The 67,928-nt window shown below is 48.3% G+C and overlaps 3 protein-coding genes and 2 long non-coding RNA genes across 24 annotated transcripts in view; all 5 read right to left on the minus strand.

Annotated features, from left to right (window-relative positions):
* Positions 1-12,451: 12,451 nt before the first annotated feature.
* On the minus strand, positions 12,452-26,980 carry LOC125974898 (uncharacterized). The gene is made up of 6 exons (XR_007483776.2): positions 26,686-26,980; positions 26,338-26,508; positions 26,115-26,192; positions 24,522-24,612; positions 12,824-12,853; positions 12,452-12,613 (listed from the first exon to the last, which is right to left on the minus strand). It is a non-coding gene; the product is annotated as an uncharacterized lncRNA (long non-coding RNA).
* A 650-nt stretch (positions 26,981-27,630) lies between these two features.
* LOC137840650 (janus kinase and microtubule-interacting protein 3-like) lies at positions 27,631-32,429 on the minus strand. 6 transcript variants are annotated; one of them, XM_068652074.1, is made up of 7 exons: positions 31,910-32,428; positions 31,731-31,849; positions 30,794-30,864; positions 30,553-30,657; positions 30,296-30,409; positions 28,346-28,407; positions 27,634-27,930 (listed from the first exon to the last, which is right to left on the minus strand). In XM_068652074.1, exons 2-6 carry the CDS (start codon positions 31,828-31,830, stop codon positions 28,381-28,383), a joined length of 417 nt encoding a protein of 138 aa, XP_068508175.1. In that variant the 5' UTR covers positions 31,831-31,849; positions 31,910-32,428; the 3' UTR covers positions 27,634-27,930; positions 28,346-28,380. The 6 variants fall into 6 exon arrangements, 2 of the variants coding, with proteins under 2 accessions (XP_068508176.1, XP_068508175.1); XR_011087485.1 differs by having other exon boundaries at positions 27,631-27,930; positions 28,346-28,410; positions 30,296-30,406; positions 31,731-32,429; XM_068652075.1 differs by having other exon boundaries at positions 27,631-27,930; positions 30,296-30,406; positions 31,731-32,429.
* A 9,830-nt stretch (positions 32,430-42,259) lies between these two features.
* Positions 42,260-46,810, minus strand: LOC137839544 (janus kinase and microtubule-interacting protein 3-like). 8 transcript variants are annotated; one of them, XM_068652031.1, is made up of 9 exons: positions 46,748-46,801; positions 46,058-46,489; positions 45,671-45,826; positions 45,492-45,562; positions 44,555-44,625; positions 44,314-44,418; positions 44,057-44,170; positions 42,889-42,950; positions 42,260-42,472 (listed from the first exon to the last, which is right to left on the minus strand). In XM_068652031.1, the coding sequence occupies exons 3-8, from the start codon at positions 45,751-45,753 to the stop codon at positions 42,924-42,926; spliced, it is 471 nt and encodes a 156-aa protein (XP_068508132.1). In that variant the 5' UTR covers positions 45,754-45,826; positions 46,058-46,489; positions 46,748-46,801; the 3' UTR covers positions 42,260-42,472; positions 42,889-42,923. The 8 variants fall into 8 exon arrangements, 6 of the variants coding, with proteins under 6 accessions (XP_068508132.1, XP_068508133.1, XP_068508131.1 ...); XR_011087472.1 differs by having other exon boundaries at positions 42,889-42,953; positions 44,057-44,167; positions 45,671-46,489; positions 46,748-46,810; XR_011087471.1 differs by having other exon boundaries at positions 42,889-42,953; positions 45,671-46,489; positions 46,748-46,802.
* A 15,361-nt stretch (positions 46,811-62,171) lies between these two features.
* On the minus strand, positions 62,172-64,704 carry LOC137840583 (uncharacterized). The gene is made up of 4 exons (XR_011087330.1): positions 64,598-64,704; positions 64,250-64,420; positions 64,027-64,104; positions 62,172-62,524 (listed from the first exon to the last, which is right to left on the minus strand). It is a non-coding gene; the product is annotated as an uncharacterized lncRNA (long non-coding RNA).
* A 943-nt stretch (positions 64,705-65,647) lies between these two features.
* LOC137840643 (janus kinase and microtubule-interacting protein 3-like) overlaps positions 65,648-67,928 on the minus strand; it is a 4,551-nt gene continuing 2,270 nt past the window's right edge. For 5 of the 8 annotated variants that reach the window (XM_068652024.1, XM_068652023.1, XM_068652028.1 and 2 more), the window contains 4 exons: positions 67,702-67,806; positions 67,445-67,558; positions 66,277-66,338; positions 65,648-65,860 (listed from right to left, as the gene is read on the minus strand). In XM_068652024.1, coding sequence (XP_068508125.1) covers positions 66,312-66,338; positions 67,445-67,558; positions 67,702-67,806 — 246 coding nt within the window. In that variant the 3' untranslated portion in view covers positions 65,648-65,860; positions 66,277-66,311. Of the gene's footprint in view, positions 65,861-66,276; positions 66,342-67,444; positions 67,559-67,701; positions 67,807-67,928 lie in introns of all 8 variants that reach the window. The other 3 variants (XR_011087468.1, XR_011087467.1, XM_068652025.1) reach the window with 3 other exon arrangements.

The raw sequence follows: 67,928 nt of genomic DNA on the forward strand, positions 1-67,928 counted from the left end.
TACCGCAACCCTAACCCTAACCCCAACCCTAACCCCTAATCCTAACCCTAACCCCCCTAACCCTAACCCTAACCCCCCTAACCCTAACCCCCCTAACCCTAACCCCCCTAACCCCTAACCCTAACCCCAACCCTAACCCTTAACCCTAACCCTACCCCTTACCCTAACCCAAACCCTAACCCCAATCCCTACTCCTTACCCATAATCCTAACCTAACCCCAATCCCTACTCCTTACCCATAATCCTAACCTAACCCCAAACCTAACCCTAACCCAATCCAATCGTAACCCTAACCCTAACCCTTAACCCCAACCCCAACCCTAACCCAACCCTAACCCTAACCCCAATCCTAACCCTGCCCTCAACCCTAACCCCAACGCTGACCCTACCCCCAACCCTAAACCTAACCCCAACCCTAACCCCAACCCATACCCCAATCCCAGTCCCTATCTACGTCCCACCAGGAACAGAACTTCCAAACAGTAGGACAATCAACATAATTAGGACAAATTGTTTTTTTTTTATTCAGACCCACTTACATCTAATACTTACCTGGATACTTACCTCCAATTGGAACCACGCGTCTGGTCCCCGGACCACGCCCACCCGAAAAAAAGCAGAAAAAATTGACAAAACGGAATAACACAAAAATATGAACAAAAGTCACCAAATGATTTCAATAATATAATTACAAATTTGCAAAAACGAAATACACATATACAATCCACCTACCTATGTATTATTTACCTGTAGTTTGAACAGCAATCCAAGATCCTAGACCACGTCTACTTGAAAAACAAAATACATCAAAAAACATTAAAAAAACAATTAAAAAACATTAAAAAACAAAAAACTAAATTAGTATGTTTACATTATTCTACAATACCAATTCCAAGTTGATCAAATTATAATTATTTTGTTTAAACCCAATATGAAGGCTAGTTTAACTATGAAAATTAATTGGAAAATGCAAATATAAGCTAAAACACGTTACATTTCTAAAACGAAATTTCGAAAAACAAAAAAGATTTAAAACTTCAACCGAGCTGAGGGTATAAAAGGAATCCGCAAGGCAAAGAGCCTTTAGTGTGAATTTGGACTGCAAGCAAGACACATTGCTGCACCTTACAAAACAAAAATACTTTTTCATATAATACATGTGTGCCAGACCTGATGAAGGCTTGAGATAGCCGAAACGTTGTCAGGGCACACATTGCATATTGGCCAGAATAAATCAAAAAATAAACTTTATTTTTTTAAAAAAACAACTTTATTAAATATATAACAAAGGCAAATTCTAGATCCACAGCCATGGATCAGGGTTGGACGACGGTCCACTATGGCCGACGCCACCGCGTTGCCCGCCGGAACCGTGAGCTGGGGGCTGATTGGAATCCCGGATGGATGGACCGTGCTTTTGCCTTTCCCTCCTCCAGGAAGGGGGGCTCCCACCATAACCCTAACCCAACCCTGACCCTGACGCTGACCCTAACCCAAACCCTAACCCTAACCCCTAACCCCAACCCCTAAACCCTAACCCTAACCCAACCCCAACCCTAACCCTAACCCCCCCCCTAACCCTAACCCTAACCCCTAACCCTAACCCCTAACCCTAACCCCTAACCCTAACCCCTAACCCTAACCATTGCTGCACCTTACAAAACAAAAATACTTTTTCATATAATACATGTGTGCCAGACCTGATGAAGGCTTGAGATAGCCGAAACGTTGTTAAGGCACACTACTATTTACATTCAATTTAATAATTTCCTATTTACAGTCGATTTAATAATTTACTATTGTTTATTTTATTTACAGTTATTTACAAATCATTTATTTTATTTCATTGCAATAAATTACGTTGCTAAATTCGGACAATTTGGACACTAAAAATCTTTTTGAAAAATAGATATTTGATAATTTGTTAAAATTCAAGTTTTACCCACTCATTATATCTTTGAAATTTGAAAATTAAAAATATACATTTAGACTTAACAATAAAAATTTGAAGTCCAAAAATTAATATGTCAATCAATTACAACGGGGAATGGACAGTTGTCCGTAGGGGGCGACAGCGCCAGCCTGCAACCCGGGGGCGGGAGCGGGTGGCGAGGTATGGCCACGGATGGATGGACCGTGCGTTGTCCTCTTCTGCTAGGGAGGGACATCAGTTCCCCGTCCCTGGTAGGGGTTGGACTTCACAATCCAATCCTAACCCTAACCCTAACCCCAACCCTAACCCAAACCCAAACGCAAACCCTAACCCCTAACCCTAACCTAACCCTAACCCTAACCCTTAGTTAAACATTTTGTTGATCATGGTATGGCCTCAATGAGAATGGCGGGATTACAAAGGAACATTAATTGGACAGACAGAGAAAGAAAAGGGAGGGAACGATATTGGATATTTACATTGGGAACTAGGGAGCCAATTGGACTAAACATTAAGCATTGAAGATTCACCATACACCACTTGATTTGGATCCTGACTACAATCCCATCCCTAACCCCAATCGCTACTCCTTACCCATAATCCTAACCTAACCCCAATCCCTACTCCTTACCCATAATCCTAACCTAACCCCAAACCTAATCCTAATCCTAACCCTAACCCCACCCTAACCCTAACCCCTAACCCTAACCCCTAACCCTAACCCTAACCCCTAACCCTAACCCCTAACCCCTAACCCCAACCACATCACACAATCCTAACATCAACAATCGTCTAAATTATAATTCTGCCGCTAATTACAACTAACAAAATTTTGCAGCGTATAACATGTAAAAATAAAAAAATTGACAATTACAAATTTTCAAAAACACTAAGAAAGCTTAAAAATACATAAAAGTTTAGAACGTCAAAATTTAAAATGTATAAATACTAATTAATTTAGAATCATTTACGAAATTTCAGAAGTATTAAAAACACAGAGGTAACATTAAATATTAATTGATGATTGAGTCACAAAGACATAAATAAATAAAACAATATTAACACAAATTATACATTTGATGTAAAATAAGCAACAGAACGAATGAAAATAATTAGACCAGTGTATTTAGTGGTTTATGGTGCGAAAAGTGATATACAAGTCAACAAAATAAAATCCGAATCAAAAGGAAAAAAGGAAAAGGGACCCGGAAAAAAGAAAAAATGAAAGAGTATAAAAGGAGGCGAGAGAAAAAAACAGGCTCATTGTGCATTTGTCTCTCGAACAGTCGACAACTCTCTGCTCTCTTAAAAACTAGCCAACTCTTTCACTAATATATTTTTGGGGGGTTTTCTTCATTTTTTTCATTTATTTTGTACCTGATGAAGACCGATTAAGGTCGAAACGTCGTATTTGTTTCAGTTCATTTAGAAAGAAGTTTGTTTGTTGTTTTTGGCACAATACACTGGGTTTGGGTTATTGGGGACTTTATTGATTTGGGGGTCTCAATAAATACGTGAATAAATAAAGGGATTGAATTGGATTTCATTGGCAAATTAGTACATTAAATGCTTTGGTAAATAAATAAAGTTAAAAAATACATTAAAATTTCAAAATTAAATAAGTTTAAATAAAACAACAATGACAGAGTGGACGGTGGTTAGTCGTGGTCGGAGGGGACCACGTCAACCGCCCAATTTTTTGGACAGGGAGGATAGGGGATCCTGGGACCGGGAGGTCCGTGCACCTCCTCGCTCCTTTTGGAGTGGGTCTCTGTACTCAAAACCTAACCCTAACCCTAACCCCTAACCCTTAACCCTAACCCCTAACCCTAACCCCTAACCCTAACCCCAACCCTAACCCCAACCCTAACCCTAACCCCTAACCCTAACCCCCTAACCCTAACCCTAACACCCTAACCCTAACCCCCTAACCCTAAACCCCTAACCCTAACACCCTAACACCCTAACCCTAACCCCTAACCCCTAACCCTAACCCTGCAGGACAAACTAAGTGAGAGGAACGACTTTTCTGTATTTTAGCGAGGGTGGGGAATAGTCATCGGGCCGCCGGTCCCCTCGAGGCCAGCCTGTTCCTCCAATTTGGATTTTAGAAGTAAGATCGAATTGATCACTGGACTTTGCTTCCACCAAAAATAGCACGCAGCTGGTATTTACTTTTTCCCTCTTTCATGAACTGTGTTTTGCAATCGAATTGTTCTGGGATTGAATGATTTTATTAACACGGGTATCAGTGGGTGAAATTGTTCGGTTTCTGGAGTGATTAAGATTTGTAATTCTATTTCATGTTTCTTCAATAAATGTGTTGTGTATATTCATCTACTTTGTTGTGCGCTGATTTGTACTGAATGTACAATCGATGGTTCGGGGTTGATTTGACAATTTGATTAATGTGCGGGGGGTTATTATGGTATAACATAGGACTGTAATAAATAAAAGTAACATCAGACAATTTTAGAGAATTGAATAACTTTCGTAGTTATTTGAGACACGAGTGAATTTCAATCCGTTTGAAAGTTTGCTTCGTCTGAATAAATTAACAGAAGTGTTTGAATCGGATTATCGGTTTGGTGTAGAACTGAAAGTAATTTAATTATTTGAAGGGCGCAGGCCCGTTTCCCCTTTTGACGGGCCGCGTAAAAAGTAACTCCGAACATGTTAGAGAATTAAATAACTTTCGTAGATATTTAAGGGAAGAGTGAATTTCGTCAGAAGTGAATTCGTTTGAAAATGTACTTCCTCTAAATAAAATAACGACGATGGTTAAAATAGATCATTTGAGTTGGTGAAGGATAAAAGTATTTCGATTGTCCGTCGGGCGCGGCCCAGTTCTTAATTTTGTCGGGCCGCGTCAAAAGTTAAACAGGACACGATCGAAAAATAGACTTGCCTTCCAAATTAATTACTGGGCAAATCTAAATAGAGTAAGACATTTTTATTCGTTTTAAGAAAGTTGTTATTCTTTTTAAAGCAATCAAGTGGGGTGAAGCACTCCGACAGTTAAGTGCTAGATCTACATATAAGAAGTTAGAATTAATAACGTAAAGTGCATTAATTTTCTCCTTAAATGCTATTATTGTCACACTTTTATTAATTCGATTCTCTTTCGAATAAACAAGTTGGTCGGCTCGCTGCTTGAGCGACCAAGTAGAACGGACCCATATCAACATTTACTTCGGCAAAACTAGTGCTTGGGTGCGCTATACAAACAAATCCCTGAGGTCTTAACAAAGACATCTAAAAATATCCGTAACATAATAAGAACTTCAAACATTAGCGGGGAGCCATCAATACGATGCGGTCACTTCGAAGTCTTGCCTCGAATTGAGTTACTCGGCTCGAGCTTAGGGTGACTTGAGAGGGATTGGCGTCGTACAGAAATTAGATTGATTCCGGTGGAGTTAATTTAACTCGGGTGGTTAGATTACGGACGAATCTCCGAACCCGGCTAAGACAAACCCGTTACCGGGAAGCCGGGGGCACCTTATTGAAAGAGGTGCGTTTGACACTACCATCAGCTTTTCTCTGGTCTGAAAGGAGGAGGAGGGAGGCTCCTCCTCCTCCTTTCAGACCAGAGAACACCCGAGGCTGGGTGAGAACGGGGAGGCTGCGACCCGGTCGGGGGTTGCGGTAAGGGGCGCCACCTTGATCTCCTTCTCGGCGTCGTAGTCCTCTCCGCTGGTCTGGGCTAGCAGAGCGTAGGCTCGTTGCAGCGCTTGATATTCTTGCGTCAGCTGGCGGTAGCGAAGCTCCGCCTCCTCATGCACACACCAATGCAACACAGCACTAGTACCAGAATCAGTCAGACCGGCGACAAAGCACCCGCGACGCAAAGACGAGTCCGATTCCAGGCTGAAGAGGAATGTTTGGCGCCAATACGCTGGCAGAAATGGCGGGCTACCTCTTCGGGTTCCGTGTCGGGGGTTCTGTCGGTGTGAAAAGACAAGGACGATCCGTCCGAGTCCACCAACACGTCTTCGTCGTAGCCGTAAAATGTTTCGATGACCTGCGGGCGCGGAAGCAAACATCTCTCTGAACAAACTGAAGCGACACCTCACGATGAATCGACGAGAGGAACGATAGCGAGAAAAAGGCCATTTCATCTTGCGCAACACCAAGCAGCCGCAAACAAACAGACTCACCTTGCAGGACCTCACGCTTTGTTCCTCCTCAGAGATTCTCGACGTCGGTATCGTAGCAGCAAATCTCTCTCCTGTCGACACAAATAATCCGCCTTTGAGATTCTTTGGATGCAAAGGGAACGAACGGCTCCGGCGCAGAAACAAACGCGACTCACGATGACATTTCTGACATGAGCTCCTGTCTCCAGAGCCTGAAAAACCCGTCACCGGCGATGGTTGGAGGGACGCTCGTCTTTTCCAAAAGTGACAACTACAGGGTGTGTCAGGGTTTTCCAGATTATCTTTATCGTATGATTATGTTGCTTTGACTTTGACTGCAACCTGTAATAAATAATATTATTTATCCCTTATTTATCCCTATCGCTTATCCCTTCCTACACAAAGTCGTAAAACATCCCTTGCTATGTTTTGACTAGAGGTCAAGGGCTTTCTCTATTCAATCCACTCTTACACCCACCCTGTTTCTCTTAATAAAAATGCTCGTGCAGGAGCCGAGAGTCAGACTTCATTCGTACAACGGATGGACTCTCCACCTGCAGGTGTCCAAAAGAACTTACTTGTCTCCCGTGTGGTTCTTGCAAAATAAGTTGGAGCGAGCGCAACTCTAACAGGGTGCATTTTGCCACTAGCTGCCTACGGACAATGACGTCGCGCTCGCGGCTCATGGTTGACGGGCTGAGCAGCCGGGCGAGTCCGTCGTTTTCAGCGCACAGCGAGTGGCAAAGGCGCTGACAAAACGGGAGCTTTGAGCTGCTGAAAACGGCAAAACAAGTCTAAAGCGTGTTCAAACGCGTGCGCACAATGCTCCTGCTTGAAAGGTCGGAATTTAAGGGGCCAATTTTTTGGATGGCGGCCGCCGGCCAAGCTTTGGACGGAAAAGGTTTCCTGGCGACAGCGAGCGAGCGCGGCGCTGCCGTACGTGCACCGAGTCACCTGCCTGAAGACCTTGGACAAGTCGTCGATGATGTGCCGCTGCTCCACAACTTGAAGGAACTCCATTTCACCGTCCTGCTGGCCGCAACCGCGCTCCAGGTCATTGAGCGAACTAGGCCTTCTCTGTGGAACACAAATGCAGTGGACTCTGTTGGCACGCCGCCGTTGTCCGCGTCGACTTACCAAGCTTGCCATCTCCTCGTTCTCCTGGGTGACAAAGCGCACTTTGTTTTCAAGGCGACACAGCACCAGTGAGAGTTCTTCATTCTTCCTGCTCAGGCGTTTGTTTTTGTCCAGGAGTGGCAGAAACTGGCTTTCTGTTTCTCTCAGTCGCTTAAGCTGCAAGCATGAAGTGCGGGATGCGAAAGACGCACAACACGCGGGCCAGAACGTATCCATTCCTTTTGCATCGGTTTGAACGGAATCGTGGCTTTGGCTCCCAATAAAAGACATCTACCAGGCAACCGACTCGCCGCGCCGCTCAACTAATAAGCAAGCGCAATGGGTGCCTCGCTGGATGGCGCGCATCAAACGTAGCGCAAACCTTCAAGCGTGCCGTCAATAAATTACCAGTTCATTGCGCTCTTCAGAAAGCAGGGCGTTTCGATCCTCCAGTTTCCTGATGACTGCGCTGAGCTCAGCGATTTTCAGATGAAACCTTCGCGTGTCCCGATCCTCCTGAGACTGAAAACGCTCCGCAACACACACACACAACCACTCGTTCAAAGTTCAAAACTGTTTTTGTGCTACCTTCCTCCAGCAACGAACTAAGTCATGCGTACTGCAAGTGTGTGATGAGGTGGCTTACGCTATGAAGAGGATTGCTAGTAGCGCCGTTGACCCCACTTCCAGGGTAGTTTAGGCCCGCCCTTTGGGAATCCCTCAGGGCAGCGATCTGCTGCTCGGCAGCCTGAGTCTGCAGCTGAAGGCGGTGGACGTGGCCGGCCCCAGGGATTTATCCAAAACACTAACCGCTCTGTCTTTCAGCTTGATCTCATCCATCTGGATGTACAAACGGGGAGCGCTCAGGCAGGCGGGCAAACTCATTTGCCAGAATTGTGACAAAAACAAAGAGAGCAACCGGCCAATTTTTATCTTGAATCGACTAGAACACCATTGCTGTGACAAAAGCGAAGCGAGCAACCGGACGTTTTCTTCTTGTGAAATAGAATAGAATAGAATGCCTTAGGTGTCATTGCACTGCAGGTATACAACGAAATTGGGAACATAGCCACGCACCGCGCATCTGATCAGTCCTACCAGTCGGCGGATCTCCCTCTCGCAGTCTCTCTTGGTTCGGCTCAGCTCCTCCCGATGCTGGTGATGAGCCGATCGGAGCTCGGCCGCTCGGGACTGCCAGGCCTGCTGGGCCGCTGCCAGGGCTTCTTCCGCGCTCCTGGTGGAGGCGACACCGCTCGGTCTCCCGACACCGCCGCGTCTCCTCCACTTCCGCCAGCAAAGCGCCCCCGCTCCTCACCTGAGTAGACATTGCGCCACATCGGGCCGTTGAGACCGCAACGGAGCGCCGCGACGCTTACTGCTCAGTGGCCTAGTAGTAGAGTGTCCGCCCTGAGACTGGAAGGTTGTGGGTTCAAACCCCGGCCGGGTCATACCAAAGACTATAAAAATGGGACCCATTGCCTCCCTGCTTGGCACTCAGCATTAAGGGTTGGAATTGGGGGGTTAGATCACCAAATGATTCCCGAGCGCGGCACCGCTGCTGCTCACTGCTCCCCTCTCCCCCAGGGGATGGATTAAAATCACATGGGGATGGGTTAAATGCAGAGGACAAATTTCACCACACCCAGATGTGTGTGTGACGATGATCATTGGGACTTTAACTTACTGGGGACAAGCTACACAATACGGTAGCGGCCGCATCGGAGCCCGACGTGGCGTGCGGATAGTCAGATACGGATTGAGCGGATCACCTTGTCCATGGAGCCGTCCCTCAGGCTGAGGACCAAGGCATTCAGTCGCTGGATCTCTCCATCTTTGATTTTGATCACTCTCATCAGCTCCATTTCATGCTGCCGCAGTAATGTCTCCCTGGTAACGGCTAACTCTTTCTGCTTCTCCTCATGGAGTTTGCTTTTGAGTTCCGTCATGGCGGCGGTGGCACGGTGGTGCTCCGCCCGCAGGTCCTGACTTCTCTCTCTCTCCAGACAGCTGACCTGACATGACTTAGACAAACTTTATTGTCATCTTGTCTGCACATGGTGCATACAAAACGAAATTTCGTTGCACACGGCTTACAACAAAGTAGTGATATTGCAGTTGAATAGAAGTAACATATCCTATGAAAATATATATATATACATATACTGTATATATATATATATATATTACAAATAAGTATAAAGTGCAGCAGTGCTAATTATGCAATAGTGCAAGTAGGCAAAACAGTATTCAAGAGTGTGCAGAGGAATGCTAAACCATGTATTAAACTTCTATTTAAAGGGTTTACACAAGTTCAGTAAAGTTGGTAGTGCGAGATAGTGCAAGATAGAGGTCCGTAGTGTCATAAAGTACAGATCTGTGAATGTGTGATGCAGAGTTCAGTTTAGAGCTCAACAGTTCTAATGTTCAACAGTCTGATGACAGCAGGGAAAAAGCTGTTGCAGAACCTGGTGGACCTGCAGCGGATTGTGCGAAACCTCTTCCCAGAGGGCAGCAGGGAGAACAGTCCATGGTGGGGGTGTGATGGGTCATTGATGATGTTACGGGCACGGGACATGCAGCGCTGAGATGAAATGTCCTGAATGGAGGGAAGAGGAGCCCCTATGATCCTCTCTGCTGTCCTCACCACTCTCCTCACGTTCTTCCAATCGGAGGCGGTGCAGCCTCCACACCACACAGAGAGTCAGCTTGTCAGAATGCTCTCTATGGTGCTCCTGTAGAACGTCCTCATGATGGGTGGGGGCAGGTGGTCTCTCCTCATCCTCCGCAGGAAGTACAAGCGCTTCTGTGCCCTCTTGATCAGTGCCGTAGTGTTCATAGTCCAGGTGAGGTCTTCTGTGATGTGGACCCCCAGGAATTTGGTGCTGCTGACCACCTCCACAGCTGAGCTGTTGATGATCAGTGGAGCGTGGTGAGGCTGGTTTTTCCTGAAGTCGACGATGATCTCCTTCATCTTCTCCACATTCAGGATCAGGCTGTTGTCTCTGCACCAGCCCACCAGCTGCTCCACCTCCTCTCTGTAGTCCAGGTCGTTGTTGTCTCTGATGAGCCCCACCACCGTTGTGTCGTCTGCGAACTTCACGATGTGATTGGTGGTGAACCTGGGGACGCAGTCGTGTGGCATCAGGGTGAACAGCAGGGGGCTCAGGACGCAGCCCTGAGGGGAGCCTGTGCTGAGGGTGATGACATCAGAGGTGTTCTGTCCGACCCGGACTGACTGAGGTCTGTTGGTGAGGAAGTCTAGCAGCCAGTTGCGAAGGGGGGTGTTGAAGCCCAGGTGTTCCAATTTTCCTACTAGATGCTGTGGGATGATGGTGTTAAACGCTGAGCTGAAGTCCAGGAACAGCATCCGAACATGGGTGTTCTTCTCCTCCAGGTGAGCCAGGCTCAGGTGAAGAACGGAGGAGATGGCGTCCTGAGTGGAGCGGTTTTGCCGGTCGGCAAACTGGAACGGGTCAAATAATGGGGGGAGTCTGGAAACGATGTGATCTTTAAGCAGCCTTTCGAAGCACTTCATCATGACCGGAGTCAGTGCAACAGGCCGGTAATCATTAAATGAGGTGATTTGAGGTTTCTTTGGCACCGGAATGATGGAGGCAGTCTTAAAGCACGCTGGCACTGTGGCTTGGCCCAGCGAGGTGTTAAAAATGTCTGTGATGACCCCAGCCAGCTGACTTGCACATTCCCTGAACACACGCCCAGGAATGTTGTCGGGGCCAGGGGCCTTACGGGGGTTGACTCTCCTCAGGGTCTTCAACACATCGGCGGAGTCAAGGCAGAGTACCTCCTCTTCCTGATGGGGGACAGTTTTAACTGCTGGAGTGCCGTTTAGTGCCTCGAACCTCCCAAAGAAGTTATTTAGACCATTTAGAAAGTCAGCATCAACTTCACCCACCGGGGGGGGGGGAGGGTGAGTTGTAGTCTGTAATCGCCCGTATGCCTTGCCACATACTCCTGGTGTTGTTGGCGTCGTGGAAACGATCCTGAATTTTTCGACTGTGGTCTCGCTTCGCTACCCTGATGGCACGGTTCAAGTTGGCTCTCGCTGTCCTCAGTGTCTCCTTGTCGCCAGACTTGAAGGCAGAGTTCCGCGCTCGTAGCGTTTGACGTACCTCCTCAGTCATCCAGGGTCGTTGGTTGCCCCGGGTGATGATATTCTTAGTGGTGCTGACGTCCTCGGTGCATTTGTTGACGTAGGCTGACACAGTCATGGCACACGCATGTCAAATCTACATCGGGGAAACTGGGAGGGAGGGAGGGAGGGAGGGAGGGAGGGAGGGAGGGCGGGAGGGAGGCAAGCAGGGAGGCAGGCAGGCAGGGAGGCAGGCAGGGAGGCAGGCAGGGAGGCAGGCAGGGAGGCAGGCAGGGAAGCAGGCAGGGAGGAAGGCAGTGTCTGTCTGTTGAGGTTTTCACCTTGTTCTTCTCCTGCTGAAGTTCTAACTGGACGTCCATCAGTTTGGCTCTCAGCTCGTCATTGGCGGCCTGAAAGGCGTCCGTTCGCTCCGCCTTGACCCGCCCTGCCGGAGCTCGTTTGGACATCTCTTACTCGAGTCTCGCCCGGTCGTCAGTCAGAGATCACAACATTTGTACCTGGAGAGCACAAACGCAGCGCTGTTTTCCACTGGCTTCGGACTCAACTTCAATCGGTACCGTAACGTACAACATCATAAACATAGATCTAGCTTGACTTATTCATTGAATAAATGCATTTGGTTCTTCAAAACTGCATCACGCAACATAGCGTGACCGAGACGGCCGTTATCCACCTGCGTGAAGTTATTTGGTGAAATGAATGAGATGTTTAAGACACCATCGTTCTGTCTCTATGTAGATGAAGGGAAATAATCGATTGCTGAAGGTCCAAAGGTGTTGTGATAAACAAATAAACATATTAGTGACATATTTGTGATAAACATATTAGGCAGGATAATCACATATGTTAACTTGACTGCCCACACTGTATTTATTTATGGTTATTTGTTAAATCGAGTACTGTTAGACATGAAATAGGAAGTGTTTAACATAAATGGACGACGAAAGGGGTACTCACCATTGTAGCTCCTGCTGGTCAATGATACGAGCTTCTTCTTGCAGTGGAAAACATACAGCCAACAAACACCGTGGAACCTAAAGGAAGGAAATTAAACATTAACATTTAGCCTCAACCAACATTCACAGATACAACGCAACGCAAACTACACAAACGTAAATCTTTTTAAACACAATGAGTTGTACTTACCGTGTACGCTCTAGACGGTCCACTTGCAAGCAGAAAATAAAGATATTTCTGTTGATAATCGTCGTGTTTGTATCCGTTGTCTCGCTCAAGGCCATTGCGCCCACAGATTTGAATTTTGGGGAGAGTTCAGCCTATTGACGTCATTTCCGCGGTGTAATACCCGCATATCTGAAACGGCAAAGTTAAGAGTAGAGTTAAATAAAGTTTTTAATCAACGCAATAATTTACAAACGTTGACCAGTCGAAATAATCGTCGAAATTTGGCGTCTGTGGCTGGAAGCAGACGCCGAGTTCGACGTTCCTCCCAAATGCCACACTCCCTCGCTTTTCAGGGCTACAAAAAAAACCATATTTTTCAAAACAATGAGTTGTAATTACCTTGTACGCTCTAGACGGTCAAGTTGCAAGCTGAAAACAAAAATATTTGTCTTGTTAGTCGTCGTGTTACTAACCGCTGTGTCTTGTTTGCCAGCATTGCCGCTTTCCTACTTCCTGTTGCAAGCCACGCCCACGGATTATAATTTTGCCGTGAGTTCCGCCTATTGACGTCATGTCCGCGTCGCATGACTGCGACGTAATATTATCTAAAACTGTTTGTGCGGCATGGTGTTGTTCTGTGCGGTATTGTGTTATTCTGTGCGGCGTCGTGTTGTTCTGTGCGGCGTAGTGTTGTTCAGTGCGGCGGCGTGTTGTTCAGTGCGGCATGTTGTTGTTCGGTGCGGCATGTTGTTGTTCAGTGCGGCATGGTGTTGTTCACTGCGGCATGGTGTTATTCAGTGCGGCATGGTGTTGTTCAGTGCGGCATGGTGTTGTTCAGTGCGGCATGGTGTTGTTCAGTGCGGGATGGTGTTGTTCAGTGCGGCATGGTGTTGTTCAGTGCGGCATGGTGTTGTTCAGTGCGGCATGGTGTTGTTCAGTGCGGCATGGTGTTGTTCAGTGCGGCATGGTGTTGTTCAGTGCGGCGTAATATTGTTCAGTGCGGCGTAATGTTGTTCAGTGGGGCATGGTGTTGTTCAGTGCGGCATGGTGTTGTTCAGTGCGGCATGGTGTTGTTCAGTGCGACATGATGTTGTTCAGTGCGGCATAATGTTGTTCAGTGCGGCATAATGTTGTTCAGTGCGGCATAATGTTGTTCAGTGCGGCATAATGTTGTTCAGTGCGGCATAATGTTGTTCAGTGCGGCATGGTGTTGTTCAGTGCGGGATGGTGTTGTTCAGTGCGGCATGGTGTTGTTCAGTGCGGCATAGTGTTGTTCAGTGCGGCATGGTGTTGTTCAGTGCGGCATGGTGTTGTTCAGTGCGGCATGGTGTTGTTCAGTGCGGGATGGTGTTGTTCAGTGCGGCATGGTGTTCAGTGCGGCATAATGTTGTTCAGTGCGGCATAATGTTGTTCAGTGCGGCATGGTGTTGTTCAGTGCGGCATAATGTTGTTCAGTGCGGCATAATGTTGTTCAGTGCGGTATATTGTTGTTCAGTGGGGCATAATGTTGTTCAGTGCGGCATGGTGTTGTTCAGTGCGGGATGGTGTTATTCAGTGCGGCATGGTGTTGTTCAGTGCGGCATGGTGTTGTTCAGTGCGGCATGGTGTTGTTCAGTGCGGCATTGTGTTGTTCAGTGCGGCATTGTGTTGTTCAGTGCGGCATGGTGTAGTTCAGTGCGGCATGGTGTAGTTCAGTGCGGCATGGTGTTGTTCAGTGCGGCATGGTGTTGTTCAGTGCGGAATGGTGTTGTTCAGTGCGGCATGGTGTTGTTCAGTGCGGCATGGTGTTGTTCAGTGCGGCATTGTGTTGTTCAGTGCGGCATGGTGTTGTTCAGTGCGGCATGGTGTAGTTCAGTGCGGCATGGTGTAGTTCAGTGCGGCATGGTGTTGTTCAGTGCGGCATGGTGTTGTTCAGTGCGTGATGGTGTTGTTCAGTGCGGGATGGTGTTGTTCAGTGCGGGATGGTGTTGTTCAGTTTGGCATGGTGTTGTTCAGTGCGGCATGGTGTTGTTCAGTGCCGCATGGTGTTGTTCAGTGCCGCATGGTGTTGTTCAGTGCGGGATGGTGTTGTTCAGTGCGGGATGGTGTTGTTCAGTGCGGGATGGTGTTGTTCAGTGCGGGATGGTGTTGTTCAGTGCGGCATGGTGTTGTTCAGTGCGGCATGGTGTTGTTCAGTGCGGGATGGTGTTGTTCAGTGCGGGATGGTGTTGTTCAGTGCGGGATGGTGTTGTTCAGTGCGGCATGGTGTTGTTCAGTGCGGCATGGTGTTGTTCGGCATGGTGTTGTTCAGTGCGGCATGGTGTTGTTCAGTGCGGCATGGTGTTGTTCAGTGCGGGATGGTGTTCAGTGCGGGATGGTGTTGTTCAGTGCGGGATGGTGTTGTTCAGTGCGGCATGGTGTTGTTCAGTGCGGCATGGTGTTGTTCAGTGCGGCATAATGTTGTTCAGTGCGGCATGGTGTTGTTCAGTGCGGCATGGTGTTGTTTAGTGCGGCGTCGTGTTGTTCAGTGCAGCATGGTGTTCAGTGCGGAATGGTGTTTTTCAGTGCGGCATGGTGTTGTTCAGTGCGGCATGGTGTTGTTAAGTGCGGCATGGTGTTGTTCAGTGCGGCGTAATGTTGTTCAGTGGGGCATGGTGTTGTTCAGTGCGGCATGGTGTTGTTCAGTGCGGCATGGTGTTGTTCAGTGCGGCATGGTGTTGTTCAGTGCGGCATGGTGCTGTTCAGTGCGGCATGGTGCTGTTCAGTGCGGCATGGTGTTGTTCAGTGCGGCATGGTGTTGTTCAGTGCGGCATGGTGTTGTTCAGTGCGGCATGGTGTTGTTCAGTGCGGCATGGTGTTGTTCAGTGCGGCATGGTGTTGTTCAGTGCGGCATGGTGTTGTTCAGTGCGGCATGGTGTTTTTCAGTGCGGCATAATGTTGTTCAGTGCGGCATAATGTTGTTCAGTGCGGCATAATGTTGTTCAGTGCGGCATAATGTTGTTCAGTGCGGGATGGTGTTGTTCAGTGCGGCATGGTTTTGTTCAGTGCGGCATGGTGTTGTTCAGTGCGGCATGGTGTTGTTCAGTGCGGCATGGTGTTGTTCAGTGCGGCATGGTGTTGTTCAGTGCGGCATGGTGTTGTTCAGTGCGGCATAATGTTGTTCAGTGCGGGATGGTGTTGTTCAGTGCGGCATAATGTTGTTCAGTGCGGCATAATGTTGTTCAGTGCGGCATGGTGTTGTTCAGTGCGGCATAATGTTGTTCAGTGCGGCATAATGTTGTTCAGTGCGGTATAATGTTGTTCAGTGCTGCATGGTGTTGTTCAGTGCGGCATGGTGTTCAGTGCGGCATGGTGTTGTTCAGTGCGGCATGGTGTTGTTCAGTGCGGCATGGTGTTGTTCAGTGCGGCATGGTGTTGTTCAGTGCGGCATGGTGTTGTTCAGTGCGGCATGGTGTTGTTCAATGCGGCATGGTGTTGTTCAGTGCGGCATGGTGTTGTTCAGTGCGGCATGGTGTTGTTCAGTGCGGCATGGTGTAGTTCAGTCCTGCATGGTGTTGTTCAGTGCGGCATGGTGTAGTTCAGTGCGGCATGGTGTTGTTCAGTGCGGGATGGTGTTGTTCAGTGCGGCATGGTGTTGTTCAGTGCGGCATGGTGTTGTTCAGTGCGACATGATGTTGTTCAGTGCGGCATGATGTTGTTCAGTGCGGCATAATGTTGTTCAGTGCGGCATAATGTTGTTCAGTGCGGGATGGTGTTGTTCAGTGCGGCATGGTGTTGTTCAGTGCGGCATGGTGTTGTTCAGTGCGGCATGGTGTTGTTCAGTGCGGCATGGTGTTGTTCAGTGCGGCATGGTGTTGTTCAGTGCGGCATGGTGTTGTTCAGTGCGGCATGGTGTTGTTCAGTGCGGGATGGTGTTGTTCAGTGCGGGATGGTGTTGTTCAGTGCGGGATGGTGTTGTTCAGTGCGGGATGGTGTTGTTCAGTGCGGCATGGTGTTGTTCAGTGCGGCATGGTGTTGTTCAGTGCGGCATGGTGTTGTTCAGTGCGGCATGGTGTTGTTCAGTGCGGCATGGTGTTGTTCAGTGCGGCATGGTGTTGTTCAGTGCGGGATGGTGTTCAGTGCGGGATGGTGTTGTTCAGTGCGGGATGGTGTTGTTCAGTGCGGCATGGTGTTGTTCAGTGCGGCATGGTGTTGTTCAGTGCGGCATAATGTTGTTCAGTGCGGCATGGTGTTGTTCAGTGCGGCATGGTGTTGTTTAGTGCGGCGTCGTGTTGTTCAGTGCAGCATGGTGTTCAGTGCGGAATGGTGTTTTTCAGTGCGGCATGGTGTTGTTCAGTGCGGCATGGTGTTGTTAAGTGCGGCATGGTGTTGTTCAGTGCGGCGTAATGTTGTTCAGTGGGGCATGGTGTTGTTCAGTGCGGCATGGTGTTGTTCAGTGCGGCATGGTGTTGTTCAGTGCGGCATGGTGTTGTTCAGTGCGGCATGGTGCTGTTCAGTGCGGCATGGTGCTGTTCAGTGCGGCATGGTGTTGTTCAGTGCGGCATGGTGTTGTTCAGTGCGGCATGGTGTTGTTCAGTGCGGCGTAATGTTGTTCAGTGCGGCGTAATGTTGTTCAGTGGGGCATGGTGTTGTTCAGTGCGGCATGGTGTTGTTCAGTGCGGCATGGTGTTGTTCAGTGCGGCATGGTGCTGTTCAGTGCGTTGACCAGTCGAAATAATCGTCGAAATTTGGCGTCTGTGGCTGGAAGCAGACGCCGAGTTCGACGTTCCTCCCAAATGCCACACTCCCTCGCTTTTCAGGGCTACAAAAAAAAACATATTTTTCAAAACAATGAGTTGTAATTACCTTGTACGCTCTAGACGGTCAAGTTGCAAGCTGAAAACAAAAATATTTGTCTTGTTAGTCGTCGTGTTACTAACCGCTGTGTCTTGTTTGCCAGCATTGCCGCTTTCCTACTTCCTGTTGCAAGCCACGCCCACGGATTATAATTTTGCCGTGAGTTCCGCCTATTGACGTCATGTCCGCGTCGCATGACTGCGACGTAATATTATCTAAAACTGTTTGTGCGGCATGGTGTTGTTCTGTGCGGTATTGTGTTATTCTGTGCGGCGTCGTGTTGTTCTGTGCGGCGTAGTGTTGTTCAGTGCGGCGGCGTGTTGTTCAGTGCGGCATGTTGTTGTTCGGTGCGGCATGTTGTTGTTCAGTGCGGCATGGTGTTGTTCACTGCGGCATGGTGTTATTCAGTGCGGCATGGTGTTGTTCAGTGCGGCATGGTGTTGTTCAGTGCGGCATGGTGTTGTTCAGTGCGGGATGGTGTTGTTCAGTGCGGCATGGTGTTGTTCAGTGCGGCATGGTGTTGTTCAGTGCGGCATGGTGTTGTTCAGTGCGGCATGGTGTTGTTCAGTGCGGCATGGTGTTGGTCAGTGCGGCGTAATATTGTTCAGTGTGGCGTAATGTTGTTCAGTGGGGCATGGTGTTGTTCAGTGCGGCATGGTGTTGTTCAGTGCGGCATGGTGTTGTTCAGTGCGACATGATGTTGTTCAGTGCGGCATAATGTTGTTCAGTGCGGCATAATGTTGTTCAGTGCGGCATAATGTTGTTCAGTGCGGCATAATGTTGTTCAGTGCGGCATAATGTTGTTCAGTGCGGCATGGTGTTGTTCAGTGCGGGATGGTGTTGTTCAGTGCGGCATGGTGTTGTTCAGTGCGGCATAGTGTTGTTCAGTGCAGCATGGTGTTGTTCAGTGCGGCATGGTGTTGTTCAGTGCGGCATGGTGTTGTTCAGTGCGGGATGGTGTTGTTCAGTGCGGCATGGTGTTCAGTGCGGCATAATGTTGTTCAGTGCGGCATAATGTTGTTCAGTGCGGCATGGTGTTGTTCAGTGCGGCATAATGTTGTTCAGTGCGGCATAATGTTGTTCAGTGCGGTATATTGTTGTTCAGTGGGGCATAATGTTGTTCAGTGCGGCATGGTGTTGTTCAGTGCGGGATGGTGTTGTTCAGTGCGGCATGGTGTTGTTCAGTGCGGCATGGTGTTGTTCAGTGCGGCATGGTGTTGTTCAGTGCGGCATTGTGTTGTTCAGTGCGGCATGGTGTTGTTCAGTGCGGCATGGTGTTGTTCAGTGCGGCATGGTGTAGTTCAGTGCGGCATGGTGTAGTTCAGTGCGGCATGGTGTTGTTCAGTGCGGCATGGTGTTGTTCAGTGCGGCATGGTGTTGTTCAGTGCCGCATGGTGTTGTTCAGTGCCGCATGGTGTTGTTCAGTGCGGGATGGTGTTGTTCAGTGCGGGATGGTGTTGTTCAGTGCGGGATGGTGTTGTTCAGTGCCGCATGGTGTTGTTCAGTGCGGGATGGTGTTGTTCAGTGCGGCATGGTGTTGTTCAGTGCGGCATGGTGTTGTTCAGTGCGGGATGGTGTTGTTCAGTGCGGCATGGTGTTGTTCAGTGCGGGATGGTGTTGTTCAGTGCGGGATGGTGTTGTTCAGTGCGGCATGGTGTTGTTCAGTGCGGCATGGTGTTGTTCAGTGCGGCATAATGTTGTTCAGTGCGGCATGGTGTTGTTCAGTGCGGCATGGTGTTGTTTAGTGCGGCGTCGTGTTGTTCAGTGCAGCATGGTGTTCAGTGCGGAATGGTGTTTTTCAGTGCGGCATGGTGTTGTTCAGTGCGGCATGGTGTTGTTAAGTGCGGCATGGTGTTGTTCAGTGCGGCGTAATGTTGTTCAGTGGGGCATGGTGTTGTTCAGTGCGGCATGGTGTTGTTCAGTGCGGCATGGTGTTGTTCAGTGCGGCATGGTGTTGTTCAGTGCGGCATGGTGCTGTTCAGTGCGGCATGGTGCTGTTCAGTGCGGCATGGTGTTGTTCAGTGCGGCATGGTGTTGTTCAGTGCGGCATGGTGTTGTTCAGTGCGGCGTAATGTTGTTCAGTGCGGCGTAATGTTGTTCAGTGGGGCATGGTGTTGTTCAGTGCGGCATGGTGTTGTTCAGTGCGGCATGGTGTTGTTCAGTGCGGCATGGTGCTGTTCAGTGCGTTGACCAGTCGAAATAATCGTCGAAATTTGGCGTCTGTGGCTGGAAGCAGACGCCGAGTTCGACGTTCCTCCCAAATGCCACACTCCCTCGCTTTTCAGGGCTACAAAAAAAAACATATTTTTCAAAACAATGAGTTGTAATTACCTTGTACGCTCTAGACGGTCAAGTTGCAAGCTGAAAACAAAAATATTTGTCTTGTTAGTCGTCGTGTTACTAACCGCTGTGTCTTGTTTGCCAGCATTGCCGCTTTCCTACTTCCTGTTGCAAGCCACGCCCACGGATTATAATTTTGCCGTGAGTTCCGCCTATTGACGTCATGTCCGCGTCGCATGACTGCGACGTAATATTATCTAAAACTGTTTGTGCGGCATGGTGTTGTTCTGTGCGGTATTGTGTTATTCTGTGCGGCGTCGTGTTGTTCTGTGCGGCGTAGTGTTGTTCAGTGCGGCGGCGTGTTGTTCAGTGCGGCATGTTGTTGTTCGGTGCGGCATGTTGTTGTTCAGTGCGGCATGGTGTTGTTCACTGCGGCATGGTGTTATTCAGTGCGGCATGGTGTTGTTCAGTGCGGCATGGTGTTGTTCAGTGCGGCATGGTGTTGTTCAGTGCGGGATGGTGTTGTTCAGTGCGGCATGGTGTTGTTCAGTGCGGCATGGTGTTGTTCAGTGCGGCATGGTGTTGTTCAGTGCGGCATGGTGTTGTTCAGTGCGGCATGGTGTTGGTCAGTGCGGCGTAATATTGTTCAGTGTGGCGTAATGTTGTTCAGTGGGGCATGGTGTTGTTCAGTGCGGCATGGTGTTGTTCAGTGTGGCATGGTGTTGTTCAGTGCGACATGATGTTGTTCAGTGCGGCATAATGTTGTTCAGTGCGGCATAATGTTGTTCAGTGCGGCATAATGTTGTTCAGTGCGGCATAATGTTGTTCAGTGCGGCATAATGTTGTTCAGTGCGGCATGGTGTTGTTCAGTGCGGGATGGTGTTGTTCAGTGCGGCATGGTGTTGTTCAGTGCGGCATAGTGTTGTTCAGTGCAGCATGGTGTTGTTCAGTGCGGCATGGTGTTGTTCAGTGCGGCATGGTGTTGTTCAGTGCGGGATGGTGTTGTTCAGTGCGGCATGGTGTTCAGTGCGGCATAATGTTGTTCAGTGCGGCATAATGTTGTTCAGTGCGGCATGGTGTTGTTCAGTGCGGCATAATGTTGTTCAGTGCGGCATAATGTTGTTCAGTGCGGTATATTGTTGTTCAGTGGGGCATAATGTTGTTCAGTGCGGCATGGTGTTGTTCAGTGCGGGATGGTGTTGTTCAGTGCGGCATGGTGTTGTTCAGTGCGGCATGGTGTTGTTCAGTGCGGCATGGTGTTGTTCAGTGCGGCATTGTGTTGTTCAGTGCGGCATGGTGTTGTTCAGTGCGGCATGGTGTTGTTCAGTGCGGCATGGTGTAGTTCAGTGCGGCATGGTGTAGTTCAGTGCGGCATGGTGTTGTTCAGTGCGGCATGGTGTTGTTCAGTGCGGCATGGTGTTGTTCAGTGCGGCATGGTGTTGTTCAGTGCCGCATGGTGTTGTTCAGTGCCGCATGGTGTTGTTCAGTGCGGGATGGTGTTGTTCAGTGCGGGATGGTGTTGTTCAGTGCGGGATGGTGTTGTTCAGTGCCGCATGGTGTTGTTCAGTGCGGGATGGTGTTGTTCAGTGCGGCATGGTGTTGTTCAGTGCGGCATGGTGTTGTTCAGTGCGGGATGGTGTTGTTCAGTGCGGGATGGTGTTGTTCAGTGCGGGATGGTGTTGTTCAGTGCGGCATGGTGTTGTTCAGTGCGGCATGGTGTTGTTCGGCATGGTGTTGTTCAGTGCGGCATGGTGTTGTTCAGTGCGGCATGGTGTTGTTCAGTGCGGGATGGTGTTGTTCAGTGCGGGATGGTGTTGTTCAGTGCGGGATGGTGTTGTTCAGTGCGGCATGGTGTTGTTCAGTGCGGCATGGTGTTGTTCAGTGCGGCATGGTGTTGTTCAGTGCGGCATGGTGTTGTTCAGTGCGGCATGGTGTTGTTTAGTGCGGCATCGTGTTGTTCAGTGCAGCATGGTGTTCAGTGCGGAATGGTGTTGTTCAGTGCGGCATGGTGTTGTTCAGTGCGGCATGGTGTTAAGTGCGGCATGGTGTTGTTCAGTGCGGCGTAATGTTGTTCAGTGGGGCATGGTGTTGTTCAGTGCGGCATGGTGTTGTTCAGTGCGGCATGGTGTTGTTCAGTGCGGCATGGTGTTGTTCAGTGCGGCATGGTGCTGTTCAGTGCGGCATGGTGCTGTTCAGTGCGGCATGGTGTTGTTCAGTGCGGCATGGTGTTGTTCAGTGCGGCATGGTGTTGTTCAGTGCGGCATGGTGTTGTTCAGTGCGGCATGGTGTTGTTCAGTGCGGCATGGTGTTGTTCAGTGCGGCATGGTGTTTTTCAGTGCGGCATAATGTTGTTCAGTGCGGCATAATGTTGTTCAGTGCGGCATAATGTTGTTCAGTGCGGCATAATGTTGTTCAGTGCGGGATGGTGTTGTTCAGTGCGGCATGGTTTTGTTCAGTGCGGCATGGTTTTGTTCAGTGCGGCATGGTGTTGTTCAGTGCGGCATGGTGTTGTTCAGTGCGGGATGGTGTTGTTCAGTGCGGCATGGTGTTGTTCAGTGCGGCATGGTGTTGTTCAGTGCGGCATGGTGTTGTTCAGTGCAGCATGGTGTTGTTCAGTGCGGGATGGTGTTGTTCAGTGCGGGATGGTGTTGTTCAGTGCGGCATAATGTTGTTCAGTGCGGCATGGTGTTGTTCAGTGCGGCATAATGTTGTTCAGTGCGGCATAATGTTGTTCAGTGCGGTATAATGTTGTTCAGTGCTGCATGGTGTTGTTCAGTGCGGCATGGTGTTGTTCAGTGCGGCATGGTGTTGTTCAGTGCGGCATGGTGTTGTTCAGTGCGGCATGGTGTTGTTCAGTGCGGCATGGTGTTGTTCAGTGCGGCATGGTGTTGTTCAGTGCGGCATGGTGTTGTTCAGTGCGGCATGGTGTTGTTCAGTGCGGCATGGTGTTGTTCAGTGCGGCATGGTGTTGTTCAGTGCGGCATGGTGTTGTTCAGTGCGGCATGGTGTTGTTCAGTGCGGCGTCGTGTTGTTCAGTGCAGCATGGTGTTGTTCAGTGCGGAATGGTGTTGTTCAGTGCGGCATGGTGTTGTTCAGTGCGGCATGGTGTTGTTCAGTGCGGCATGGTGTTGTTCAGTGCGGCATGGTGTTGTTCAGTGTGGCGTAATGTTGTTCAGTGGGGCATGGTGTTGTTCAGTGCGGCATGGTGTTGTTCAGTGGGGCATAATGTTGTTCAGTGCGGCATGGTGTTGTTCAGTGCGGGATGGTGTTGTTCAGTGCGGCATGGTGTTGTTCAGTGCGGCATGGTGTTGTTCAGTGCGGCATGGTGTTGTTCAGTGCGGCATGGTGTTGTTCAGTGCGGAATGGTGTTGTTCAGTGCGGAATGGTGTTGTTCAGTGCGGCATGGTGTTGTTCAGTGCGGCATGGTGTTGTTCAGTGCGGCATTGTGTTGTTCAGTGCGGCATGGTGTTGTTCAGTGCGGCATGGTGTAGTTCAGTGCGGCATGGTGTAGTTCAGTGCGGCATGGTGTTGTTCAGTGCGGCATGGTGTTGTTCAGTGCGTGATGGTGTTGTTCAGTGCGGGATGGTGTTGTTCAGTGCGGGATGGTGTTGTTCAGTTTGGCATGGTGTTGTTCAGTGCGGCATGGTGTTGTTCAGTGCGGCATGGTGTTGTTCAGTGCGGCATGGTGTTGTTCAGTGCGGGATGGTGTTGTTCAGTGCGGGATGGTGTTGTTCAGTGCGGCATGGTGTTGTTCAGTGCGGCATGGTGTTGTTCAGTGCGGCATGGTGTTGTTCAGTGTGGCATGGTGTTGTTCAGTGCGGCATGGTGTTGTTCAGTGCGGCATGGTGTTGTTCAGTGCGGCATGGTGTTGTTCAGTGCGGCATGGTGTTGTTCAGTGCGGCATGGTGTTGTTCAGTGCGGCATGGTGTTGTTCAGTGCGGCATGGTGTTGTTCAGTGCGGCATGGTGTTGTTCAGTGCGGCATGGTGTTGTTCAGTGCGGCATGGTGTTGTTCAGTGCGGCATGGTGTTGTTCAGTGCGGCGTCGTGTTGTTCAGTGCAGCATGGTGTTGTTCAGTGCGGAATGGTGTTGTTCAGTGCGGCATGGTGTTGTTCAGTGCGGCATGGTGTTGTTAAGTGCGGCATGGTGTTGTTCAGTGCGGCGTAATGTTGTTCAGTGCGGCGTAATGTTGTTCAGTGCGGCGTAATGTTGTTCAGTGGGGCATGGTGTTGTTCAGTGCGGCATGGTGTTGTTCAGTGCGGCATGGTGTTGTTCAGTGCGGCATGGTGCTGTTCAGTGCGGCATGGTGTTGTTCAGTGCGGCATGGTGTTGTTTAGTGCGGCATGGTGTTGTTCAGTGCGGCATGGTGTTGTTCAATGCGGCATGGTGTTGTTCAGTGCGGCATGGTGTTGTTCAGTGCGGCATGGTGTTGTTCAGTGCGGAATGGTGTTGTTCAGTGCGGCATGGTGTTGTTCAGTGCGGCATGGTGTTGTTAAGTGCGGCATGGTGTTGTTCAGTGCGGCGTAATGTTGTTCAGTGCGGCATAATGTTGTTCAGTGCGGCATAATGTTGTTCAGTGCGGCATAATGTTGTTCAGTGCGGCATAATGTTGTTCAGTGCGGCATAATGTTGTTCAGTGCGGGATGGTGTTGTTCAGTGCGGGATGGTGTTGTTCAGTGCGACATGGTGTTGTTCAGTGCGGCATGGTGTTGTTCAGTGCGGCATGGTGTTGTTCAGTGCGGCATGGTGTTGTTCAGTGCGGCATGGTGTTGTTCAGTGCGGCATGGTGTTGTTCAGTGCGGGATGGTGTTGTTCAGTGCGGGATGGTGTTGTTCAGTGCGGGATGGTGTTGTTCAGTGCGGCATGGTGTTCAGTGCGGCATAATGTTGTTCAGTGCGGCATGGTGTTGTTCAGTGCGGCATGGTGTTGTTCAGTGCGGCATAATGTTGTTCAGTGCGGCACCTAGCACCTAGAAGGTAAATAAATAGGAAGGAAGGACTCACCGGTGACGTCGTCGCCCACGTCCAAGCGTTGTACTTTGTATTTTCATCCTTCTGACAGTGGAAAACATATAGCCAACAAACACCGTGGAACCTAAACGAATGAAAGAAAACTATCATTTGGCCACAACCAACATTCACAGATACAACACAATGTGACGTGCGGTGTTGAGGTTAAAGGTTGAGTGAAGGGCCCTCGTTTTAAACTACTTTTTTGAAAAGGAGTGGGAACAAGTAAGACGTATTTAATTTATTTATTGGGAAGTAGTAAGACTTATTAAATTTATTTAATCTACTTTTCTTCCCAGGCAAAATTTGATGTGCTGCAATTCCAAATTTCCAAAGTGAATGAAGGAATGAAATCCTTTAAATTATGATTTTGTATAAATACTAGGCATAAACACAAAATCTACGGCACAAAATGGGCAGACTTTACTTGTTTGAAAAGGACTGGTTACAAGACAGACTTTTTTAATTTATTTAATGGGAAGAAGACTTATTTAGTTTAATTGATCTATTTTTGTTCCCTGGCAAAATTCGATTTGCTGCAATTCCAAATTTCCAAAGTGAATGAAGGAATGAAGTCGTTTAAATTATGATTTTGTATAAATACTAGGCATAGACACAAAATCTACGGCACAAAACGGGCAGACTTTACTTGTTTGAAGAGGACTGATTGCAAGACAGACTTTTCTGATTTATTTAATGGGAAGAAGACTTATTTAGTTTATTTAATCTCTTTTTGTTGCCTGGCAAAATTGGATTTGCTGAAATTGTATTTTGCCAAATCTTGACTTGAGACCTGATAGGAAGTATTAAACGCTCAGTTAAATCGATACAAGTTGGTAATAAGAGCGAGTAATGTTGGTTGAAGCGATGAATGAAGGTTAAAAGCAATTTAAATTATGACTTTGTATAAATACTAGATATTAACAGAACATCTACTGCGCAAAATGGGCAGAGTTTACTTGTTTGAGAAGGAGTGGCTTATTTAAGTCTAAGATTTATTTAATCTGTTTGTTCCCAGGCAAAATTGGATGTGATGCAAATCCAAATTTCACCACATGATGGTGCCAAATTTTGACTTCATAGGACATATTCAACACTTAACTATTATGTTCAAGGTAATCAGATTTGTTTATTATTCTAATGGCCTTTTCAAAACTATTCTGGATTACTACTTTGGATCTATTCTACATTACTTGGCAACAACATACTCTGTAACAGATTAGGCAGTATAATCACATATGTTAACTTATCGTGATGTGTTAAATCAATTACTGTTAGACATTATTATTCTGATAATCTACCAAATCTTTGAATTGAAGAATTTGTGATTTAATTAATAGCTTGTTGTTATGTTCAGGGTAATCAGACTTGTATATAATTCTAATGGCCTTCTTTTGAAAACTATTCTGAATTACAACTTTGGATCTTATATTACTTTGCAACAATATACTCGGTGACAGATTAGGCAGTATAATCACATATGTTAACTTCAGTGCCCACACTGTATTTATTTATGGTTATTTGTTAAATCAAGTACTGTTAGACATGAAATAGGAAGTGTTTAACATAAATGTTATGGCTACTCACCGTTGTAGCTCGCTCCTGGTCAATGATACGAGCCTCTTCTTGCAGTGGAAAACTTGCAGCCAACAAACACCGTGGAACCTAAAGGAATGAAATTAAACATTAACATTTCGCCTGGACCAATATTCACACGTACAACGCAACGCGGCTACACTTCTGCTAGCGCCTCAGCTACACGTTGATATTACAAACGTAAATCTCTTTAAACACAATGAGTGTTACTTACCGTGTACGCTGTAGACGGTCCAGTTGCAAGCAGAAAATAAAGATATTTCTGTTGATATTCGTCGTTGCTCAGTGGCTCACGGCCATCGCGCCAACAGATTTGAATTTTGGTGGAAGTTCAGCCAATTACGTCATATCCGCGGCACATGACTGCGACGTAATACCCGCTTATCTGAAACGGCAGTTAAAAGTAGAGTTACATCAAGTTTTCTTTTTTAATCAACGCAATCATTTACAACCGTTGACCAGAAAGAATCGTCGAAATTCGACGTTCCCCCCAAACGCCACACTCACTCGCTTTTCAGGGCAACAAAAGTACTTCTTTTTAAAAACGATGAGTTGTACTTACCGTGTACGCTCTGGACGGTCCAGTTGCAAGCAGAAAATAAAAATATTTCTCTCGTTAGTCGTATGTTACCATCCGCTGTGTCTTTGTCAACATCGCCATTTTCCTACTTCCTGTTGCGAGCCACGCCCACGGATTTAAATTCTGGCGGAAGAGCCCGCCCATTGGCGTCGTTTTCGCGTATAGCAAATCCGATTGGTTGGGAAGGGGGCGCGGTTATGCAGCCGAGGGGTCCTGTGATCGGTGGGATGTAAAGTAGGCGTCGACGTCACGTCCGCGTCACGTGACCACGACGTGGCAGACGTCATATAGCAACCGCTGTTTTGTTTAGTAGACTTACAGTTGTTATGCATTGACATAATGGCGCACACTCCAAATAGATTTAAATAAATTAAATAATTCTTCTGCCCACTCCCTTTTAAACAACTCTCCCCGCGGATTTGAATTCCGGCGGAAGTTCTTACAGTTGTTATGCGTTGACATAATGGCGCACTGGTTAGCATGTCCACCTCTTAAGCATGATGTTGCGGGTTCGACGCCTGATCAATGTTAGCATGGAGTGAGCTGAAGTGCATGGCGCTGAAGATTTGAATCTTTGAAATGCGCTGAGGTCTGACGTATCAGGCAGAATGGTTTGCCATCACGTTCAACAAAAAATAGAAACTTTCCCACTCTGATAAAAACGTCCTGTGTTCATCTACATATTTTCGTTTTGCTGTGCATCTTTTCCCTGCCATTTCGAGAGCCCAATTGACACTAATAGTTTACTGGAATGTGTTTGCCCATCCTACTTTGTGGAATTTCACCACATGCGCTTTTGACGAAAATACTAAATTGAACTCAAGTGAAGCCAACACGCACGCATCCCCCCCCCCCCCCCCCACACACACACACACACACACCTACACACACACACACAAATGTTGATATGAACATAAAAGAGCCGCATGCGGTTCAGGAGTTGCGGCTTGGCCAAACCTGTACTATACAACTTTATTTGTGTAAAATTTTCACAACAGCTGTCACACAAACAAAGCGGGAAAAACCGAAGACGTGCGTGTTCCGCCCACGCTGGATTTATTTGAAAAGACACCGTATTGCCGCAGATGTGGCAAAGAGTACTTTTGGGCATCTGAGACGGAAGGATGTCCAAAGCATCACGTCACCTGCTCTGGTAGGAATGGTGGTGGGACGTTGAGGTCAACCGCTTTGGGGTTGGCTGAATCTTTGGTCGCAGGATGCCACACACTTGAAGACAGAAGCAGAAAAGCAGAGCTAAATGCAAAATGTACTCACCGGTGACTCCAATTTTTTCCCCCCCTGAAGAAATGGATGGACGGGTGGCCCCGGCTGGCCGGTGGGACTCTTGTTATTCTGACCCTTTTTAGTGCGCTTTTGGGGCAACAACCGTTTTTTGTGGCGCTCTCTTCTGGTTCAAGAGTGCCCTGCATGTGAATTTGCCTTTCCTGCCTTCTGATTGGATGAGCGCCGGTGTGACGCGGTGCCTCTGTCACCGTGGCGGGGGGTATACGTCGGCATCGGAGCGTCTGCCAACGTCTGAGACCGGCTGGCAGTGTATCGGTCCAGTAATGCCAGACGAATGAGTGACTGAAGAATGTAGCTATTTTGTCTGAGAAAAAGGTGTGCTCATTGATAAGCTTACCTGTCCTTGTTGCTTCAGCGCTGACTCCAGATCTGCTACTCTGCTTTGATAGTGACCCATTTCTACTGTCATGTAACATGGGGGGAAGAGATGGTGCAAATGGTAAAATATGGATTGTTCACAGGAATAAATTGGCAGAGCTGAAATTCCAAATTTGTCCAAAAGATGGCGCCAGACCAAAACATGAGACCAAAAAAGGGGCCAAAATAAGCTAAGCAAGTTAAAATAGAAATAAAACAGGAACACGGTGTCGGATTGTGAGTCACGCATGGACGCACAAATGTGATTTTTACTTTTTGATTTCTTTGCTTGGCTAAAAATGTATTCTGTAACAGCTTAAAGCAATATTGTTAGTCAATTCGATCAAGGGACCCGTCACTATGAGAATAGTGGCGTGACATAAATTGTTTGGAGAAGCACAAATGTGATTTTTACTTCTTGATTTCTTTGCTTGGCTAAAAATTGATTCCCTCTTTCATGAACTGTGTTTTGCAATCGAATTGTTCTGGGATTGAATGATTTTATTAACACGGGTATCAGTGGGTGAAATTGTTCGGTTTCTGGAGTGATTAAGATTTGTAATTCTATTTCATGTTTCTTCAATAAATGTGTTGTGTATATTCATCTACTTTGTTGTGCGCTGATTTGTACTGAATGTACAATCGATGGTTCGGGGTTGATTTGACAATTTGATTAATGTGCGGGGGGTTATTATGGTATAACATAGGACTGTAATAAATAAAAGTAACATCAGACAATTTTAGAGAATTGAATAACTTTCGTAGTTATTTGAGACACGAGTGAATTTCAATCCGTTTGAAAGTTTGCTTCGTCTGAATAAATTAACGGAAGTGTTTGAATCGGATTATCGGTTTGGTGTAGAACTGAAAGTAATTTAATTATTTGAAGGGCGCAGGCCCGTTTCCCCTTTTGACGGGCCGCGTAAAAAGTAACTCCGAACATGTTAGAGAATTAAATAACTTTCGTAGATATTTAAGGGAAGAGTGAATTTCGTCAGAAGTGAATTCGTTTGAAAATGTACTTCCTCTAAATAAAATAACGACGATGGTTAAAATAGATCATTTGAGTTGGTGAAGGATAAAAGTATTTCGATTGTCCGTCGGGCGCGGCCCAGTTCTTAATTTTGTCGGGCCGCGTCAAAAGTTAAACAGGACACGATCGAAAAATAGACTTGCCTTCCAAATTAATTACTGGGCAAATCTAAATAGAGTAAGACATTTTTATTCGTTTTAAGAAAGTTGTTATTCTTTTTAAAGCAATCAAGTGGGGTGAAGCACTCCGACAGTTAAGTGCTAGATCTACATATAAGAAGTTAGAATTAATAACGTAAAGTGCATTAATTTTCTCCTTAAATGCTATTATTGTCACACTTTTATTAATTCGATTCTCTTTCGAATAAACAAGTTGGTCGGCTCGCTGCTTGAGCGACCAAGTAGAACGGACCCATATCAACATTTACTTCGGCAAAACTAGTGCTAGGGTGCGCTATACAAACGAATCCCTGAGGTCTTAACAAAGACATCTAAAAATATCCGTAACATAATAAGAACTTCAAACATTAGCGGGGAGCCATCAATACGATGCGGTCACTTCGAAGTCTTGCCTCGAATTGAGTTACTCGGCTCGAGCTTAGGGTGACTTGAGAGGGATTGGCGTCGTACAGAAATTAGATTGATTCCGGTGGAGTTAATTTAACTCGGGTGGTTAGATTACGGACGAATCTCCGAACCCGGCTAAGACAAACCCGTTACCGGGAAGCCGGAGGCACCTTATTGAAAGAGGTGCGTTTGACACTACCATCAGCTTTTCTCTGGTCTGAAAGGAGGAGGAGGGAGGCTCCTCCTCCTCCTTTCAGACCAGAGAACACCCGAGGCTGGGTGAGAACGGGGAGGCTGCGACCCGGTCGGGGGTTGCGGTAAGGGGCGCCACCTTGATCTCCTTCTCGGCGTCGTAGTCCTCTCCGCTGGTCTGGGCTAGCAGAGCGTAGGCTCGTTGCAGCGCTTGATATTCTTGCGTCAGCTGGCGGTAGCGAAGCTCCGCCTCCTCATGCACACACCAATGCAACACAGCACTAGTACCAGAATCAGTCAGACCGGCGACAAAGCACCCGCGACGCAAAGACGAGTCCGATTCCAGGCTGAAGAGGAATGTTTGGCGCCAATACGCTGGCAGAAATGGCGGGCTACCTCTTCGGGTTCCGTGTCGGGGGTTCTGTCGGTGTGAAAAGACAAGGACGATCCGTCCGAGTCCACCAACACGTCTTCGTCGTAGCCGTAAAATGTTTCGATGACCTGCGGGCGCGGAAGCAAACATCTCTCTGAACAAACTGAAGCGACACCTCACGATGAATCGACGAGAGGAACGATAGCGAGAAAAAGGCCATTTCATCTTGCGCAACACCAAGCAGCCGCAAACAAACAGACTCACCTTGCAGGACCTCACGCTTTGTTCCTCCTCAGAGATTCTCGACGTCGGTATCGTAGCAGCAAATCTCTCTCCTGTCGACACAAATAATCCGCCTTTGAGATTCTTTGGATGCAAAGGGAACGAACGGCTCCGGCGCAGAAACAAACGCGACTCACGATGACATTTCTGACATGAGCTCCTGTCTCCAGAGCCTGAAAAACCCGTCACCGGCGATGATTGGAAGGACGCTCGTCTTTTCCAAAAGTGACAACTACAGGGTGTGTCAGGGTTTTCCAGATTATCTTTATCGTATGATTATGTTGCTTTGACTTTGACTGCAACCTGTAATAAATAATATTATTTATCCCTTATTTATCCCTATCGCTTATCCCTTCCTACACAAAGTCGTAAAACATCCCTTGCTATGTTTTGACTAGAGGTCAAGGGCTTTCTCTATTCAATCCACTCTTACACCCACCCTGTTTCTCTTAATAAAAATGCTCGTGCAGGAGCCGAGAGTCAGACTTCATTCGTACAACGGATGGACTCTCCACCTGCAGGTGTCCAAAAGAACTTACTTGTCTCCCGTGTGGTTCTTGCAAAATAAGTTGGAGCGAGCGCAACTCTAACAGGGTGCATTTTGCCACTAGCTGCCTACGGACAATGACGTCGCGCTCGCGGCTCATGGTTGACGGGCTGAGCAGCCGGGCGAGTCCGTCGTTTTCAGCGCACAGCGAGTGGCAAAGGCGCTGACAAAACGGGAGCTTTGAGCTGCTGAAAACGGCAAAACAAGTCTAAAGCGTGTTCAAACGCGTGCGCACAATGCTCCTGCTTGAAAGGTCGGAATTTAAGGGGCCAATTTTTTGGATGGCGGCCGCCGGCCAAGCTTTGGACGGAAAAGGTTTCCTGGCGACAGCGAGCGAGCGCGGCGCTGCCGTACGTGCACCGAGTCACCTGCCTGAAGACCTTGGACAAGTCGTCGATGATGTGCCGCTGCTCCACAACTTGAAGGAACTCCATTTCACCGTCCTGCTGGCCGCAACCGCGCTCCAGGTCATTGAGCGAACTAGGCCTTCTCTGTGGAACACAAATGCAGTGGACTCCGTTGGCACGCCGCCGTTGTCCGCGTCGACTTACCAAGCTTGCCATCTCCTCGTTCTCCTGGGTGACAAAGCGCACTTTGTTTTCAAGGCGACACAGCACCAGTGAGAGTTCTTCATTCTTCCTGCTCAGGCGTTTGTTTTTGTACAGGAGTGGCAGAAACTGGCTTTCTGTTTCTCTCAGTCGCTTAAGCTGCAAGCATGAAGTGCGGGATGCGAAAGACGCACAACACGCGGGCCAGAACGTATCCATTCCTTTTGCATCGGTTTGAACGGAATCGTGGCTTTGGCTCCCAAAAAAAGACATCTGTGGAGCGGTTTTGCCGGTCGGCAAACTGGAACGGGTCAAATAATGGGGGGAGTCTGGAAACGATGTGATCTTTAAGCAGCCTTTCGAAGCACTTCATCATGACCGGAGTCAGTGCAACAGGCCGGTAATCATTAAATGAGGTGATTTGAGGTTTCTTCGGCACCGGAATGATGGAGGCAGTCTTAAAGCACGCTGGCACTGTGGCTTGGCCCAGCGAGGTGTTAAAAATGTCTGTGATGACCCCAGCCAGCTGACTTGCAAATTCCCTGAACACACGCCCAGGAATGTTGTCGGGGCCAGGGGCCTTACGGAGGTTGACTCTCCTCAGGGTCTTCAACACATCGGCGGAGTCAAGGCAGAGTACCTCCTCTTCCTGATGGGGGACAGTTTTAACTGCTGGAGTGCCGTTTAGTGCCTCGAACCTCCCAAAGAAGTTATTTAGACCATTTAGAAAGTCAGCATCAACTTCACCCACCGGGGGGGGAGGGTGAGTTGTAGTCTGTAATCGCCCGTATGCCTTGCCACATACTCCTGGTGTTGTTGGCGTCGTGGAAACGATCCTGAATTTTTCGACTGTGGTCTCGCTTCGCTACCCTGATGGCACGGTTCAAGTTGGCTCTTGCTGTCCTCAGTGTCTCCTTGTCGCCAGACTTGAAGGCAGAGTTCCGCGCTCGTAGCGTTTGACGTACCTCCTCAGTCATCCAGGGTCGTTGGTTGCCCCGGGTGATGATATTCTTAGTGGTGCTGACGTCCTTGGTGCATTTGTTGACGTAGGCTGACACAGTCATGGCACACGCATGTCAAATCTACATCGGGGAAACTGGGAGGGAGGGAGGGAGGGAGGGAGGGAGGGAGGGCGGGCGGGAGGGAGGCAAGCAGGGAGGCAGGCAGGCAGGGAGGCAGGCAGGGAGGCAGGCAGGGAAGCAGGCAGGGAGGAAGGCAGTGTCTGTCTGTTGAGGTTTTCACCTTGTTCTTCTCCTGCTGAAGTTCTAACTGGACGTCCATCAGTTTGGCTCTCAGCTCGTCATTGGCGGCCTGAAAGGCGTCCGTTCGCTCCGCCTTGACCCGCCCTGCCGGAGCTCGTTTGGACATCTCTTACTCGAGTCTCGCCCGGTCGTCAGTCAGAGATCACAACATTTGTACCTGGAGAGCACAAACGCAGCGCTGTTTTCCACTGGCTTCGGACTCAACTTCAATCGGTACCGTAACGTACAACATCATAAACATAGATCTAGCTTGACTTATTCATTGAATAAATGCATTTGGTTCTTCAAAACTGCATCACGCAACATAGCGTGACCGAGACGGCCGTTATCCACCTGCGTGAAGTTATTTGGTGAAATGAATGAGATGTTTAAGACACCATCGTTCTGTCTCTATGTAGATGAAGGGAAATAATCGATTGCTGAAGGTCCAAAGGTGTTGTGATAAACAAATAAACATATTAGTGACATATTTGTGATAAACATATTAGGCAGGATAATCACATATGTTAACTTGACTGCCCACACTGTATTTATTTATGGTTATTTGTTAAATCGAGTACTGTTAGACATGAAACAGGAAGTGTTTAACATAAATGGACGACGAAAGGGGTACTCACCATTGTAGCTCCTGCTGGTCAATGATACGAGCCTCTTCTTGCAGTGGAAAACATACAGCCAACAAACACCGTGGAACCTAAAGGAAGGAAATTAAACATTAACATTTAGCCTCAACCAACATTCACAGATACAACGCAACGCAAACTACACAAACGTAAATCTTTTTAAACACAATGAGTTGTACTTACCGTGTACGCTCTAGACGGTCCACTTGCAAGCAGAAAATAAAGATATTTCTGTTGATAATCGTCGTGTTTGTATCCGTTGTCTCGCTCAAGGCCATTGCGCCCACAGATTTGAATTTTGGCGAGAGTTCAGCCTATTGACGTCATTTCCGCGGTGTAATACCCGCATATCTGAAACGGCAAAGTTAAGAGTAGAGTTAAATAAAGTTTTTAATCAACGCAATAATTTACAAACGTTGACCAGTCGAAATAATCGTCGAAATTTGGCGTCTGTGGCTGGAAGCAGACGCCGAGTTCGACGTTCCTCCCAAATGCCACACTGCCTCGCTTTTCAGGCCAACAAAAAAACATATTTTTCAAAACAATGAGTTATAATTACCTTGTACGCTCTAGACGGTCAAGTTGCAAGCTGAAAACAAAAATATTTGTCTTGTTAGTCGTCGTGTTACTAACCGCTGTGTCTTGTTTGCCAGCATTGCCGCTTTCCTACTTCCTGTTGCAAGCCACGCCCACGGATTATAATTTTGCCATGAGTTCCGCCTATTGACGTCATGTCCGCGTCGCATGACTGCGACGTAATATTATCTAAAACTGTTTGTGCGGCATGGTGTTGTTCTGTGCGGTATTGTGTTATTCTGTGCGGCGTCGTGTTGTTCTGTGCGGCGTAGTGTTGTTCAGTGCGGCGTCGTGTTGTTCAGTGCGGCATGTTGTTGTTCAGTGCGGCATGTTGTTGTTCAGTGCGGCATGGTGTTGTTCAGTGCGGCATGGTGTTGTTAAGTGCGGCATGGTGTTGTTCAGTGCGGCATGGTGTTGTTCAGTGCGGCATGGTGTTGTTCAGTGCGGGATGGTGTTGTTCAGTGCGGGATGGTGTTGTTCAGTGCGGCATAATATTGTTCAGTGCGGCGTAATGTTGTTCAGTGGGGCATGGTGTTGTTCAGTGCGGCATGGTGTTGTTCAGTGCGACATGATGTTGTTCAGTGCGGCATAATGTTGTTCAGTGCGGCATAATGTTGTTCAGTGCGGCATAATGTTGTTCAGTGCGGCATAATGTTGTTCAGTGCGGGATGGTGTTGTTCAGTGCGGCATGGTGTTGTTCAGTGCGGCATGGTGTTGTTCAGTGCGGCATGGTGTTGTTCAGTGCGGCATGGTGTTGTTCAGTGCGGCATGGTGTTGTTCAGTGCGGCATGGTGTTGTTCAGTGCGGCATGGTGTTGTTCAGTGCGGCATGGTGTTGTTCAGTGCGGGATGGTGTTGTTCAGTGCGGCATGGTGTTGTTCAGTGCGGCATGGTGTTGTTCAGTGCGGCATGGTGTTGTTCAGTGCGGCATGGTGTTGTTCAGTGCGGCATGGTGTTGTTCAGTGCGGCATGGTGTTGTTCAGTGCGACATGATGTTGTTCAGTGCGGCATAATGGTGTTCAGTGCGGCATAATGTTGTTCAGTGCGGCATAATGTTGTTCAGTGCGGCATAATGTTGTTCAGTGCGGGATGGTGTTGTTCAGTGCGGCATGGTGTTGTTCAGTGCGGCATAGTGTTGTTCCGTGCGGCATGGTGTTGTTCAGTGCGGCATGGTGTTGTTCAGTGCGGCATGGTGTTGTTCAGTGCGGGATGGTGTTCTTCAGTGCGGGATGGTGTTGTTCAGTGCGGCATGGTGTTGTTCAGTGCGGCATGGTGTTGTTCAGTGCGGCATGGTGTTGTTCAGTGCGGCATGGTGTTGTTCAGTGCGGCATGGTGTTGTTCAGTGCGGCATGGTGTTGTTCAGTGCGGCATGGTGTTGTTCAGTGCAGCATGGTGTTGTTCAGTGCGGCATGGTGTTGTTCAGTGCGGCATGGTGTTCAGTGCGGCATAATGTTGTTCAGTGCGGCATAATGTTGTTCAGTGCGGCATGGTGTTGTTCAGTGCGGCATAATGTTGTTCAGTGCGGCATAATGTTGTTCAGTGCGGTATATTGTTGTTCAGTGGGGCATAATGTTGTTCAGTGCGGCATGGTGTTGTTCAGTGCGGGATGGTGTTGTTCAGTGCGGCATGGTGTTGTTCAGTGCGGCATAGTGTTGTTCAGTGCGGCATGGTGTTGTTCAGTGCGGCATTGTGTTGTTCAGTGCGGCATTGTGTTGTTCAGTGCGGCATTGTGTTGTTCAGTGCGGCATGGTGTTGTTCAGTGCGGCATGGTGTAGTTCAGTGCGGCATGGTGTTGTTCAGTGCGGCAAGGTGTAGTTCAGTGCGGCATGGTGTTGTTCAGTGCGGGATGGTGTTGTTCAGTGTGGCATGGTGTTGTTCAGTGCGGCATGGTGTTGTTCAGTGCGACATGATGTTGTTCAGTGCGGCATAATGTTGTTCAGTGCGGCATAATGTTGTTCAGTGCGGCATAATGTTGTTCAGTGCGGCATGGTGTTGTTTAGTGCGGGATGGTGTTGTTCAGTGCGGCATGGTGTTGTTCAGTGCGGCATGGTGTTGTTCAGTGCGGCATGGTGTTGTTCAGTGCGGCATGGTGTTGTTCAGTGCGGCATGGTGTTGTTCAGTGCGGCATGGTGTTGTTCAGTGCGGCGTCGTGTTGTTCAGTGCAGCATGGTGTTGTTCAGTGCGGAATGGTGTTGTTCAGTGCGGCATGGTGTTGTTCAGTGCGGCATGGTGTTGTTAAGTGCGGCATGGTGTTGTTCAGTGTGGAGTAATGTTGTTCAGTGGGGCATGGTGTTGTTCAGTGCGGCATGGTGTTGTTCAGTGCGGCATGGTGTTGTTCAGTGCGGCATGGTGTTGTTCAGTGCGGCATGGTGTTGTTCAGTGCGGCATGGTGTTGTTCAGTGCGGCATGGTGTTGTTCAGTGCGGCATGGTGTTGTTCAGTGCGGCATGGTGTTGTTCAGTGCGGCATGGTGTTGTTCAGTGCGGCATGGTGTTGTGGCATGGTGTTGTTCAGTGCGGCATGGTGTTTTTCAGTGCGGCATAATGTTGTTCAGTGCGGCATAATGTTGTTCAGTGCGGCATAATGTTGTTCAGTGCGGGATGGTGTTGTTCAGTGCGGCATGGTGTTGTTCAGTGCGGCATGGTGTTGTTCAGTGCGGCATGGTGTTGTTCAGTGCGGCATGGTGTTGTTCAGTGCGGCATGGTGTTGTTCAGTGCGGCATGGTGTTGTTCAGTGCGGCATGGTGTTGTTCAGTGCGGCATGGTGTTGTTCAGTGCGGGATGGTGTTGTTCAGTGCGGCATAATGTTGTTCAGTGCGGCATGGTGTTGTTCAGTGCGGCATAATGTTGTTCAGTGCGGCATAATGTTGTTCAGTGCGGCATAATGTTGTTCAGTGCGGTATAATGTTGTTCAGTGCTGCATGGTGTTGTTCAGTGCGGGATGGTGTTGTTCAGTGCGGCATGGTGTTGTTCAGTGCGGCATGGTGTTGTTCAGTGCGGCATGGTGTTGTTCAGTGCGGCATGGTGTTGTTCAGTGCGGCATGGTGTTGTTCAGTGCGGCATGGTGTTGTTCAGTGCGGCATGGTGTTGTTCAGTGCGGCATGGTGTAGTTCAGTGCTGCATGATGTTGTTCAGTGCGGCATGGTGTAGTTCAGTGCGGCATGGTGTTGTTCAGTGCGGCATGGTGTTGTTCAGTGCGGCATGGTGTTGTTCAGTGCGGCATGGTGTTGTTCAGTGCGACATGGTGTTGTTCAGTGCGGCATAATGTTGTTCAGTGCGGCATAATGTTGTTCAGTGCGGCATGGTGTTGTTTAGTGCGGGATGGTGTTGTTCAGTGCGGCATGGTGTTGTTCAGTGCGGCATGGTGTTGTTCAGTGCGGCATGGTGTTGTTCAGTGCGGCATGGTGTTGTTCAGTGCGGCATGGTGTTGTTCAGTGCGGCATGGTGTTGTTCAGTGCGGCATGGTGTTGTTCAGTGCGGGATGGTGTTGTTCAGTGCGGCATGGTGTTCAGTGCGGCATAATGTTGTTCAGTGCGGCATAATGTTGTTCAGTGCGGCATGGTGTTGTTCAGTGCGGCATAATGTTGTTCAGTGCGGCATAATGTTGTTCAGTGCGGTATATTGTTGTTCAGTGGGGCATAATGTTGTTCAGTGTGGCATGGTGTTTTTCAGTGCGGCATGGTGTTGTTCAGTGTGGCATGGTGTTGTTCAGTGCGGCATGGTGTTGTTCAGTGCGGCATGGTGTTGTTCAGTGCGGCATTGTGTTGTTCAGTGCGGCATGGTGTTGTTCAGTGCGGCATGGTGTTGTTCAGTGCGGCATGGTGTTGTTCAGTGCGGCATGGTGTTGTTCAGTGCGGCATGGTGTTGTTCAGTGCGGCATGGTGTTGTTCAGTGCGGCATGGTGTTGTTCAGTGCGGGATGGTGTTGTTCAGTGCGGCATGGTGTTCAGTGCGGCATAATGTTGTTCAGTGCGGCATAATGTTGTTCAGTGCGGCATGGTGTTGTTCAGTGCGGCATAATGTTGTTCAGTGCGGCATAATGTTGTGCAGTGCGGTATAATGTTGTTCAGTGCTGCATGGTGTTGTTCAGTGCTGCATGGTGTTGTTCAGTGCGGGATGGTGTTGTTCAGTGCGGCATGGTGTTGTTCAGTGCGGCATGGTGTTGTTCAGTGCGGCATGGTGTTGTTCAGTGCGGCATGGTGTTGTTCAGTGCGGCATGGTGTTGTTCAGTGCGGCATGGTGTTGTTCGGTGCGGCATGGTGTTGTTCGGTGCGGCATGGTGTTGTTCAGTGCGGCATGGTGTTGTTCAGTGCGGTATCGTGTTGTTCAGTGCGGTATCGTGTTGTTCAGTGCGGCATCGTGTTGTTCAGTGCGGTATCGTGTTGTTCAGTGCGGTATCGTGTTGTTCAGTGCGGTATCGTGTTGTTCAGTGCGGTATCGTTGTGTTGTTCGTATTGTGTTGTGTTGTTCGTTATGTGTTGTGTTGTTTGTATTGTGTTGTTGGTATTGTGTTGTGTTGTTCGTATTTTGTTGTGTTGTTCATATTGTGTTGAGTTGTTCATATTGTGTTGAGTTGTTCGTATTGTGTTGAGTTGTTCGTATTGTGTTGCCTCTAACACTTAGCTTCTAACACTTAGCCTCTAGCACATAGAAGGTAAATAAATAGGAAGGAAGGACTCACCGGTGACGTCGTCGCCCACGTCCAAGCGTTGTACTTTGTATTTTCATCCTTCTGACAGTGGAAAACATATAGCCAACAAACACCGTGGAACCTAAACGAATGAAAGAAAACTATCATTTGGCCACAACCAACATTCACAGATACAACACAATGTGACGTGCGGTGTTGAGGTTAAAGGTTGAGTGAAGGGCCCTCGTTTTAAACTACTTTTTTGAAAAGGAGTGGGAACAAGTAAGACGTATTTAATTTATTTATTGGGAAGTAGTAAGACTTATTAAATTTATTTAATCTACTTTTCTTCCCAGGCAAAATTTGATGTGCTGCAATTCCAAATTTCCAAAGTGAATGAAGGAATGAAATCCTTTAAATTATGATTTTGTATAAATACTAGGCATAAACACAAAATCTACGGCACAAAATGGGCAGACTTTACTTGTTTGAAAAGGACTGGTTACAAGACAGACTTTTTTAATTTATTTAATGGGAAGAAGACTTATTTAGTTTAATTGATCTATTTTTGTTCCCTGGCAAAATTCGATTTGCTGCAATTCCAAATTTCCAAAGTGAATGAAGGAATGAAGTCGTTTAAATTATGATTTTGTATAAATACTAGGCATAGACACAAAATCTACGGCACAAAACGGGCAGACTTTACTTGTTTGAAGAGGACTGGTTGCAAGACAGACTTTTCTGATTTATTTAATGGGAAGAAGACTTATTTAGTTTATTTAATCTCTTTTTGTTGCCTGGCAAAATTGGATTTGCTGAAATTGTATTTTGCCAAATCTTGACTTGAGACCTGATAGGAAGTATTAAACGCTCAGTTAAATCGATACAAGTTGGTAATAAGAGCGAGTAATGTTGGTTGAAGCGATGAATGAAGGTTAAAAGCAATTTAAATTATGACTTTGTATAAATACTAGATATTAACAGAACATCTACTGCGCAAAATGGGCAGAGTTTACTTGTTTGAGAAGGAGTGGCTTATTTAAGTCTAAGATTTATTTAATCTGTTTGTTCCCAGGCAAAATTGGATGTGATGCAATTCCAAATTTCACCACATGATGGTGCCAAATTTTGACTTCATAGGACATATTCAACACTTAACTATTATGTTCAAGGTAATCAGATTTGTTTATTATTCTAATGGCCTTTTCAAAACTATTCTGGATTACTACTTTGGATCTATTCTACATTACTTGGCAACAACATACTCTGTAACAGATTAGGCAGTATAATCACATATGTTAACTTGAGAGTGCCCACACTCAATCTACTTATCGTGATGTGTTAAATCAATTACTGTTAGACATTATTATTCTGATAATCTACCAAATCTTTGAATTGAAGAATTTGTGATTTAATTAATAGCTTGTTGTTATGTTCAGGGTAATCAGACTTGTATATAATTCTAATGGCCTTCTTTTGAAAACTATTCTGAATTACAACTTTGGATCTTATATTACTTTGCAACAATATACTCGGTGACAGATTAGGCAGTATAATCACATATGTTAACTTCAGTGCCCACACTGTATTTATTTATGGTTATTTGTTAAATCAAGTACTGTTAGACATGAAATAGGAAGTGTTTAACATAAATGTTATGGCTACTCACCGTTGTAGCTCGCTCCTGGTCAATGATACGAGCCTCTTCTTGCAGTGGAAAACTTGCAGCCAACAAACACCGTGGAACCTAAAGGAATGAAATTAAACATTAACATTTCGCCTGGACCAATATTCACACGTACAACGCAACGCGGCTACACTTCTGCTAGCGCCTCAGCTACACGTTGCTATTACAAACGTAAATCTCTTTAAACACAATGAGTGTTACTTACCGTGTACGCTGTAGACGGTCCAGTTGCAAGCAGAAAATAAAGATATTCGTCGTTGCTCAGTGGCTCACGGCCATCGCGCCAACAGATTTGAATTTTGGTGGAAGTTCAGCCAATTACGTCATATCCGCGGCACATGACTGCGACGTAATACCCGCTTATCTGAAACGGCAGTTAAAAGTAGTTACATCAAGTTTTCTTTTTTAATCAACGCAATCATTTACAACCGTTGACCAGAAAGAATCGTCGAAATTCGACGTTGCCCCCAAACGCCACACTCACTCGCTTTTCAGGGCAACAAAAGTACTTCTTTTTAAAAACGATGAATTGTACTTACCGTGTACGCTCTGGACGGTCCAGTTGCAAGCAGAAAATAAAAATATTTCTCTCGTTAGTCGTATGTTACCATCCGCTGTGTCTTTGTCAACATCGCCATTTTCCTACTTCCTGTTGCGAGCCACGCCCACGGATTTAAATTCTGGCGGAAGAGCCCGCCCATTGGCGTCGTTTTCGCGTATAGCAAATCCGATTGGTTGGGAAGGGGGGGCGGTTATGCAGCCGAGGGGTCCTGTGATCGGTGGGATGTAAAGTAGGCGTCGACGTCACGTCCGCGTCACGTGACCACGACGTGGCAGACGTCATATAGCAACCGCTGTTTTGTTTAGTAGACTTACAGTTGTTATGCGTTGACATAATGGCGCACACTCCAAATAGATTTAAATAAATTAAATAATTCTTCTGCCCACTCCCTTTTAAACAAGTTAACTCTCCCCGCGGATTTGAATTCCGGCGGAAGTTCTTACAGTTGTTATGCGTTGACATAATGGCGCACTGGTTAGCATGTCCACCTCTTAAGCATGATGTTGCGGGTTCGACGCCTGATCAATGTTAGCATGGAGTGAGCTGAAGTGCATGGCGCTGAAGATTTGAATCTTTGAAATGCGCTGAGGTCTGACGTATCAGGCAGAATGGTTTGCCATCACGTTCAACAAAAAATAGAAACTTTCCCACTCTGATAAAAACGTCCTGTGTTCATCTACATATTTTCGTTTTGCTGTGCATCTTTTCCCTGCCATTTCGAGAGCCCAATTGACACTAATAGTTTACTGGAATGTGTTTGCCCATCCTACTTTGTGGAATTTCACCACATGCGCTTTTGACGAAAATACTAAATTGAACTCAAGTGAAGCCAACACGCACAACCACCCCCCCCCCCCCCCACACACACACACACACCTACACACACACACACAAATGTTGATATGAACATAAAAGAGCCGCATGCGGTTCGGGAGTTGCGGCTTGGCCAAACCTGTACTATACAACTTTATTTGTGTAAAATTTTCACAACAGCTGTCACACAAACAAAGCGGGAAAAACCGAAGACGTGCGTGTTCCGCCCACGCTGGATTTATTTGCACCTTTGAAAAGACACCGTATTGCCGCAGATGTGGCAAAGAGTACTTTTGGGCATCTGAGACGGAAGGATGTCCAAAGCATCACGTCACCTGCTCTGGTAGGAATGGTGGTGGGACGTTGAGGTCAACCGCTTTGGGGTTGGCTGAATCTTTGGTCGCAGGATGCCACACACTTGAAGACAGAAGCAGAAAAGCAGAGCTAAATGCAAAATGTACTCACCGGTGACTCCAATTTTTTCCCCCCCTGAAGAAATGGATGGACGGGTGGCCCCGGCTGGCCGGTGGGACTCTTGTTATTCTGACCCTTTTTAGTGCGCGTTTGGGGCAACAACCGTTTTTTTGTGGCGCTCTCTTCTGGTTCAAGAGTGCCCTGCATGTGAATTTGCCTTTCCTGCCTTCTGATTGGATGAGCGCCGGTGTGACGCGGTGCCTCTGTCACCGTGGCGGGGGGTATACGTCGGCATCGGAGCGTCTGCCAACGTCTGAGACCGGCTGGCAGTGTATCGGTCCAGTAATGCCAGACGAATGAGTGACTGAAGAATGTAGCTATTTTGTCTGAGAAAAAGGTGTGCTCATTGATAAGCTTACCTGTCCTTGTTGCTTCAGCGCTGACTCCAGATCTGCTACTCTGCTTTGATAGTGACCCATTTCTACTGTCATGTAACATGGGGGGAAGAGATGGTGCAAATGGTAAAACATGGATTGTTCACAGGAATAAATTGGCAGAGCTGAAATTCCAAATTTGTCCAAAAGATGGCGCCAGACCAAAACATGAGACCAAAAAAGGGGCCAAAATAAGCTAAGCAAGTTAAAATAGAAATAAAACAGGAACACGGTGTCGGATTGTGAGTCACGCATGGACGCACAAATGTGATTTTTACTTTTTGATTTCTTTGCTTGGCTAAAAATGTATTCTGTAACAGCTTAAAGCAATATTGTTAGTCAATTCGATCAAGGGACCCGTCACTATGAGAATAGTGGCGTGACATAAATTGTTTGGAGAAGCACAAATGTGATTTTTACTTCTTGATTTCTTTGCTTGGCTAAAAATTGATTCCCTCTTTCATGAACTGTGTTTTGCAATCGAATTGTTCTGGGATTGAATGATTTTATTAACACGGGTATCAGTGGGTGAAATTGTTCGGTTTCTGGAGTGATTAAGATTTGTAATTCTATTTCATGTTTCTTCAATAAATGTCTTGTGTATATTCATCTACTTTGTTGTGCGCTGATTTGTACTGAATGTACAATCGATGGTTCGGGGTTGATTTGACAATTTGATTAATGTGCGGGGGGTTATTATGGTATAACATAGGACCGTAATAAATAAAAGTAACATCAGACAATTTTAGAGAATTGAATAACTTTCGTAGTTATTTGAGACACGAGTGAATTTCAATCCGTTTGAAAGTTTGCTTCGTCTGAATAAATTAACGGAAGTGTTTGAATCGGATTATCGGTTTGGTGTAGAACTAAAAGTAATTTAATTATTTGAAGGGCGCAGGCCCGTTTCCCCTTTTGACGGGCCGCGTAAAAAGTAACTCCGAACATGTTAGAGAATTAAATAACTTTCGTAGATATTTAAGGGAAGAGTGATTATTGAAAGAGGTGCGTTTTACACTACCATCAGCTTTTCTCTGGTCTGAAAGGAGGAGGAGGGAGGCTCCTCCTCCTCCTTTCAGACCAGAGAACACCCGAGGCTGGGTGAGAACGGGGAGGCTGCGACCCGGTCGGGGGTTGCGGGAAGGGCCGCCACCTTGATCTCCTTCTCGGCGTCGTAGTCCTCTCCGCTGGTCTGGGCTAGCAGAGCGTAGGCTCGTTGCAGCGCTTGATATTCTTGCGTCAGCTGGCGGTAGCGAAGCTCCGCCTCCTCATGCACACACCAATGCAACACAGCACTAGTACCAGAATCAGTCAGACCGGCGACAAAGCACCCGCGACGCAAAGACGAGTCCGATTCCAGGCTGAAGAGGAATGTTTGGCGCCAATACGCTGGCAGAAATGGCGGGCTACCTCTTCGGGTTCCGTGTCGGGGGTTCTGTCGGTGTGAAAAGACAAGGACGATCCGTCCGAGTCCACCAACACGTCTTCGTCGTAGCCGTAAAATGTTTCGATGACCTGCGGGCGCGGAAGCAAACATCTCTCTGAACAAACTGAAGCGACACCTCACGATGAATCGACGAGAGGAACGATAGCGAGAAAAAGGCCATTTCATCTTGCGCAACACCAAGCAGCCGCAAACAAACAGACTCACCTTGCAGGACCTCACGCTTTGTTCCTCCTCAGAGATTCTCGACGTCGGTATCGTAGCAGCAAATCTCTCTCCTGTCGACACAAATAATCCGCCTTTGAGATTCTTTGGATGCAAAGGGAACGAACGGCTCCGGCGCAGAAACAAACGCGACTCACGATGACATTTCTGACATGAGCTCCTGTCTCCAGAGCCTGAAAAACCCGTCACCGGCGATGGTTGGAGGGACGCTCGTCTTTTCCAAAAGTGACAACTACAGGGTGTGTCAGGGTTTTCCAGATTATCTTTATCGTATGATTATGTTGCTTTGACTTTGACTGCAACCTGTAATAAATAATATTATTTATCCCTTATTTATCCCTATCGCTTATCCCTTCCTACACAAAGTCGTAAAACATCCCTTGCTATGTTTTGACTAGAGGTCAAGGGCTTTCTCTATTCAATCCACTCTTACACCCACCCTGTTTCTCTTAATAAAAATGCTCGTGCAGGAGCCGAGAGTCAGACTTCATTCGTACAACGGATGGACTCTCCACCTGCAGGTGTCCAAAAGAACTTACTTGTCTCCCGTGTGGTTCTTGCAAAATAAGTTGGAGCGAGCGCAACTCTAACAGGGTGCATTTTGCCACTAGCTGCCTACGGACAATGACGTCGCGCTCGCGGCTCATGGTTGACGGGCTGAGCAGCCGGGCGAGTCCGTCGTTTTCAGCGCACAGCGAGTGGCAAAGGCGCTGACAAAACGGGAGCTTTGAGCTGCTGAAAACGGCAAAACAAGTCTAAAGCGTGTTCAAACGCGTGCGCACAATGCTCCTGCTTGAAAGGTCGGAATTTAAGGGGCCAATTTTTTGGATGGCGGCCGCCGGCCAAGCTTTGGACGGAAAAGGTTTCCTGGCGACAGCGAGCGAGCGCGGCGCTGCCGTACGTGCACCGAGTCACCTGCCTGAAGACCTTGGACAAGTCGTCGATGATGTGCCGCTGCTCCACAACTTGAAGGAACTCCATTTCACCGTCCTGCTGGCCGCAACCGCGCTCCAGGTCATTGAGCGAACTAGGCCTTCTCTGTGGAACACAAATGCAGTGGACTCTGTTGGCACGCCGCCGTTGTCCGCGTCGACTTACCAAGCTTGCCATCTCCTCGTTCTCCTGGGTGACAAAGCGCACTTTGTTTTCAAGGCGACACAGCACCAGTGAGAGTTCTTCATTCTTCCTGCTCAGGCGTTTGTTTTTGTCCAGGAGTGGCAGAAACTGGCTTTCTGTTTCTCTCAGTCGCTTAAGCTGCAAGCATGAAGTGCGGGATGCGAAAGACGCACAACACGCGGGCCAGAACGTATCCATTCCTTTTGCATCGGTTTGAACGGAATCGTGGCTTTGGCTCCCAATAAAAGACATCTACCAGGCAACCGACTCGCCGCGCCGCTCAACTAATAAGCAAGCGCAATGGGTGCCTCGCTGGATGGCGCGCATCAAACGTAGCGCAAACCTTCAAGCGTGCCGTCAATAAATTACCAGTTCATTGCGCTCTTCAGAAAGCAGGGCGTTTCGATCCTCCAGTTTCCTGATGACTGCGCTGAGCTCAGCGATTTTCAGATGAAACCTTCGCGTGTCCCGATCCTCCTGAGACTGAAAACGCTCCGCAACACACACACACAACCACTCGTTCAAAGTTCAAAACTGTTTTTGTGCTACCTTCCTCCAGCAACGAACTAAGTCATGCGTACTGCAAGTGTGTGATGAGGTGGCTTACGCTATGAAGAGGATTGCTAGTAGCGCCGTTGACCCCACTTCCAGGGTAGTTTAGGCCCGCCCTTTGGGAATCCCTCAGGGCAGCGATCTGCTGCTCGGCAGCCTGAGTCTGCAGCTGAAGGCGGTGGACGTGGCCGGCCCCAGGGATTTATCCAAAACACTAACCGCTCTGTCTTTCAGCTTGATCTCATCCATCTGGATGTACAAACGGGGAGCGCTCAGGCAGGCGGGCAAACTCATTTGCCAGAATTGTGACAAAAACAAAGAGAGCAACCGGCCAATTTTTATCTTGAATCGACTAGAACACCATTGCTGTGACAAAAGCGAAGCGAGCAACCGGACGTTTTCTTCTTGTGAAATAGAATAGAATAGAATGCCTTAGGTGTCATTGCACTGCAGGTATACAACGAAATTGGGAACATAGCCACGCACCGCGCATCTGATCAGTCCTACCAGTCGGCGGATCTCCCTCTCGCAGTCTCTCTTGGTTCGGCTCAGCTCCTCCCGATGCTGGTGATGAGCCGATCGGAGCTCGGCCGCTCGGGACTGCCAGGCCTGCTGGGCCGCTGCCAGGGCTTCTTCCGCGCTCCTGGTGGAGGCGACACCGCTCGGTCTCCCGACACCGCCGCGTCTCCTCCACTTCCGCCAGCAAAGCGCCCCCGCTCCTCACCTGAGCAGACATTGCGCCACATCGGGCCGTTGAGACCGCAACGGAGCGCCGCGACGCTTACTGGGGACAAGCTACACAATACGGTAGCGGCCGCATCGGAGCCCGACGTGGCGTGCGGATAGTCAGACACGGATTGAGCGGATCACCTTGTCCATGGAGCCGTCCCTCAGGCTGAGGACCAAGGCATTCAGTCGCTGGATCTCTCCATCTTTGATTTTGATCACTCTCATCAGCTCCATTTCATGCTGCCGCAGTAATGTCTCCCTGGTAACGGCTAACTCTTTCTGCTTCTCCTCATGGAGTTTGCTTTTGAGTTCCGTCATGGCGGCGGTGGCACGGTGGTGCTCCGCCCGCAGGTCCTGACTTCTCTCTCTCTCCAGACAGCTGACCTGACATGACTTAGACAAACTTTATTGTCATCTTGTCTGCACATGGTGCATACAAAACGAAATTTCGTTGCACACGGCTTACAACAAAGTAGTGATATTGCAGTTGAATAGAAGTAACATATCCTATGAAAATATATATATATACATATACTGTATATATATATATATATTACAAATAAGTATAAAGTGCAGCAGTGCTAATTATGCAATAGTGCAAGTAGGCAAAACAGTATTCAAGAGTGTGCAGAGGAATGCTAAACCATGTATTAAACTTCTATTTAAAGGGTTTACACAAGTTCAGTAAAGTTGGTAGTGCGAGATAGTGCAAGATAGAGGTCCGTAGTGTCATAAAGTACAGATCTGTGAATGTGTGATGCAGAGTTCAGTTTAGAGCTCAACAGTTCTAATGTTCAACAGTCTGATGACAGCAGGGAAAAAGCTGTTGCAGAACCTGGTGGACCTGCAGCGGATTGTGCGAAACCTCTTCCCAGAGGGCAGCAGGGAGAACAGTCCATGGTGGGGGTGTGATGGGTCATTGATGATGTTACGGGCACGGGACATGCAGCGCTGAGATGAAATGTCCTGAATGGAGGGAAGAGGAGCCCCTATGATCCTCTCTGCTGTCCTCACCACTCTCCTCACGTTCTTCCAATCGGAGGCGGTGCAGCCTCCACACCACACAGAGAGTCAGCTTGTCAGAATGCTCTCTATGGTGCTCCTGTAGAACGTCCTCATGATGGGTGGGGGCAGGTGGTCTCTCCTCATCCTCCGCAGGAAGTACAAGCGCTTCTGTGCCCTCTTGATCAGTGCCGTAGTGTTCATAGTCCAGGTGAGGTCTTCTGTGATGTGGACCCCCAGGAATTTGGTGCTGCTGACCACCTCCACAGCTGAGCTGTTGATGATCAGTGGAGCGTGGTGAGGCTGGTTTTTCCTGAAGTCGACGATGATCTCCTTCATCTTCTCCACATTCAGGATCAGGCTGTTGTCTCTGCACCAGCCCACCAGCTGCTCCACCTCCTCTCTGTAGTCCAGGTCGTTGTTGTCTCTGATGAGCCCCACCACCGTTGTGTCGTCTGCGAACTTCACGATGTGATTGGTGGTGAACCTGGGGACGCAGTCGTGTGGCATCAGGGTGAACAGCAGGGGGCTCAGGACGCAGCCCTGAGGGGAGCCTGTGCTGAGGGTGATGACATCAGAGGTGTTCTGTCCGACCCGGACTGACTGAGGTCTGTTGGTGAGGAAGTCTAGCAGCCAGTTGCGAAGGGGGGTGTTGAAGCCCAGGTGTTCCAATTTTCCTACTAGATGCTGTGGGATGATGGTGTTAAACGCTGAGCTGAAGTCCAGGAACAGCATCCGAACATGGGTGTTCTTCTCCTCCAGGTGAGCCAGGCTCAGGTGAAGAACGGAGGAGATGGCGTCCTGAGTGGAGCGGTTTTGCCGGTCGGCAAACTGGAACGGGTCAAATAATGGGGGGAGTCTGGAAACGATGTGATCTTTAAGCAGCCTTTCGAAGCACTTCATCATGACCGGAGTCAGTGCAACAGGCCGGTAATCATTAAATGAGGTGATTTGAGGTTTCTTTGGCACCGGAATGATGGAGGCAGTCTTAAAGCACGCTGGCACTGTGGCTTGGCCCAGCGAGGTGTTAAAAATGTCTGTGATGACCCCAGCCAGCTGACTTGCACATTCCCTGAACACACGCCCAGGAATGTTGTCGGGGCCAGGGGCCTTACGGGGGTTGACTCTCCTCAGGGTCTTCAACACATCGGCGGAGTCAAGGCAGAGTACCTCCTCTTCCTGATGGGGGACAGTTTTAACTGCTGGAGTGCCGTTTAGTGCCTCGAACCTCCCAAAGAAGTTATTTAGACCATTTAGAAAGTCAGCATCAACTTCACCCACCGGGGGGGGGGGAGGGTGAGTTGTAGTCTGTAATCGCCCGTATGCCTTGCCACATACTCCTGGTGTTGTTGGCGTCGTGGAAACGATCCTGAATTTTTCGACTGTGGTCTCGCTTCGCTACCCTGATGGCACGGTTCAAGTTGGCTCTCGCTGTCCTCAGTGTCTCCTTGTCGCCAGACTTGAAGGCAGAGTTCCGCGCTCGTAGCGTTTGACGTACCTCCTCAGTCATCCAGGGTCGTTGGTTGCCCCGGGTGATGATATTCTTAGTGGTGCTGACGTCCTCGGTGCATTTGTTGACGTAGGCTGACACAGTCATGGCACACGCATGTCAAATCTACATCGGGGAAACTGGGAGGGAGGGAGGGAGGGAGGGCGGGAGGGAGGCAAGCAGGGAGGCAGGCAGGCAGGGAGGCAGGCAGGGAGGCAGGCAGGGAGGCAGGCAGGGAAGCAGGCAGGGAGGAAGGCAGTGTCTGTCTGTTGAGGTTTTCACCTTGTTCTTCTCCTGCTGAAGTTCTAACTGGACGTCCATCAGTTTGGCTCTCAGCTCGTCATTGGCGGCCTGAAAGGCGTCCGTTCGCTCCGCCTTGACCCGCCCTGCCGGAGCTCGTTTGGACATCTCTTACTCGAGTCTCGCCCGGTCGTCAGTCAGAGATCACAACATTTGTACCTGGAGAGCACAAACGCAGCGCTGTTTTCCACTGGCTTCGGACTCAACTTCAATCGGTACCGTAACGTACAACATCATAAACATAGATCTAGCTTGACTTATTCATTGAATAAATGCATTTGGTTCTTCAAAACTGCATCACGCAACATAGCGTGACCGAGACGGCCGTTATCCACCTGCGTGAAGTTATTTGGTGAAATGAATGAGATGTTTAAGACACCATCGTTCTGTCTCTATGTAGATGAAGGGAAATAATCGATTGCTGAAGGTCCAAAGGTGTTGTGATAAACAAATAAACATATTAGTGACATATTTGTGATAAACATATTAGGCAGGATAATCACATATGTTAACTTGACTGCCCACACTGTATTTATTTATGGTTATTTGTTAAATCGAGTACTGTTAGACATGAAATAGGAAGTGTTTAACATAAATGGACGACGAAAGGGGTACTCACCATTGTAGCTCCTGCTGGTCAATGATACGAGCTTCTTCTTGCAGTGGAAAACATACAGCCAACAAACACCGTGGAACCTAAAGGAAGGAAATTAAACATTAACATTTAGCCTCAACCAACATTCACAGATACAACGCAACGCAAACTACACAAACGTAAATCTTTTTAAACACAATGAGTTGTACTTACCGTGTACGCTCTAGACGGTCCACTTGCAAGCAGAAAATAAAGATATTTCTGTTGATAATCGTCGTGTTTGTATCCGTTGTCTCGCTCAAGGCCATTGCGCCCACAGATTTGAATTTTGGGGAGAGTTCAGCCTATTGACGTCATTTCCGCGGTGTAATACCCGCATATCTGAAACGGCAAAGTTAAGAGTAGAGTTAAATAAAGTTTTTAATCAACGCAATAATTTACAAACGTTGACCAGTCGAAATAATCGTCGAAATTTGGCGTCTGTGGCTGGAAGCAGACGCCGAGTTCGACGTTCCTCCCAAATGCCACACTCCCTCGCTTTTCAGGGCTACAAAAAAAACCATATTTTTCAAAACAATGAGTTGTAATTACCTTGTACGCTCTAGACGGTCAAGTTGCAAGCTGAAAACAAAAATATTTGTCTTGTTAGTCGTCGTGTTACTAACCGCTGTGTCTTGTTTGCCAGCATTGCCGCTTTCCTACTTCCTGTTGCAAGCCACGCCCACGGATTATAATTTTGCCGTGAGTTCCGCCTATTGACGTCATGTCCGCGTCGCATGACTGCGACGTAATATTATCTAAAACTGTTTGTGCGGCATGGTGTTGTTCTGTGCGGTATTGTGTTATTCTGTGCGGCGTCGTGTTGTTCTGTGCGGCGTAGTGTTGTTCAGTGCGGCGGCGTGTTGTTCAGTGCGGCATGTTGTTGTTCGGTGCGGCATGTTGTTGTTCAGTGCGGCATGGTGTTGTTCACTGCGGCATGGTGTTATTCAGTGCGGCATGGTGTTGTTCAGTGCGGCATGGTGTTGTTCAGTGCGGCATGGTGTTGTTCAGTGCGGGATGGTGTTGTTCAGTGCGGCATGGTGTTGTTCAGTGCGGCATGGTGTTGTTCAGTGCGGCATGGTGTTGTTCAGTGCGGCATGGTGTTGTTCAGTGCGGCATGGTGTTGTTCAGTGCGGCGTAATATTGTTCAGTGCGGCGTAATGTTGTTCAGTGGGGCATGGTGTTGTTCAGTGCGGCATGGTGTTGTTCAGTGCGGCATGGTGTTGTTCAGTGCGACATGATGTTGTTCAGTGCGGCATAATGTTGTTCAGTGCGGCATAATGTTGTTCAGTGCGGCATAATGTTGTTCAGTGCGGCATAATGTTGTTCAGTGCGGCATAATGTTGTTCAGTGCGGCATAATGTTGTTCAGTGCGGCATGGTGTTGTTCAGTGCGGGATGGTGTTGTTCAGTGCGGCATGGTGTTGTTCAGTGCGGCATAGTGTTGTTCAGTGCGGCATGGTGTTGTTCAGTGCGGCATGGTGTTGTTCAGTGCGGCATGGTGTTGTTCAGTGCGGGATGGTGTTGTTCAGTGCGGCATGGTGTTCAGTGCGGCATAATGTTGTTCAGTGCGGCATAATGTTGTTCAGTGCGGCATGGTGTTGTTCAGTGCGGCATAATGTTGTTCAGTGCGGCATAATGTTGTTCAGTGCGGTATATTGTTGTTCAGTGGGGCATAATGTTGTTCAGTGCGGCATGGTGTTGTTCAGTGCGGTATATTGTTGTTCAGTGGGGCATAATGTTGTTCAGTGCGGCATGGTGTTGTTCAGTGCGGGATGGTGTTATTCAGTGCGGCATGGTGTTGTTCAGTGCGGCATGGTGTTGTTCAGTGCGGCATGGTGTTGTTCAGTGCGGCATGGTGTTGTTCAGTGCGGCATTGTGTTGTTCAGTGCGGCATTGTGTTGTTCAGTGCGGCATAATGTTGTTCAGTGCGGCATAATGTTGTTCAGTGCGGTATATTGTTGTTCAGTGGGGCATAATGTTGTTCAGTGCGGCATAATGTTGTTCAGTGCGGCATAATGTTGTTCAGTGCGGTATATTGTTGTTCAGTGGGGCATAATGTTGTTCAGTGCGGCATGGTGTTGTTCAGTGCGGGATGGTGTTATTCAGTGCGGCATGGTGTTGTTCAGTGCGGCATGGTGTTGTTCAGTGCGGCATGGTGTTGTTCAGTGCGGCATTGTGTTGTTCAGTGCGGCATTGTGTTGTTCAGTGCGGCATGGTGTAGTTCAGTGCGGCATGGTGTAGTTCAGTGCGGCATGGTGTTGTTCAGTGCGGCATGGTGTTGTTCAGTGCGGAATGGTGTTGTTCAGTGCGGCATGGTGTTGTTCAGTGCGGCATGGTGTTGTTCAGTGCGGCATGGTGTTGTTCAGTGCGGCATGGTGTTGTTCAGTGCGGCATGGTGTAGTTCAGTGCGGCATGGTGTAGTTCAGTGCGGCATGGTGTTGTTCAGTGCGGCATGGTGTTGTTCAGTGCGTGATGGTGTTGTTCAGTGCGGGATGGTGTTGTTCAGTGCGGGATGGTGTTGTTCAGTTTGGCATGGTGTTGTTCAGTGCGGCATGGTGTTGTTCAGTGCCGCATGGTGTTGTTCAGTGCGGGATGGTGTTGTTCAGTGCGGGATGGTGTTGTTCAGTGCGGGATGGTGTTGTTCAGTGCGGGATGGTGTTGTTCAGTGCGGGATGGTGTTGTTCAGTGCGGCATGGTGTTGTTCAGTGCGGCATGGTGTTGTTCAGTGCGGGATGGTGTTGTTCAGTGCGGGATGGTGTTGTTCAGTGCGGGATGGTGTTGTTCAGTGCGGCATGGTGTTGTTCAGTGCGGCATGGTGTTGTTCGGCATGGTGTTGTTCAGTGCGGCATGGTGTTGTTCAGTGCGGCATGGTGTTGTTCAGTGCGGGATGGTGTTCAGTGCGGGATGGTGTTGTTCAGTGCGGGATGGTGTTGTTCAGTGCGGCATGGTGTTGTTCAGTGCGGCATGGTGTTGTTCAGTGCGGCATAATGTTGTTCAGTGCGGCATGGTGTTGTTCAGTGCGGCATGGTGTTGTTTAGTGCGGCGTCGTGTTGTTCAGTGCAGCATGGTGTTCAGTGCGGAATGGTGTTTTTCAGTGCGGCATGGTGTTGTTCAGTGCGGGATGGTGTTGTTCAGTGCGGCATGGTGTTGTTCAGTGCGGCATGGTGTTGTTCAGTGCGGCATGGTGTTGTTCAGTGCGGCATGGTGTTGTTCAGTGCGGCATGGTGTTGTTCAGTGCGGCATGGTGTTGTTCAGTGCGGCATGGTGTTGTTCAGTGCGGCATGGTGTTGTTCAGTGCGGCATGGTGTTGTTCAGTGCGGCATGGTGTTGTTCAGTGCGGCGTAATATTGTTCAGTGCGGCGTAATGTTGTTCAGTGGGGCATGGTGTTGTTCAGTGCGGCATGGTGTTGTTCAGTGCGGCATGGTGTTGTTCAGTGCGACATGATGTTGTTCAGTGCGGCATAATGTTGTTCAGTGCGGCATAATGTTGTTCAGTGCGGCATAATGTTGTTCAGTGCGGCATAATGTTGTTCAGTGCGGCATAATGTTGTTCAGTGCGGCATGGTGTTGTTCAGTGCGGGATGGTGTTGTTCAGTGCGGCATGGTGTTGTTCAGTGCGGCATAGTGTTGTTCAGTGCGGCATGGTGTTGTTCAGTGCGGCATGGTGTTGTTCAGTGCGGCATGGTGTTGTTCAGTGCGGGATGGTGTTGTTCAGTGCGGCATGGTGTTCAGTGCGGCATAATGTTGTTCAGTGCGGCATAATGTTGTTCAGTGCGGCATGGTGTTGTTCAGTGCGGCATAATGTTGTTCAGTGCGGCATAATGTTGTTCAGTGCGGTATATTGTTGTTCAGTGGGGCATAATGTTGTTCAGTGCGGCATGGTGTTGTTCAGTGCGGGATGGTGTTATTCAGTGCGGCATGGTGTTGTTCAGTGCGGCATGGTGTTGTTCAGTGCGGCATGGTGTTGTTCAGTGCGGCATTGTGTTGTTCAGTGCGGCATTGTGTTGTTCAGTGCGGCATGGTGTAGTTCAGTGCGGCATGGTGTAGTTCAGTGCGGCATGGTGTTGTTCAGTGCGGCATGGTGTTGTTCAGTGCGGAATGGTGTTGTTCAGTGCGGCATGGTGTTGTTCAGTGCGGCATGGTGTTGTTCAGTGCGGCATTGTGTTGTTCAGTGCGGCATGGTGTTGTTCAGTGCGGCATGGTGTAGTTCAGTGCGGCATGGTGTAGTTCAGTGCGGCATGGTGTTGTTCAGTGCGGCATGGTGTTGTTCAGTGCGTGATGGTGTTGTTCAGTGCGGGATGGTGTTGTTCAGTGCGGGATGGTGTTGTTCAGTTTGGCATGGTGTTGTTCAGTGCGGCATGGTGTTGTTCAGTGCCGCATGGTGTTGTTCAGTGCCGCATGGTGTTGTTCAGTGCGGGATGGTGTTGTTCAGTGCGGGATGGTGTTGTTCAGTGCGGGATGGTGTTGTTCAGTGCGGGATGGTGTTGTTCAGTGCGGGATGGTGTTGTTCAGTGCGGCATGGTGTTGTTCAGTGCGGCATGGTGTTGTTCAGTGCGGGATGGTGTTGTTCAGTGCGGGATGGTGTTGTTCAGTGCGGGATGGTGTTGTTCAGTGCGGCATGGTGTTGTTCAGTGCGGCATGGTGTTGTTCAGTGCGGCATGGTGTTGTTCGGCATGGTGTTGTTCAGTGCGGCATGGTGTTGTTCAGTGCGGCATGGTGTTGTTCAGTGCGGGATGGTGTTCAGTGCGGGATGGTGTTGTTCAGTGCGGGATGGTGTTGTTCAGTGCGGCATGGTGTTGTTCAGTGCGGCATGGTGTTGTTTAGTGCGGCGTCGTGTTGTTCAGTGCAGCATGGTGTTCAGTGCGGAATGGTGTTTTTCAGTGCGGCATGGTGTTGTTCAGTGCGGCATGGTGTTGTTAAGTGCGGCATGGTGTTGTTCAGTGCGGCGTAATGTTGTTCAGTGGGGCATGGTGTTGTTCAGTGCGGCATGGTGTTGTTCAGTGCGGCATGGTGTTGTTCAGTGCGGCATGGTGTTGTTCAGTGCGGCATGGTGCTGTTCAGTGCGGCATGGTGCTGTTCAGTGCGGCATGGTGTTGTTCAGTGCGGCATGGTGTTGTTCAGTGCGGCATGGTGTTGTTCAGTGCGGCATGGTGTTGTTCAGTGCGGCATGGTGTTGTTCAGTGCGGCATGGTGTTGTTCAGTGCGGCATGGTGTTGTTCAGTGCGGCATGGTGTTTTTCAGTGCGGCATAATGTTGTTCAGTGCGGCATAATGTTGTTCAGTGCGGCATAATGTTGTTCAGTGCGGCATAATGTTGTTCAGTGCGGGATGGTGTTGTTCAGTGCGGCATGGTTTTGTTCAGTGCGGCATGGTGTTGTTCAGTGCGGCATGGTGTTGTTCAGTGCGGCATGGTGTTGTTCAGTGCGGCATGGTGTTGTTCAGTGCGGCATGGTGTTGTTCAGTGCGGCATAATGTTGTTCAGTGCGGGATGGTGTTGTTCAGTGCGGCATAATGTTGTTCAGTGCGGCATAATGTTGTTCAGTGCGGCATGGTGTCTTTCAGTGCGGCATAATGTTGTTCAGTGCGGCATAATGTTGTTCAGTGCGGTATAATGTTGTTCAGTGCTGCATGGTGTTGTTCAGTGCGGCATGGTGTTCAGTGCGGCATGGTGTTGTTCAGTGCGGCATGGTGTTGTTCAGTGCGGCATGGTGTTGTTCAGTGCGGCATGGTGTTGTTCAGTGCGGCATGGTGTTGTTCAGTGCGGCATGGTGTTGTTCAATGCGGCATGGTGTTGTTCAGTGCGGCATGGTGTTGTTCAGTGCGGCATGGTGTTGTTCAGTGCGGCATGGTGTAGTTCAGTCCTGCATGGTGTTGTTCAGTGCGGCATGGTGTAGTTCAGTGCGGCATGGTGTTGTTCAGTGCGGGATGGTGTTGTTCAGTGCGGCATGGTGTTGTTCAGTGCGGCATGGTGTTGTTCAGTGCGACATGATGTTGTTCAGTGCGGCATGATGTTGTTCAGTGCGGCATAATGTTGTTCAGTGCGGCATAATGTTGTTCAGTGCGGGATGGTGTTGTTCAGTGCGGCATGGTGTTGTTCAGTGCGGCATGGTGTTGTTCAGTGCGGCATGGTGTTGTTCAGTGCGGCATGGTGTTGTTCAGTGCGGCATGGTGTTGTTCAGTGCGGCATGGTGTTGTTCAGCTCGGGATGGTGTTGTTCAGTGCGGGATGGTGTTGTTCAGTGCGGGATGGTGTTGTTCAGTGCGGGATGGTGTTGTTCAGTGCGGCATGGTGTTGTTCAGTGCGGCATGGTGTTGTTCAGTGCGGCATGGTGTTGTTCAGTGCGGCATGGTGTTGTTCAGTGCGGCATGGTGTTGTTCAGTGCGGCATGGTGTTGTTCAGTGCGGGATGGTGTTCAGTGCGGGATGGTGTTGTTCAGTGCGGGATGGTGTTGTTCAGTGCGGCATGGTGTTGTTCAGTGCGGCATGGTGTTGTTCAGTGCGGCATAATGTTGTTCAGTGCGGCATGGTGTTGTTCAGTGCGGCATGGTGTTGTTTAGTGCGGCGTCGTGTTGTTCAGTGCAGCATGGTGTTCAGTGCGGAATGGTGTTTTTCAGTGCGGCATGGTGTTGTTCAGTGCGGCATGGTGTTGTTAAGTGCGGCATGGTGTTGTTCAGTGCGGCGTAATGTTGTTCAGTGGGGCATGGTGTTGTTCAGTGCGGCATGGTGTTGTTCAGTGCGGCATGGTGTTGTTCAGTGCGGCATGGTGTTGTTCAGTGCGGCATGGTGCTGTTCAGTGCGGCATGGTGCTGTTCAGTGCGGCATGGTGTTGTTCAGTGCGGCATGGTGTTGTTCAGTGCGGCATGGTGTTGTTCAGTGCGGCGTAATGTTGTTCAGTGCGGCGTAATGTTGTTCAGTGGGGCATGGTGTTGTTCAGTGCGGCATGGTGTTGTTCAGTGCGGCATGGTGTTGTTCAGTGCGGCATGGTGCTGTTCAGTGCGTTGACCAGTCGAAATAATCGTCGAAATTTGGCGTCTGTGGCTGGAAGCAGACGCCGAGTTCGACGTTCCTCCCAAATGCCACACTCCCTCGCTTTTCAGGGCTACAAAAAAAAACATATTTTTCAAAACAATGAGTTGTAATTACCTTGTACGCTCTAGACGGTCAAGTTGCAAGCTGAAAACAAAAATATTTGTCTTGTTAGTCGTCGTGTTACTAACCGCTGTGTCTTGTTTGCCAGCATTGCCGCTTTCCTACTTCCTGTTGCAAGCCACGCCCACGGATTATAATTTTGCCGTGAGTTCCGCCTATTGACGTCATGTCCGCGTCGCATGACTGCGACGTAATATTATCTAAAACTGTTTGTGCGGCATGGTGTTGTTCTGTGCGGTATTGTGTTATTCTGTGCGGCGTCGTGTTGTTCTGTGCGGCGTAGTGTTGTTCAGTGCGGCGGCGTGTTGTTCAGTGCGGCATGTTGTTGTTCGGTGCGGCATGTTGTTGTTCAGTGCGGCATGGTGTTGTTCACTGCGGCATGGTGTTATTCAGTGCGGCATGGTGTTGTTCAGTGCGGCATGGTGTTGTTCAGTGCGGCATGGTGTTGTTCAGTGCGGGATGGTGTTGTTCAGTGCGGCATGGTGTTGTTCAGTGCGGCATGGTGTTGTTCAGTGCGGCATGGTGTTGTTCAGTGCGGCATGGTGTTGTTCAGTGCGGCATGGTGTTGGTCAGTGCGGCGTAATATTGTTCAGTGTGGCGTAATGTTGTTCAGTGGGGCATGGTGTTGTTCAGTGCGGCATGGTGTTGTTCAGTGTGGCATGGTGTTGTTCAGTGCGACATGATGTTGTTCAGTGCGGCATAATGTTGTTCAGTGCGGCATAATGTTGTTCAGTGCGGCATAATGTTGTTCAGTGCGGCATAATGTTGTTCAGTGCGGCATAATGTTGTTCAGTGCGGCATGGTGTTGTTCAGTGCGGGATGGTGTTGTTCAGTGCGGCATGGTGTTGTTCAGTGCGGCATAGTGTTGTTCAGTGCAGCATGGTGTTGTTCAGTGCGGCATGGTGTTGTTCAGTGCGGCATGGTGTTGTTCAGTGCGGGATGGTGTTGTTCAGTGCGGCATGGTGTTCAGTGCGGCATAATGTTGTTCAGTGCGGCATAATGTTGTTCAGTGCGGCATGGTGTTGTTCAGTGCGGCATAATGTTGTTCAGTGCGGCATAATGTTGTTCAGTGCGGTATATTGTTGTTCAGTGGGGCATAATGTTGTTCAGTGCGGCATGGTGTTGTTCAGTGCGGGATGGTGTTGTTCAGTGCGGCATGGTGTTGTTCAGTGCGGCATGGTGTTGTTCAGTGCGGCATGGTGTTGTTCAGTGCGGCATTGTGTTGTTCAGTGCGGCATGGTGTTGTTCAGTGCGGCATGGTGTTGTTCAGTGCGGCATGGTGTAGTTCAGTGCGGCATGGTGTAGTTCAGTGCGGCATGGTGTTGTTCAGTGCGGCATGGTGTTGTTCAGTGCGGCATGGTGTTGTTCAGTGCCGCATGGTGTTGTTCAGTGCCGCATGGTGTTGTTCAGTGCGGGATGGTGTTGTTCAGTGCGGGATGGTGTTGTTCAGTGCGGGATGGTGTTGTTCAGTGCCGCATGGTGTTGTTCAGTGCGGGATGGTGTTGTTCAGTGCGGCATGGTGTTGTTCAGTGCGGCATGGTGTTGTTCAGTGCGGGATGGTGTTGTTCAGTGCGGGATGGTGTTGTTCAGTGCGGGATGGTGTTGTTCAGTGCGGCATGGTGTTGTTCAGTGCGGCATGGTGTTGTTCGGCATGGTGTTGTTCAGTGCGGCATGGTGTTGTTCAGTGCGGCATGGTGTTGTTCAGTGCGGGATGGTGTTCAGTGCGGGATGGTGTTGTTCAGTGCGGGATGGTGTTGTTCAGTGCGGCATGGTGTTGTTCAGTGCGGCATGGTGTTGTTCAGTGCGGCATAATGTTGTTCAGTGCGGCATGGTGTTGTTCAGTGCGGCATGGTGTTGTTTAGTGCGGCATCGTGTTGTTCAGTGCAGCATGGTGTTCAGTGCGGAATGGTGTTGTTCAGTGCGGCATGGTGTTGTTCAGTGCGGCATGGTGTTGTTAAGTGCGGCATGGTGTTGTTCAGTGCGGCGTAATGTTGTTCAGTGGGGCATGGTGTTGTTCAGTGCGGCATGGTGTTGTTCAGTGCGGCATGGTGTTGTTCAGTGCGGCATGGTGTTGTTCAGTGCGGCATGGTGCTGTTCAGTGCGGCATGGTGCTGTTCAGTGCGGCATGGTGTTGTTCAGTGCGGCATGGTGTTGTTCAGTGCGGCATGGTGTTGTTCAGTGCGGCATGGTGTTGTTCAGTGCGGCATGGTGTTGTTCAGTGCGGCATGGTGTTGTTCAGTGCGGCATGGTGTTTTTCAGTGCGGCATAATGTTGTTCAGTGCGGCATAATGTTGTTCAGTGCGGCATAATGTTGTTCAGTGCGGCATAATGTTGTTCAGTGCGGCATAATGTTGTTCAGTGCGGGATGGTGTTGTTCAGTGCGGCATGGTTTTGTTCAGTGCGGCATGGTGTTGTTCAGTGCGGCATGGTGTTGTTCAGTGCGGCATGGTGTTGTTCAGTGCGGCATGGTGTTGTTCAGTGCGGCATGGTGTTGTTCAGTGCGGCATGGTGTTGTTCAGTGCAGCATGGTGTTGTTCAGTGCGGGATGGTGTTGTTCAGTGCGGGATGGTGTTGTTCAGTGCGGCATAATGTTGTTCAGTGCGGCATGGTGTTGTTCAGTGCGGCATAATGTTGTTCAGTGCGGCATAATGTTGTTCAGTGCGGTATAATGTTGTTCAGTGCTGCATGGTGTTGTTCAGTGCGGCATGGTGTTGTTCAGTGCGGCATGGTGTTGTTCAGTGCGGCATGGTGTTGTTCAGTGCGGCATGGTGTTGTTCAGTGCGGCATGGTGTTGTTCAGTGCGGCATGGTGTTGTTCAGTGCGGCATGGTGTTGTTCAGTGCGGCATGGTGTTGTTCAGTGCGGCATGGTGTTGTTCAGTGCGGCATGGTGTTGTTCAGTGCGGCATGGTGTTGTTCAGTGCGGCGTCGTGTTGTTCAGTGCAGCATGGTGTTGTTCAGTGCGGAATGGTGTTGTTCAGTGCGGCATGGTGTTGTTCAGTGCGGCATGGTGTTGTTCAGTGCGGCATGGTGTTGTTCAGTGCGGCATGGTGTTGTTCAGTGTGGCGTAATGTTGTTCAGTGGGGCATGGTGTTGTTCAGTGCGGCATGGTGTTGTTCAGTGGGGCATAATGTTGTTCAGTGCGGCATGGTGTTGTTCAGTGCGGGATGGTGTTGTTCAGTGCGGCATGGTGTTGTTCAGTGCGGCATGGTGTTGTTCAGTGCGGCATGGTGTTGTTCAGTGCGGCATGGTGTTGTTCAGTGCGGCATGGTGTTGTTCAGTGCGGAATGGTGTTGTTCAGTGCGGAATGGTGTTGTTCAGTGCGGCATGGTGTTGTTCAGTGCGGCATGGTGTTGTTCAGTGCGGCATTGTGTTGTTCAGTGCGGCATGGTGTTGTTCAGTGCGGCATGGTGTAGTTCAGTGCGGCATGGTGTAGTTCAGTGCGGCATGGTGTTGTTCAGTGCGGCATGGTGTTGTTCAGTGCGTGATGGTGTTGTTCAGTGCGGGATGGTGTTGTTCAGTGCGGGATGGTGTTGTTCAGTTTGGCATGGTGTTGTTCAGTGCGGCATGGTGTTGTTCAGTGCGGCATGGTGTTGTTCAGTGCGGCATGGTGTTGTTCAGTGCGGCATGGTGTTGTTCAGTGCGGCATGGTGTTGTTCAGTGCGGCATGGTGTTGTTCAGTGCGGCGTCGTGTTGTTCAGTGCGGCATGGTGTTGTTCAGTGCGGCATGGTGTTGTTCAGTGCGGCATGGTGTTGTTCAGTGCGGCGTGGTGTTGTTCAGTGCGGCATGGTGTTGTTCAGTGCGGCGTCGTGTTGTTCAGTGCAGCATGGTGTTGTTCAGTGCGGAATGGTGTTCTTCAGTGCGGCATGGTGTTGTTCAGTGCGGCATGGTGTTGTTCAGTGCGGCATGGTGTTGTTCAGTGTGGCGTAATGTTGTTCAGTGGGGCATGGTGTTGTTCAGTGCGGCATGGTGTTGTTCAGTGGGGCATAATGTTGTTCAGTGCGGCATGGTGTTGTTCAGTGCGGGATGGTGTTGTTCAGTGCGGCATGGTGTTGTTCAGTGCGGCATGGTGTTGTTCAGTGCGGCATGGTGTTGTTCAGTGCGGCATGGTGTTGTTCAGTGCGGCATTGTGTTGTTCAGTGCGGCATGGTGTTGTTCAGTGCGGCATGGTGTTGTTCAGTGCGGGATGGTGTTGTTCAGTGCGGGATGGTGTTGTTCAGTGCGGGATGGTGTTGTTCAGTGCGGGATGGTGTTGTTCAGTGCGGCATGGTGTTGTTCAGTGCGGCATGGTGTTGTTCAGTGCGGCATGGTGTTGTTCAGTGCGGCATGGTGTTGTTCAGTGCGGCATGGTGTTGTTCAGTGCGGCATGGTGTTGTTCAGTGCGGCATGGTGTTGTTCAGTGCGGCATGGTGTTGTTCAGTGCGGCATAGTGTTGTTCAGTGCGGCATGGTGTTGTTCGGTGCGGCATGGTGTTGTTCGGTGCGGCATGGTGTTGTTCGGTGCGGCATGGTGTTGTTCAGTGCGGTATCGTGTTGTTCAGTGCGGTATTGTGTTGTTCAGTGCGGCATCGTGTTGTTCAGTGCGGTATCGTGTTGTTCAGTGCGGTATCGTGTTGTTCAGTGCGGTATCGTGTTGTTCAGTGCGGTATCGTTGTGTTGTTCGTATTGTGTTGTGTTGTTCGTTATGTGTTGTGTTGTTTGTATTGTGTTGTTGGTATTGTGTTGTGTTGTTCGTATTTTGTTGTGTTGTTCATATTGTGTTGAGTTGTTCATATTGTGTTGAGTTGTTCGTATTGTGTTGAGTTGTTCGTATTGTGTTGCCTCTAACACTTAGCTTCTAACACTTAGCCTCTAGCACATAGAAGGTAAATAAATAGGAAGGAAGGACTCACCGGTGACGTCGTCGCCCACGTCCAAGCGTTGTACTTTGTATTTTCATCCTTCTGACAGTGGAAAACATATAGCCAACAAACACCGTGGAACCTAAACGAATGAAAGAAAACTATCATTTGGCCACAACCAACATTCACAGATACAACACAATGTGACGTGCGGTGTTGAGGTTAAAGGTTGAGTGAAGGGCCCTCGTTTTAAACTACTTTTTTGAAAAGGAGTGGGAACAAGTAAGACGTATTTAATTTATTTATTGGGAAGTAGTAAGACTTATTAAATTTATTTAATCTACTTTTCTTCCCAGGCAAAATTTGATGTGCTGCAATTCCAAATTTCCAAAGTGAATGAAGGAATGAAATCCTTTAAATTATGATTTTGTATAAATACTAGGCATAAACACAAAATCTACGGCACAAAATGGGCAGACTTTACTTGTTTGAAAAGGACTGGTTACAAGACAGACTTTTTTAATTTATTTAATGGGAAGAAGACTTATTTAGTTTAATTGATCTATTTTTGTTCCCTGGCAAAATTCGATTTGCTGCAATTCCAAATTTCCAAAGTGAATGAAGGAATGAAGTCGTTTAAATTATGATTTTGTATAAATACTAGGCATAGACACAAAATCTACGGCACAAAACGGGCAGACTTTACTTGTTTGAAGAGGACTGGTTGCAAGACAGACTTTTCTGATTTATTTAATGGGAAGAAGACTTATTTAGTTTATTTAATCTCTTTTTGTTGCCTGGCAAAATTGGATTTGCTGAAATTGTATTTTGCCAAATCTTGACTTGAGACCTGATAGGAAGTATTAAACGCTCAGTTAAATCGATACAAGTTGGTAATAAGAGCGAGTAATGTTGGTTGAAGCGATGAATGAAGGTTAAAAGCAATTTAAATTATGACTTTGTATAAATACTAGATATTAACAGAACATCTACTGCGCAAAATGGGCAGAGTTTACTTGTTTGAGAAGGAGTGGCTTATTTAAGTCTAAGATTTATTTAATCTGTTTGTTCCCAGGCAAAATTGGATGTGATGCAAATCCAAATTTCACCACATGATGGTGCCAAATTTTGACTTCATAGGACATATTCAACACTTAACTATTATGTTCAAGGTAATCAGATTTGTTTATTATTCTAATGGCCTTTTCAAAACTATTCTGGATTACTACTTTGGATCTATTCTACATTACTTGGCAACAACATACTCTGTAACAGATTAGGCAGTATAATCACATATGTTAACTTATCGTGATGTGTTAAATCAATTACTGTTAGACATTATTATTCTGATAATCTACCAAATCTTTGAATTGAAGAATTTGTGATTTAATTAATAGCTTGTTGTTATGTTCAGGGTAATCAGACTTGTATATAATTCTAATGGCCTTCTTTTGAAAACTATTCTGAATTACAACTTTGGATCTTATATTACTTTGCAACAATATACTCGGTGACAGATTAGGCAGTATAATCACATATGTTAACTTCAGTGCCCACACTGTATTTATTTATGGTTATTTGTTAAATCAAGTACTGTTAGACATGAAATAGGAAGTGTTTAACATAAATGTTATGGCTACTCACCGTTGTAGCTCGCTCCTGGTCAATGATACGAGCCTCTTCTTGCAGTGGAAAACTTGCAGCCAACAAACACCGTGGAACCTAAAGGAATGAAATTAAACATTAACATTTCGCCTGGACCAATATTCACACGTACAACGCAACGCGGCTACACTTCTGCTAGCGCCTCAGCTACACGTTGATATTACAAACGTAAATCTCTTTAAACACAATGAGTGTTACTTACCGTGTACGCTGTAGACGGTCCAGTTGCAAGCAGAAAATAAAGATATTTCTGTTGATATTCGTCGTTGCTCAGTGGCTCACGGCCATCGCGCCAACAGATTTGAATTTTGGTGGAAGTTCAGCCAATTACGTCATATCCGCGGCACATGACTGCGACGTAATACCCGCTTATCTGAAACGGCAGTTAAAAGTAGAGTTACATCAAGTTTTCTTTTTTAATCAACGCAATCATTTACAACCGTTGACCAGAAAGAATCGTCGAAATTCGACGTTCCCCCCAAACGCCACACTCACTCGCTTTTCAGGGCAACAAAAGTACTTCTTTTTAAAAACGATGAGTTGTACTTACCGTGTACGCTCTGGACGGTCCAGTTGCAAGCAGAAAATAAAAATATTTCTCTCGTTAGTCGTATGTTACCATCCGCTGTGTCTTTGTCAACAGCGCCATTTTCCTACTTCCTGTTGCGAGCCACGCCCACGGATTTAAATTCTGGCGGAGGAGCCCGCCCATTGGCGTCGTTTTCGCGTATAGCAAATCCGATTGGTTGGGAAAGGGGCGCGGTTATGCAGCCGAGGGGTCCTGTGATCGGTGGGATGTAAAGTAGGCGTCGACGTCACGTCCGCGTCACGTGACCACGACGTGGCAGACGTCATATAGCAACCGCTGTTTTGTTTAGTAGACTTACAGTTGTTATGCATTGACATAATGGCGCACACTCCAAATAGATTTAAATAAATTAAATAATTCTTCTGCCCACTCCCTTTTAAACAAGTTAACTCTCCCCGCGGATTTGAATTCCGGCGGAAGTTCTTACAGTTGTTATGCGTTGACATAATGGCGCACTGGTTAGCATGTCCACCTCTTAAGCATGATGTTGCGGGTTCGACGCCTGATCAATGTTAGCATGGAGTGAGCTGAAGTGCATGGCGCTGAAGATTTGAATCTTTGAAATGCGCTGAGGTCTGACGTATCAGGCAGAATGGTTTGCCATCACGTTCAACAAAAAATAGAAACTTTCCCACTCTGATAAAAACGTCCTGTGTTCATCTACATATTTTCGTTTTGCTGTGCATCTTTTCCCTGCCATTTCGAGAGCCCAATTGACACTGATAGTTTACTGGAATGTGTTTGCCCATCCTACTTTGTGGAATTTCACCACATGCGCTTTTGACGAAAATACTAAATTGAACTCAAGTGAAGCCAACACGCACAACCACCCCCCCCCCCCCCCCCCCCCCCCCCCCCACACACACACACACACCTACACACACACAAATGTTGATATGAACATAAAAGAGCCGCATGCGGTTCGGGAGTTGCGGCTTGGCCAAACCTGTACTATACAACTTTATTTGTGTAAAATTTTCACAACAGCTGTCACACAAACAAAGCGGGAAAAACCGAAGACGTGCGTGTTCCGCCCACGCTGGATTTATTTGCACCTTTGAAAAGACACCGTATTGCCGCAGATGTGGCAAAGAGTACTTTTGGGCATCTGAGACGGAAGGATGTCCAAAGCATCACGTCACCTGCTCTGGTAGGAATGGTGGTGGGACGTTGAGGTCAACCGCTTTGGGGTTGGCTGAATCTTTGGTCGCAGGATGCCACACACTTGAAGACAGAAGCAGAAAAGCAGAGCTAAATGCAAAATGTACTCACCGGTGACTCCAATTTTTTCCCCCCCTGAAGAAATGGATGGACGGGTGGCCCCGGCTGGCCGGTGGGACTCTTGTTATTCTGACCCTTTTTAGTGCGCGTTTGGGGCAACAACCGTTTTTTTGTGGCGCTCTCTTCTGGTTCAAGAGTGCCCTGCATGTGAATTTGCCTTTCCTGCCTTCTGATTGGATGAGCGCCGGTGTGACGCGGTGCCTCTGTCACCGTGGCGGGGGGTATACGTCGGCATCGGAGCGTCTGCCAACGTCTGAGACCGGCTGGCAGTGTATCGGTCCAGTAATGCCAGACGAATGAGTGACTGAAGAATGTAGCTATTTTGTCTGAGAAAAAGGTGTGCTCATTGATAAGCTTACCTGTCCTTGTTGCTTCAGCGCTGACTCCAGATCTGCTACTCTGCTTTGATAGTGACCCATTTCTACTGTCATGTAACATGGGGGGAAGAGATGGTGCAAATGGTAAAACATGGATTGTTCACAGGAATAAATTGGCAGAGCTGAAATTCCAAATTTGTCCAAAAGATGGCGCCAGACCAAAACATGAGACCAAAAAAGGGGCCAAAATAAGCTAAGCAAGTTAAAATAGAAATAAAACAGGAACACGGTGTCGGATTGTGAGTCACGCATGGACGCACAAATGTGATTTTTACTTTTTGATTTCTTTGCTTGGCTAAAAATGTATTCTGTAACAGCTTAAAGCAATATTGTTAGTCAATTCGATCAAGGGACCCGTCACTATGAGAATAGTGGCGTGACATAAATTGTTTGGAGAAGCACAAATGTGATTTTTACTTCTTGATTTCTTTGCTTGGCTAAAAATTGATTCCCTCTTTCATGAACTGTGTTTTGCAATCGAATTGTTCTGGGATTGAATGATTTTATTAACACGGGTATCAGTGGGTGAAATTGTTCGGTTTCTGGAGTGATTAAGATTTGTAATTCTATTTCATGTTTCTTCAATAAATGTCTTGTGTATATTCATCTACTTTGTTGTGCGCTGATTTGTACTGAATGTACAATCGATGGTTCGGGGTTGATTTGACAATTTGATTAATGTGCGGGGGGTTATTATGGTATAACATAGGACCGTAATAAATAAAAGTAACATCAGACAATTTTAGAGAATTGAATAACTTTCGTAGTTATTTGAGACACGAGTGAATTTCAATCCGTTTGAAAGTTTGCTTCGTCTGAATAAATTAACGGAAGTGTTTGAATCGGATTATCGGTTTGGTGTAGAACTAAAAGTAATTTAATTATTTGAAGGGCGCAGGCCCGTTTCCCCTTTTGACGGGCCGCGTAAAAAGTAACTCCGAACATGTTAGAGAATTAAATAACTTTCGTAGATATTTAAGGGAAGAGTGATTATTGAAAGAGGTGCGTTTTACACTACCATCAGCTTTTCTCTGGTCTGAAAGGAGGAGGAGGGAGGCTCCTCCTCCTCCTTTCAGACCAGAGAACACCCGAGGCTGGGTGAGAACGGGGAGGCTGCGACCCGGTCGGGGGTTGCGGGAAGGGCCGCCACCTTGATCTCCTTCTCGGCGTCGTAGTCCTCTCCGCTGGTCTGGGCTAGCAGAGCGTAGGCTCGTTGCAGCGCTTGATATTCTTGCGTCAGCTGGCGGTAGCGAAGCTCCGCCTCCTCATGCACACACCAATGCAACACAGCACTAGTACCAGAATCAGTCAGACCGGCGACAAAGCACCCGCGACGCAAAGACGAGTCCGATTCCAGGCTGAAGAGGAATGTTTGGCGCCAATACGCTGGCAGAAATGGCGGGCTACCTCTTCGGGTTCCGTGTCGGGGGTTCTGTCGGTGTGAAAAGACAAGGACGATCCGTCCGAGTCCACCAACACGTCTTCGTCGTAGCCGTAAAATGTTTCGATGACCTGCGGGCGCGGAAGCAAACATCTCTCTGAACAAACTGAAGCGACACCTCACGATGAATCGACGAGAGGAACGATAGCGAGAAAAAGGCCATTTCATCTTGCGCAACACCAAGCAGCCGCAA

Source organism: Syngnathus scovelli, chromosome 9, assembly GCF_024217435.2.
Source record: "Syngnathus scovelli strain Florida chromosome 9, RoL_Ssco_1.2, whole genome shotgun sequence".
Classification (NCBI taxonomy): Eukaryota; Metazoa; Chordata; class Actinopteri; order Syngnathiformes; family Syngnathidae; genus Syngnathus; species Syngnathus scovelli.

Excerpts from the sequence above, each read along its gene's own strand:
- LOC137840650 (XM_068652074.1), bottom strand. The coding sequence starts at position 31,830 with ATGACCTGGAGCGCGGTTGCGGCCAGCAGGACGGTGAAATGGAGTTCC. Across the intron at positions 30,865-31,730 it reads GACTTGTCCAAGGTCTTCAG|GAGAGAGATTTGCTGCTACG; the intron begins GCAGGTGACTCG and ends TTGTGTCGACAG. Across the intron at positions 30,658-30,793 it reads AAAGCGTGAGGTCCTGCAAG|GTCATCGAAACATTTTACGG; the intron begins GTGAGTCTGTTT and ends CCGCGCCCGCAG.
- LOC137839544 (XM_068652031.1), bottom strand. The coding sequence starts at position 45,753 with ATGAAGAACTCTCACTGGTGCTGTGTCGCCTTGAAAACAAAGTGCGCT. Across the intron at positions 44,626-45,491 it reads GACTTGTCCAAGGTCTTCAG|GAGAGAGATTTGCTGCTACG; the intron begins GCAGGTGACTCG and ends TTGTGTCGACAG. Across the intron at positions 42,951-44,056 it reads ACGCCGAGAAGGAGATCAAG|AAATGGGTCACTATCAAAGC; the intron begins GTGGCGGCCCTT and ends ACATGACAGTAG.